At 35.6% G+C, this 72,089-nt stretch overlaps 5 protein-coding genes, 1 non-coding gene and 1 pseudogene across 8 annotated transcripts; 3 read left to right on the forward strand and 4 right to left on the reverse strand.

Moving 5' to 3' along the window:
- Window positions 1-19,216: 19,216 nt before the first annotated feature.
- On the forward strand, window positions 19,217-22,395 carry LOC120167633 (sugar transport protein 8-like). Its single transcript, XM_039176583.1, has 6 exons — window positions 19,217-19,325; window positions 19,636-19,955; window positions 20,041-20,667; window positions 20,753-21,163; window positions 21,612-21,629; window positions 22,243-22,395. Exons 1-6 carry the CDS (start codon window positions 19,217-19,219, stop codon window positions 22,393-22,395), a joined length of 1,638 nt encoding a protein of 545 aa, XP_039032514.1.
- Window positions 22,396-26,144: 3,749 nt separating this feature from the next.
- Window positions 26,145-27,512, reverse strand: LOC120167634 (probable inactive patatin-like protein 9; the record flags this gene model as incomplete). The annotated part of the gene is made up of 2 exons (XM_039176584.1): window positions 26,145-26,404; window positions 26,598-27,512. Coding segments are annotated over 2 exons (1,125 nt in total), but the record flags the coding sequence as incomplete, so codon positions are not given.
- Window positions 27,513-36,376: 8,864 nt separating this feature from the next.
- On the reverse strand, window positions 36,377-36,450 carry TRNAN-AUU. Its single transcript has one exon. It is a non-coding gene; the product is annotated as a tRNA-Asn (tRNA).
- Window positions 36,451-36,847: 397 nt separating this feature from the next.
- On the reverse strand, window positions 36,848-37,694 carry LOC120167630 (mavicyanin-like). Its single transcript, XM_039176581.1, has 2 exons — window positions 37,454-37,694; window positions 36,848-37,369 (listed from the first exon to the last, which is right to left on the reverse strand). The coding sequence occupies exons 1-2, from the start codon at window positions 37,620-37,622 to the stop codon at window positions 36,987-36,989; spliced, it is 552 nt and encodes a 183-aa protein (XP_039032512.1). The 5' UTR covers window positions 37,623-37,694; the 3' UTR covers window positions 36,848-36,986.
- A 1,312-nt stretch (window positions 37,695-39,006) lies between these two features.
- Window positions 39,007-43,160, forward strand: LOC120167628 (ribosome-recycling factor, chloroplastic-like). 2 transcript variants are annotated; one of them, XM_039176579.1, is made up of 10 exons: window positions 39,010-39,394; window positions 39,521-39,584; window positions 39,690-39,785; window positions 40,053-40,150; window positions 40,507-40,618; window positions 41,310-41,351; window positions 41,802-41,858; window positions 41,976-42,026; window positions 42,615-42,671; window positions 42,816-43,160. In XM_039176579.1, exons 1-10 carry the CDS (start codon window positions 39,153-39,155, stop codon window positions 42,831-42,833), a joined length of 837 nt encoding a protein of 278 aa, XP_039032510.1. In that variant the 5' UTR covers window positions 39,010-39,152; the 3' UTR covers window positions 42,834-43,160. The 2 variants fall into 2 exon arrangements, with proteins under 2 accessions (XP_039032511.1, XP_039032510.1); XM_039176580.1 differs by lacking the exon at window positions 41,802-41,858 and having other exon boundaries at window positions 39,007-39,394.
- Window positions 43,161-45,433: 2,273 nt separating this feature from the next.
- On the forward strand, window positions 45,434-50,810 carry LOC120167627 ((-)-kolavenyl diphosphate synthase TPS28, chloroplastic-like). Of its 2 annotated transcripts, none has more exons than XM_039176577.1 (14): window positions 45,434-45,627; window positions 45,944-46,030; window positions 46,112-46,200; window positions 46,306-46,793; window positions 46,968-47,182; window positions 47,266-47,386; window positions 47,466-47,578; window positions 47,664-47,890; window positions 48,447-48,562; window positions 49,092-49,190; window positions 49,264-49,518; window positions 49,695-49,901; window positions 49,957-50,182; window positions 50,446-50,810. In XM_039176577.1, the coding sequence occupies exons 1-14, from the start codon at window positions 45,537-45,539 to the stop codon at window positions 50,692-50,694; spliced, it is 2,583 nt and encodes an 860-aa protein (XP_039032508.1). In that variant the 5' UTR covers window positions 45,434-45,536; the 3' UTR covers window positions 50,695-50,810. The 2 variants fall into 2 exon arrangements, with proteins under 2 accessions (XP_039032508.1, XP_039032509.1); XM_039176578.1 differs by having other exon boundaries at window positions 45,436-45,627; window positions 49,695-49,818; window positions 49,988-50,182.
- A 13,005-nt stretch (window positions 50,811-63,815) lies between these two features.
- LOC120167629 lies at window positions 63,816-65,244 on the reverse strand (annotated as a pseudogene).
- Window positions 65,245-72,089: the final 6,845 nt, after the last annotated feature.

A 72,089-nucleotide genomic window follows, 5' to 3' on the forward strand; every position in this document is an offset into this window, starting at 1 on the left:
CCTTTTAGCACATTTTTGGTCGTTGTTTTCATTATCTTTTTTAAGGGTTGATTTGATATCGTCACGAGTGATCAAGATGGCGGTTATCTATTATATTGTTGATATTCCCTGCTTTGGACCTCATATTGGATTTGGATATATGTTATGTATTCGTGGATAGTTTTTCATGTCGCTCGAGTTTGATTTATAGTTTGTCAGTGGTCTTTTAGGAGTTTGATCCCCTTTTGTGGTTCTTTTTTCGATGTGATCAGATCTGTCTGTATCTACATTTGTTCGAGTTTTGTTTGTTAGATTTTAATCTTTACTTATATGTTCCTTATGTGATCTTAAATTGCTAGTTTTGTTCTAATGATTATAGAAAATTATCCTAATTATGGACTTAATTTATGATTATTATTGTAAATCTTTATTGTAAGTTAGGACATTTCTTATTTTGAATAAAATTAGTGATTTTTATTTGTAAGCCTTTTTTTTATGATTATTTTATATGATCAAATAATCGATTTGATTTTCATTAATAAATAATATATACTCAATCCAGTCCAACCCAATAAATAAAAAGTTCGGCTTCAGCTCAACTATATCTAAACCCAACCCCAACTATTTAAAATATTAAAATAACCTAAACCCTAAAAGCCTATCTTTACTATCTCATATCATTTCATCTTCTCTCCCCACAGGCGACAGCCCAGACCGGCTCATCCCCCTCGCCTCGCCTCGCCAGAGCAGCCGTTGGTCATGGCAGTAACCTGTTTGGACTTTCCATGCATCTGGTTAGGTATGTGTTCTAAAAAGCTTTACCATCTTGTCAAGTTTCTTGTGTTAGAGATAGATATGCATGGATTGGGGAATAGTTTTGCTTCTCTTGGATTTCAAAAGTGAAGAAAATTTTGATGTTAAAACTCGTTATTGACTGCGAATGGCTTTGGCAATTAATGATTAAAAATTTCAAGTGTAACCTTTCTTTTTAGCAGAGAGTGTGCCATCTGAAATTTTCTTTTTTGTAAGCAATAAATATAAAGAGGTACTTTTGAATAGAAATGAAGATGATGAAGTACAACAGGTACTTATGACCTGTCTAAGCCTCGATGTTTATCTGGTGCAACTAATTTGTGCTGTGCCGAGCATCTGAGTGGTTGTTTGACCGAATGAATACAGAACTTTGTACTTTCTGATTCATTTTTTATTCTTATAACTCTAATTTAATATCTCCGCACACAAATGATTGCAGCTAAATGATTATAAAGGGATAGGAAATCTGTGTTCCTAACATCAAAACAATATGATTTCTTCTGAATTTTGAGCATCTGTATCAAAGGTTAGCTAGCACTCACCTTATTAGGGGTGGTTCTGCGGTGCGGCGCCTAAAAAATGGTTAATATACGGCGTGACCGGTTAAACAAGTGACCGGTTAAAATTTAGACCGGTTATGTTATATTATTTAACCGGAAATATTATAAAGTACAATAACATACTAGGTAGCGCTTATATAATGTAATAGGTAGCGCTTATATTTACCTATTTTATAAGTAAACCGGTATATTTATACCGATAGCATTGAAAATTTACCTATTACATTATATTATATTGAAAGTGTCCATACTTTTTATAAAAAGGATCGATACTTTAACAGTGTTTCATGTTTTCCACCTACAATATTAATTTAATAAAAAGGATCGATACTTGTCACATGGTTGGAATAAAGTACTCACATGCGAGATAGATTGTTTTGTTATACATAACCCATCTCAACGAAATTAATCCAAATAATGTACCCATAACAATGTTCAATTAATGTACCCACAACAATGTTTAATTGATTTGTTGTTTAATTTTCAATTTGAATTATTTGATTTAATAATTTCATTTGCACAAAAAATTATTTGATTGTTTTGATATTTTATAAAATAATATTTAGAATTTTTAATTTAATAATAATATATATCGTAACGTAAAAAATAAATCATTATACGCCTATAATTACTAAATTAATATCTTAAAACTCACTCAAAAGATAATCTTAAATTAATGTTTTCCACAGTGAAAAAAGTATGGACACTTTTATAAAAAGGATAGACACTTTACAATATAACCACTACCTATTACATTATATAAACGATACCTATTACATTATATAAGGGCTACCTATTACATCATATGTTTACCTATTATATTGAAAGTGTCCATACTTTTTATAAAAAGGATCGATACTTTTTTTAAAACTTATGTAATTTATGTTTCAATTTTTTTAACAGTGTTTCATGTTTTCCACCTACAATATTGATTTAATAATTTCATTTGCACAAAAAATTATTTGATTGTTTTTATATTTTATAAAATATTATTTAGAATTTTTAATTTAATAATAATATATAACGTAACGTAAAAAATAAATCATTAGACGCCTATAATTACTAAATTAATATCTTAAAACTCACTCAAAAGATAACCTTAAATTAATATTTTCCACAGTGAAAAAAGTATGGACACTTTTATAAAAAGGATAGACACTTTACAATATAACCACTACCTATTACATTATATAAACGATACCTATTACATTATATAAGGGCTACCTATTACATCATATGTTTACCTATTATATTGAAAGTGTCCATACTTTTTATAAAAAGGATCGATACTTTTTTTAAAACTTATGTAATTTATGTTTCAATTTTTTTAACAGTGTTTCATGTTTTCCACCTACAATATTGATTTAATAATTTTATTTGCACAAAAAATTATTTGATTGTTTTTATATTTTATAAAATATTATTTAGAATTTTAATTTAATAATAATATATATCGTAACGTAAGAAATAAATCATTAGACGCCTATAATTACTAAATTAATATCTTAAAACTCACTCAAAGGATAACCTTAAATTAATGTTTTCCACAGTGAAAAAAGTATGGACACTTTTATAAAAAGGATAGACACTTTACAATATAACCACTACCTATTATATTATATAAACGATACCTATTACATTATATAAGGGGTACCTATTACATCATATGTTTACCTATTATATTGAAAGTGTCCATACTTTTTATAAAAAGGATCGATACTTTTTTTAAAACTTATGTAATTTATGTTTCAATTTTTTTAACAGTGTACTGTGAATTTAAAATGATAATATACTTGTAGTTATTGTACATACCTAAATATGTACTGCGAATTTAATGTTGTACCCACCCTTTAACTACCACTACCAATGCCACATCCTATTGAAAGCAGCACGACAGAAACATGTTCAAAATGAACCTTCGTTTACATATCCATCAACTCCTGGAGCACTGAACTTGCACAACAAAATTTTTGCCATGGATAATACTGATGTAGACAATGTTAAGCCAACCGAGGAATGCCATGAAGTACATAATGTTGATGAATCTGACAGATTGGTTGGTCAGCTCTTCTGTTCACGTGATCAAGCTTGGCACTTTTACAAGGGATTCGCACGGGAACATGGGTTTAGTGCACGTAAGGGAACAACACGGCTTGACGTGGAAGGGAATGTGAAGACACAAGAATTTGTTGTTCCAAAGAAGGGTTTCGAGTATCAAAAGTCAATACTGTTGATCGTCAACGTGCTCATACGCCAGTCACAAGAACAGGATGTAAGGCTAGAGTCGTAGTTACAGCAACAAATACAAACGATCAGTGGGTTATAAGTAAGTCTGGTCAGAAACATAATCATGCATTGTGCACATCTGCTATGACACCATTTATGCGTTCTAATCGAGCTGTAAGTAAGGCTGATATCGATGAGGCAACAACATTGAAAGAGGTCGGTGTTGGCACGTCACAAGTAATGAACTATTTAACGCAGCAGGCAGGGGGCTATCATAATGTTGGATTTACACATAAAGACCTCTACAATGCACTTCAAAGAGGTAAAGCAAAGGAAATCGTCGATGGGGATGTGAATGCGCTTATTGCCTACTTTGATTATAAGAAACATGATGATCCCGGGTTTTTTATGACATACTCGGTAGACGAATCGGGGGCATTGTATAATCTTATTTGGTCGGATTCTACATCGAGATCGGATTACACATGCTTCGGTGATGTAATTGCGTTCGACACAACGTACAAAGATAATTTGTATGGTCGACCAATTATGCCTATTGTTGGTGTCAATCATCACCATAACACAATTGTGTTTGCCACTGCCATAATCGCTGACGAAACGTCTCAATCTTTCGAGTGGGTGCTACAGAATTTTTTAGAAGCCATGATGAATAAATCACCTATTTCTGTTGTAACCGATGGGGATAGGGCAATGCAGAGGGCTATCAAATCTGTTATCCCTTATGCTAAGCACATATTATGTTCTTGGCATCTTTCTCGCAATGCACAAGCTAACATTGGTGACCCAAAGTTTACAGCAGCATTCTCAAAATGCATGGCTTCCTGGTGGACAACCAAGGAATTTGATATTCAATGGCATTCGATTGTTTCAGAATTCAACGTCCAAAAGCATCCATGGGTGATTGAGAAGGGAAATACACGACACTTATGGGCACAAGCATATCTAACCGGTCATTTCTTTGCCAATATTCGCTCAACACAAAGGTGCGAGTCTATGAATGCTTCACTAGCTATTGCACTGAAACACAAGAAGACATATTTAGATGTTGTTCGTGCAATTGAAGATGGAATTAGTAGAATGCGTATGAACGAGTTGAAAGCGGATTACTTAAGTTCCCATACGAAGCCCTTCCAGATCACAAAACTGGTTGACCTTGAAAGCCATGCCGCTGCGATTTTTACCCGCGAATCTTTTCGTGTGTTCCAAGATGAACTTATACGGGAGACATTGTACCGGATTGAGGCAGAGATTAAGTCCTTATCAGATGAATGTCAACATTATATTTTGTCAAAGTACGCAGAAAAAAATAGGAAATTTGAAATTAGTTTTGATTCTCGTACGAAAACTCTAATTTGCTCCTGCAAAAAATTCGAGACCGTTGGACTTCCGTGTCGCCATCAACTTCACATTTTGAAGCAATTGGACTACACATATTTGCCCGGGAGTTTGATTCAAAGTAGGTGGACTAATGATGCGAAGGCTTCTGCACCCAGCTATGTTGATTTGAATGTGTCTCCAGAAGTGATGCAAATGGCAAGGTTCGCTGCTCTACGTTCAACGTCAAGTAGGTTATGCTACATTGCATCAAAGACAGACGAGTCTTTCAAAACCGCAAGAGATGAGATGAAAAAACTAATAGAAGAATTAGAAAACTCGTTTGGTTTGAATCATTCAGTCAACCAGAGCATTGTAGTAAACAATGTTCGTGACCCTCAACGAAAACAACGCAAGCGAAAAGAAGTGCCGAAGAACAAGGTCGAGAAGAAAATTAGGCGATGTGGGTACTGCAACGGTGAGGGGCATAACAAACTAACATGTCCTCAAGTCAAGCTTAGTTTGAGGACAAGCACACAGCCTACATCAACTGATTTTTTCAAAGACGGAATGGAATGACAACGATCTCCATATAATATCGTAAGTATCAACATCACTCCTATTGTATGTACATATAAATATTTTGAATGAAGGAAGAAAAACCGCGTTACTTCAAATTACCGACACTTTTTTAAATGGTATCGACACATTTTTATTCCAATCTGGACATAAAGTACCGACACAACATTATAAAGTGTCGATATAGGTTGTAGACCTATTCGCTCATAAAACCAGTATATTTATACCGGTTATATTACAAAATTATCTATTACATTATAATTATGGGTTCCGATGTGTAAAATGTCGACACTTTTTTAAATCGTATCGACACATTTTTCTTCCAATATGGACCTATTTTATTATAATATGTTGAAAGTGTCCATACTTTTTATAAAAAGGATCGATACTTTTTTTTAAAGATATGTAATTTATGTTTCAATATTTTTTAAGTATGTTTCATGTTTTCCACATACAATATTAATTTAATAATTTCATTTGCACAAAAAATTAGTTGAGTGTTTTTATATTTTATAAAATAATATTAAGAATTTTTAATTTAATAATAATATACCGTAACGTAAAAAATTAATCATTAGACGCCTATAATTACTAAATTAATATCTTAAAACTCACTCAAAAGATAACCTTAAATTAATGTTTTCCACAGTGAAAAAAGTATCGACACTTTTATAAAAAGGTATCGACACATTTTTATACCGGTTATATTACAAAATTATCTATTACATTATAAATCTGGGTTCCGATGTGTAAATGTCGACACTTTTTTAAATGGTATCGACACATTTTTCTTCCAATCTGAACATAAAGTACCGACACAATATTAGAAAGTGTCGATAAAGGTTGTAGACCTATTCGCTCATAAAACCGGTATTTTTATACCGGTTATATTACAAAATTATCTATTACATTATAAATCTGGGTTCCGATGTGTAAATGTCGACACTTTTTTAAATGGTATCGACACATTTTCTTCCAATCTGAACATAAAGTACCGACACAATATTAGAAAGTGTCGATAAAGGTTGTAGACCTATTCGCTCATAAAATCGGTATTTTTATACCGGTTATATTACAAAATTATCTATTACATTATAAATATGGGTTCCGATGTGTAAATGTCGACACTTTTTTAAATGGTATCGACACATTTTTCTTCCAATCTGGACATAAAGTACCGACACAATATTAGAAAGTGTCGATATAGGTTGTAGACCTATTCGCTCATAAAACCGGTATATTTATACCGGTTATATTACAAAATTATCTATTACATTATAAATCTGGGTTCCGATGTTTTTTCAATCGACACTTTTTAAATGGTATCGACACATTTTTCTTTCATTCTGGACATAAAGTACAGACACAATATTAAAAAGTGTGAAAACTTTGTTGTGGATATCGAAAACAATGCTATAGTCATGTGTTCGATACATTTGCAAGTAGATGTAAAATATATTAGTATTGATATTTCAACAATCCTCAAATGTATATGTACACATAGAAGCGAATATGGAATAATTAATGAAAATATACACACAATATAATCACACCAAATTATAAATACACAAGAATGTTCAAATAATGTACCGACAAACAAAATTAATCCGATGAAAAAGGGTTGTTTCTAACGAAGTCCGGAACATTAGAGGCCTTCAACAAATTTTCCAAATACTCTCGTATGTTTCCGCCTTTTTCTGAGGACATACATAAATAATTTCAATTATCAAACTAATGAGGTGCAATTTTACTAACAATAAATTAAATTCGCATAAGCATGAATAAATTTGTGTCATACCTAGAGCTTTGTCGTTCGAATGGGAAGCAGCGTCAAAGGTATGTGGACATATGTAATTGTATTTCTATATAAACACATAAGTTGTTAAAATAATCAATGTCTGAACACCTGTTCAACTGGAAAAACATATTGCATAAATGCAACTTACCGGATTATAAATCATTTTTTCCGCTGAATCATCGACCAAAAGTGTATTTAGCTCGTTAAAATCTGGACACGCGTTCCAAACATCATTGAGATCTTTACAGTAGGTAACAGAATCGTATGTTTTGCATTTTTTTTGATCCTGTTCACAAACAGTCGAACATAAATATGTAGGAATCATAGACAACGAAAAGTCAGCAAACTGTAATGACATTCATCTTACCCACACGAATAGAAAATGCTCGGAAAATACAGGTAGTTTCTCAAGTACACGGTCGACGTTATGCCTGAGATTGTAATCAAGTTTGAATGTTAACATTCAAATGTATATTAACGATTTTGACTACAGTAATTCAATTGCCTCAAACATGTTCTAACCTCATCTTTGAAGACCAAAGGACAACAACAAAATTGTCGACACAAAATTGCATAAATTCAAATAATCCTCTTCTGAGGACAACATCTACAACATGAAGAAAATGAGATTAAAGTTCTACGCTTATATGTTAAAATAATGGATACAAAAGAATAGAATTAAAACCTGCCGGCAGTCTTGGGATGTAGGCAAGGACACCATTGAGATCAAAAATTAAAAGTTTTCTTGAAGGCGGCGTTGCAGACACGATATACTTGTTTGGATCATCATCTTCATCATCATCATCATCATCGTCATCATCTTCATCGCCAGCTTCATCGTCATCATCATCATCTGTTAAAAGAAAATAAAATAAAGTTCAGAACGTGTAAATGTTAAGAAACATAGATAATGAATTACCTAACTCGTTTGATGTCGTTGACGTAATTCGTTACGCAACATGGAGACTTCACGTTGCAATGATGAAATATCGGATCGCATTCCACTCACAAGGGAATCAATATGCTCCCGAAAATTGACCATGTATTCCATCACGGTCTTAATTGTGACATCCTCTGCAACTGGAGCTTCTTCCATCATTGCGTCTCCACTTGGTTGCTCTTCTTCATGGCCAACGGGGTCCATTTCCTCCCTCTCTTGATCTAATCCGACCTCCTTGACACGCTTCCAACCGAGTTTTTCAACAAAATCATATCCCACTTTTTTAATAAATACCATGTCAATCTTGCGGGTTAATCGAACATGGGCGTCATGCGAAAAATCAACTTCCTTCTTCTTCAACAGATGGGTGATGACACATCCATATGGTAGTGTAGTTGAAATTGTTGCTCCCTTTGTGACCATATATACAATTGTATTAAATATGAGTTTTGCAATGTTTGGAGCCGTTTTGGATTTATACTTTGCTATCCACCAATAATCGCTGTCTCGAAGCGTTGAATGTTTTCCCCCACTAGGCCGGATATACCATGTGAGCATTTTGTGAAACACTCTCGACTCTACATCGAGGTGAATTGGGCTATTTCTAGTAACCCGTTTAATTGTAGACCAATCTACACCATTTTCATCTGAATCCCCTGTATTCGCTACACCTAAACCCTCCGCAATCGTTTCTGGAGATATATATATCCTTCCCCATGACATGTGTATTAATTCCTATTATATTAGTCTTATTAGGCTCGTGCTGTAAGGAAGCATTGTTGTAGAAGACTCTAACTAGGTTGGGATAATATCTTGGTTCTACACCAAGGAATTCAAGCCAACCCCAAGATGTAAATGTGGATTTAAAACTAAATGCATATTTATCATCAAACAAGAAACCCAGGTCAATGACACGTTCGGGACGAATCTTCCTTACTTTAAAACTCGTATGCCATCTTTGTTTCTCCATGTCGGATCTAAAGTTCAGAGTTTCGAAGGACCTGATTTCCTCAGAAGAATCGTTTGTTACAGAAGGAGGTGGTTGAGAAGAACTGGGTTGAGAAGAGCTTTGAGAAAGACCTCGCTTCTGACGCTGACGTTTTGGAGCCATTTTGGTTGGATGCTACCCCTATTACAATGGAACACAAACACATTCAGGATAAAAACTCCAGTATAGAAATCAATCAAACCCATAGAATATCGATAAATTTACCTGAATATCTGATCGTCACTTATGATAACGGTAGAAGAAAGAGGAAGATCTGTCTGCTTGCATTTATGTTTAGGGTTTCTCGATTAAGAGTACTATATATCGTAAACGGTGGAAAACACTTGATATTTAAATTAGTATCGACACAAACTATATTAGTGTCGACACATTATTTAGACATATTCTCTCATAAAACCGGTATAATTGTACCGGTTAGATTGAAAAATTACATATTACATTATACTTTTGGGTTGGATGATTTTGGGATCGACACTTTTTATATATGGATCGACACTTTATGGGTGCACCTTGTTTCCATTCATTCTGGGAAAAAAGTATCGACACAAACTATATTAGTGTCGACACATTATTTAGACATATTCTCTCATAAAACCGGTATAATTGTACTGGTTAGATTGAAAAATTACATATTACATTATACTTTTGGGTTCGATGATTTTGGGATCGACACTTTTTATATATGGATCGACACTTTATGGGTGCACCTTGTTTCCATTCATTCTGGGAAAAAAGTATCGACACAAACTATATTAGTGTCGACACATTATTTAGACATATTCTCTCATAAAACCGGTGTAATTGTACCGGTTAGATTGAAAAATTACATATTACATTATACTTTTGGGTTCGATGATTTTGGGATCGACACTTTTTATATATGGATCGACACTTTATGGGTGCACCTTGTTTCCATTCATTCTGGGAAAAAAGTATCGACACAAACTATATTAGTGTCGACACATTATTTAGACATATTCTCTCATAAAACCGGTATAATTGTACCGGTTAGATTGAAAAATTACATATTACATTATACTTTTGGGTTCGATGATTTTGGGATCGACACTTTTTATATATGGATCGACACTTTATGGGTGCACCTTGTTTTCCATTCATTCTGGGAAAAAAGTATCGACACAAACTATATTAGTGTCGACACATTATTTAGACATATTCTCTCATAAAACCGGTATAATTGTACCGGTTAGATTGAAAAATTACATATTACATTATACTTTTGGGTTCGATGATTTTGGGATTGACACTTTTTTATATATGGATCGACACTTTATGGGTGCACCCTGTTGGCCATATTGTAAATTTGCCTTTTACTTCCAAGTATCGACATGACCCTTAATGTGTATAAGAAACATGTACAACAACATACTGCTAACTTTTCTCATCTCATTCATAATTATATTCACATACAAAAATATAAATCGTATACAAAATTATAAATCTTATACAAAATTAACTCGACATTTACATCATTGCATTCTTTTGTTATTCTTATGTAATATTGCAGCTTTTGTTATCTCCTGTCTTCGTTCATTTTGATTGTGGCTTACGAGATCGTTTAATACTCGCGATCGATCCCAGTCTCCAACAACCTATATTCAAATTGTCAGAACGTTAAGTATTGTCAACTACAGCATTCAATCTACGACTTTTAACAATTTTACCACAAACAATTTTTTCTATCCACTTACAAAATCACCAGTTGCCCCTGTAGAACCGATCGATTCCATCCACATCATCACATACATGCCGCAATCATATCTGTTACAAAATTTGAAAACCACACATGTCAATTATGATGAATACTGCATAAATTAAGCTTTCTATTTGTGATAACATCTCATACCCATTCAATTGCTTATTCTTCTTATGCTCCACAAATTTGAAATTTTTCAAGGGATACTTTCCTAGAGATCCACATGACTCAACCCAAATACGTTTCTTATTATAAGAATCTAATATTTTAATCTGCATTAAAATAGAAGAAGTTATGCACCAAAAAAATTATGCATTATAATTTACATAATGTCCTTTCATACAGACATACATACCAATCTCTTAGCATCCTTCACTCTCTGTTTAGCTGCTTCAGTTGTAAACATACTATCATATATTGTTACAACATGATCTACCATATCCAACACCAACAGATACCAATGTGAATTATGGTAGTTTATTGTGATCATTATCTGCAACAAATTTCACACCCAATTTGACAAAATTCAACATTCTATATCCGAAAACATCATTTGCAATTGGTATGGTGTCTTACCTTCTCACAGTCGGTGAATTTCACATAGTTATCCAATATGACACCCCAGAAGGTAGAAATATTCTCAACACTTTCTTTGTTGTTGGCTTCCAACGCCTGTTGCTGTAATTACGCAACAAACATTATTAATTTACCGTCTATAACACTACTTTTCAATATTTATTAATTTAACTCACCACTAAGAGGTATGGAAGGTAGCCAATCCTCCGGTGTGACTTTTGAGAATCGTAGCATATGGTCCAGGCGAGCAAATCGATAACCTAACAAAATTAATTACACAATCAGAACATATTCAATAAGTTTTATTTATTTTCTACTTTCTACTTACCACACCGCCAACCCATTCCGTAGGCTTCAACGTTGCAACGTCGTATACAGTAGCGAATTGATTTCCCATTGATATTACAGAATATCTGTATGAATCATTAGGATTAATATCTTGTCATGAAATATTTAAATATCACTCACAAAACAATATATTTCACTTACCCCGATTCTAACTCGCTATTCCATAAATAATCACAAATTGCAGCTTCGATGTCATCAATTCCGGTTGGAATATCCGCTTTTTCAACCTACAATTTTGCATACCAATTTTTGTCACAACAACATAATAAAAATCAAATTAAGTATTCTTTTATTAAACTTACCTTCTGCTTCTTCTTCTGGGGTGCAGGACATTCCGAATCCAAAACTGCTGCTATAACACTCTCCGGTGTATACATGACATCGACTTCCTTCCTCCTCATTTCTTCCATCTCTTCTTCTTCCTCCTCCCTCTTTTCTTCTTCATATCTTTTCAGTTCATCATACTTTTTTTCTACATAGCTCTTCATATCTTTTATTTCACCCTTCAATTGAGCTCCTTCATCCGAGTATTTATCAACCACCCCCTTCACCCCCGTAAGTTCACTCCTCAAATCAACAACCTCCTTCACCACTCCCTCAAATTTTTCTCCCGTCACCATCTTAATATCACCCCTTAACACCCCAACTTCTTTCACCACTTCACCCCTCAACACCTCTACTTCTTTCACCACTCCATCTATTTTTCCTTCCACTACCCCCTTATTCCTCTCGAGTGTATCTTCGACTCTCTCGAGTTTCTCTACGACTTGATCAAGTTTCTCTTCGACTCTTGATTGTCTTTGCATGATTTCAAATTGGATTTTTTTGATATCAGCCAATTCAGACATCAAAATGTCGAAGTTACTCTGTTTTGCTTCACCGTCGTCCCACTCACCTTCATCCCCCAATACAACCATCCCTCCTTTCTTCTCCTCTGCCTCCACTGCCTCCTCTACATCCTTGCCAATAACCTTCAAAAAATTAAATTACAATATTAAGACATTGATTATATTCTTAATATTATTTAATTACATTTATTACCATTTCTTGCTTCTTCTCTCTATCCAACTTCAACTTCACCATCACTCTAACCACCTCTTCCTTCCCCCATGCACGGATGCGTGCCACTCCGGTTCTTTCATAAGCCGGCACTGCCTCACAGCCCGACCAAAAATCGAACAGTGCAACCTGCATTTATAATAAAATTTATATTTTTATATAAAAACACAAAAAAGTGATTCAACTCATTTACCTCTAAGATAGCTATGCACCCTTTGAGGTATCTCTGGCTGCCCTTTTTAAAGGTGATTATTTATTCAATCAATCTCGAATGGATATATTCAGCCCAATTGAATTCACCCTTCAAGCCTTCATCGCAAATGAGCTTCATATATTCCTTGTTCGTTGACGTATCACCCGTTGGACAAAGAAATATCCCGACAAGGTACAATAGAACTCGGGCCTTCAGCTCATCCCCCAAGTAAGATCCACTTTTGATATCCTCTTCAACTTCAGTATATGTCACCTTATGATTCAAACCATATTTGGAGGCAAGTGCTTTCCAGTTCTTACTCCTACAGACTTCTATAACACTTTTGCCTTTGTTTTGTACCCCCAATACGGCTGCAGCAGTCGATACCCCCAGAGGGAATGAATAATCACCATACTTAGCCATACATTGACTGGCGTCAAATTGTGCCATCAAGGATCGACACAATTCCCTCCGAATAGGTCGATCCCTTACTCCGATCAACGATCCAAAACCTATTTCTCCCAGCACATTCAACTGACCCTTCTCCTTAAGGTGTTTAATTAATAAATTCACCCTTTTAATGCTGCACCTTGTCGACACTTCCTACATTTTTTAACAATATAATGTTATAGTTCTTATATATTTTGTATCAACGTATTTACAAGTTTAATGAATACCTTATTTTCATGTGCTTTCCTCCGTTCTTTGTATTCTTTACTATCATTCCTTGACTGTGTGATGTAAGGTTCCTTTTCAGCATCACTCATTGAATTCCATTTGGACCTCACATCTTTTTTCACCTAATATTAAACATAAACGTTTCTTAATCAATACATTAACACTAAATACTAATACTACTCAATGTCAATTTCATTTTACATACCGAACCGCTCTGTGTGCCATCTCCCTTCATCCTTTTGCATTCGGCCATACTGTTAACATTTAAAATTTGTAATCAATTTAAAGTTTATCGATACTTTAATCCAATTACCATTTCAACAATAATAACAAAAAGACATTGATACTTACTAGAAGTACATATATCCACCCTTTGGTTGCTTTCGAGTCTCGGCCTCAATTTCAAAGTCATCTGCTCCACCAACAATTTTCCAACCCATTGACTCCATTTTTCCTTCATATATCAGTTTACGCAAATCAAATTATTTTGTTACATACACTTTTCAATATACAAATATAGATAACTACTCTTGTGGTAAAACGGTTTTCTTCAAAAGAATTTGAATGGCCACACCAAAATGTGTCGGCACATTTATACAACCTATAATATCATTTTCTACCTATAATATTTAATAAAAGTATCGACATTTATATTTTTCCTTGAATATCTATTTCTACCTGCAATCGGTCCCAAATGCTTCCTTACTCCAAAACCCCAAACAACACATAAAAAACCCTATCGCGATTACTGTAATAATAAAAAATTAGGGTTTCGACAACATACTTTTCGATTCGACTGCAGCAACAAACAAACAAACTTCGCTTTAGAAACGCCTTCTGAAATGCAGCAACAATTACTCTTCGATTTCAAAAACTCGTCCGTTCTATCTTTTTTCAGAGGATATTTAGCTATGGCCTTTATATTTTCATCGGATATGTTATTTATATTTAATCGATACAAATACAAAAGTGTCGATACTTTTATGTCAGGTGTCGATACTTTCGAAAGGATAATTACCTATTTCTTTGAAAGTGTCGATAATTTATTACACGTACTTACGAAAGTGTCGACACTTTCAATATATCTGGTATCATTTTACCGGTTTTATCATTTTGTTACCGGTTTTATCATAATTTTACCTGTTATATCGTTGTGGATCGATATATTTTTTAAAGTATCGACACATTATAGGCGCTATAACTGCTTCTCTTTTAAATTCACAAAGTGTCGATCCTTATATAACGTATCGACACTTTTAAATTTACCGGTTTTATCATTTTGTTACCGGTTTTATCATATTTTTACCTGGTATATCGTTTTGGATCGATATATTTTTTAAAAGTATCGACACTTTTAGGATTTAAAACTGCTTTTAAAGTTATGTAATTTATGTTTCAATTTATTTAATAGTGTTTCATGTTTTCCACCTACAATATTAATTTAATAATTTAATTTACACAAAATTATATTTGATTGTTTTGATATTTTAAAATATTATTTAGAATTTAAATTTAACAATATTAACCAAATATAATAATAAATATGTTTTCAACAGTGAAATAAGTATGGACACTTTTATAAAAATGATATATACTTTTTTGAAAGTTATGTAATTTATGTTTCAATTTTTTTAATAGTGTTTCATGTTTTCCACCTACAATATTAATTTAATAATTTCATTTACACAAAAAATTATTTGATTGTTTTGATATTTTATAAAATATTATTTAGATTTTAAATTTAACAATATTAACTAAAGATAATAATAAATATATTTTCACAGTGAAATAAGTATGGACACTTTTATAAAAAGGATAGATAATTTACAATATAACAGGTAAAAATATGACAAAATCAGATTCATTATGACAAAACCGATAAAATTTACTTGATATGTTAAACGTATGGACACTTTTATAAAAAGGATAGATACTTACCGATAACCAAAGTTTACCGGTTACCAAATTTTTTAATAGTTTTTCATATTTTCTACCTAAAACATTATTAGTTGTCAACATAATAGGTACCGCTAAACCGAATTTATTAAATACATTTTAATGTATCCGGTAATGCTATATATTAGCCGTATATTAACCCGCCTTTCCTGAGACAATCCCCCTTATTAGAGTCTTTCTTGGTGATTTCGTACTTCCTAGCTAGTACAGTTGAGCATGCAGTTCAGTGTAGTGAGGAACAAATTCATGATTTTATGTTAGATGTCGAACTTTCAATAAGTTCATTAGAAATTTAGGAGTGTGAAATTACAAAATTTCAGGGGTGCGGAATTAGATCAATAGGAAACACTTAAATTATATGAAAATTTGAAATTTTCAGGGATTGAGATTGCCCCCAACATGCCCTCAGTCCATCCCCGATTGTAGTTCATAATATTGTATACTTCATATGATGGATAAAATTTATTTGTTCATGTTACATTTGTGTTGTATGAGTCATAAAGCATTATGCATGTGATTGTGATTCAATTCAGTGATATTGATTCATGCCGTACTTTCTACGTTTAAGGCTTCTTTCGGTAGTGGCTACATTTTTGCTTGCCTCTTTCTTTAGTCATTTATGGTTCATCCCTGTTGCCGCATAAGTTAATTTTTAATCCCATTTGTTACACTGATTTTAACTATCTATCAGTGCAGGCTGCTTTTGGGATTTGGTCGAATGCCTACAACTTTGGCGTCACCCTATGGCACGCATATCTTCTTGTAACTAAACTTATAACATTTATTTATTTGAAACTATACTCCCATGACTACTCGAACCAATATAAGGCAAAAGGATTAACAATCCTATTTTTAATCTCAATTTTTTTCTTTTGTTTGTGTCAAAATTTGAATAATAAAAAAATTAAAAATTAAAATGATATCATTTCGATATTTAACCAAGTAATTTGTTTGTTTTGCGAGTTTGTTCATAATTTTCTTATTTCTTCAATAGTATGTTTCTTAGTCATAGTAGAATACATATGGAGTTTCAGTTACCCTTAGGGTGCGTTTGGTTCACGGAATGTAAGATTATCAGTGGGAATAAAAGATTATCAGGGAATAGGATTACTGGGAATGTTGTATTTTGTGTTTGGTTGGTTTAGCAGGAATGTAAGATTACCGTGTTTGGTTAAAGGAATAAAAGATTATTGAAATGTATATTTGATCAAATTGTCTTTATTATATTTGTATAATATTACAAATTGTAAAATATTTATATATTTTCTTTAAAAAATTAAATTCATAATATTTATATAATTTTTTCTACAAAATTAAAAATATAAAAAAGATTTAATGAAAGGGTAAAAAAAATTTAACCCCTGAATTTTATATAAAATTTTAATTATAGATTTTTTTTGTAAATCTAAAATAATTTAAGGATAAATTTGTAATTTAGCTTTCGTATGATTTTTATTATTCAATGACAGAAGAATGATATTTTTGGGGAAAAAAAAATAAAAATTTAAAGGCATTTTAGTCCAAAACGCCGGTAATGTTACAATACCTAAAGGAAGGGAGGTAATGACATTCCCGGTAATATACCTCAAAAAATCTATTATTGATAATAAAATATTACCGAAAATGAGATTCTCGGCCAACCAAACATGGGAATCCCACAATCCTTGAACCAAACATTCTTTTATTGACAACAAATTTCTCTTTTTTTCAATTTAGTTGCTTTAAATTTATTTAGTTTCATTTTTTTCTTTATTTCATCCTCTGTTAGAAGTTCATTTTGATTAAGTTTGAATTATATTCTCATCTACGTGCAACTTCAGTTTATTTTTTTACAACAAATTCTCTTCTTCTTTTTTTAGTCCCTGAACTTTATATTTTATTATGACTATAATTCTATACAAAATATTTCTTCTCATTATTTTTTTTGAGTGTTTTATACACCCATCAATCCTTTGTCCTTCAAAGCCTTTCTTTTAAAAAATGACAGTGTAAATGTATTATATAATTTTAGATGATAATTGATTTTTAAAATAATATTGTAAAATTTCTTATACATATGAAAAAGAAAATGGAGTAATATACATGTATATCATATATAGATAATGACAATCTTTTAAACTAGAATCAATTAATACCATAATATCATAAATAATTATATTTAAATTAAATAAAAACTTAATTGATTTGATTCGACTAACAATATTTCAAATAAAATTTGAATAATAAAATAGTAATTGTAAATTCGATTCGATCGAATACTCACTCTTATATGCATCTATTTTTCAGTTTACTCGTTACTTTAATTTTTCTCTCTTTTATAATTAATTTGAAATAAGACAAGCCCTTAAATTTGAAAGCTAGGAATGGCAACGGGTCGGGTTTGGGGCGGGTTTTGCTTGCCCCGTCCCCAAACCCGAAATGAATCCCCGTCCCCGAACCCGACCCGAAATATTATACCCGAACCCGAAAATATTTTATATATAATTAACATAAAAAATATAAAATATTATATATATAATTAATATAAAATATATAAAATATTATATATATATAATCGGGGCGGGTCGGGGATACCTTGCCACGAACCCGACTCGAACAAATCCCCGAACCCGACCCCGACCCGATATCATTCAACCCGACCCGACCCGAATTTGATCGGGTTTCCCCGTCGGGTTCAGGTCATATTGCCATCCCTATTGAAAGCCAACTAAACCATGGCATTGGGATAATTTTAGGGATAAGTATGGATAAAGGTATATATGGAAATCGATTTTGCCAACTATTTTACCAATTTAAAGTATTATATATCATTGTACCGAATCTCAATAACAAGAATGAACATACACTTTCCTCCTAATGCATGCATAATTGAAGAAATTGCATATGGCAACACTAAAAAGTTATCTACCCGGTCGGCTACAATGGAAACAATTATGAAATTTTAAAAATCAGAATAAAAGTGCGTTTATATGACTTCTTAATTGAATTTAAGTATAATTATATATACTTATTATCATTTACAACTTGTGTCAATTGCCATAGATATTATATCAAAATAGTTTTATTATTGATTGAAAAGATCTTCAGTCAGAACTAAATTTTAACTATTTAAATTTTAGTTAAAATAGGTCACTAATATCAGTGCTCTTCAACTCATTAATTTATTTTAAAAATAAAGTTAAAGTTTTTCGTTATAGCGATTAATATATTTTAAATTTATATAATTATCATTACTATTAAATATGGTAAGAAAAAATATATAAGGAATTAGAAATTGAGGAGGAATAAAATTGATCCTTATCGTAATCGAAGGGATCTTTTTTCTTAAATTGTTCATTAATTGGTAGGTTATAAATAATCCAAAATCAAACAAAATTTTCTAGTAAAAGAAAAACCAAACAAGTCGTCTTCAATTGCTGGGGGGGAAAACTCTTAGAGGAGAGTAAAAAGATGAGTGGAAATCCGACGTACCCATCAAAGTTCACTGTTTATGTCATATTATGTTGGATTCTTGCTGCTTTTGGTGGCCTTATGTTTGGCTACGACATCGGAATTTCAGGTCAACCTGTTTCTTTCATCATATATATCCAATTTTTAATTTTATTTTTACTTGGTTTTACATAAAGAAAATATTATGACCAACTTTGAATCTTTATCCAGTTATTGTTGTAGATCTAAGCATGAATCTTTGTTTTCTATGTGATGTTCATGATTGGATCTCATATAATGAACATCAAAAAGAAGTTGAATGTTAATTTTGTGTTTTCTTTTCTTATATTTAATATCACAAAGGGTTTTAAAGTTGAATATCCTTACTCAGATTAATAGAGAAGCGTTATAAGTATTTGTCTTCCTGTATAAAAATGCAGGTGGAGTGACAGCCATGGACGATTTTTTAATTAAATTCTTTCCCAAAGTCCATGAAAGAAAGATGCATGCAAAGGAGGACAATTACTGCAAATATGATGATCAATATCTTCAGCTTTTTACATCTTCACTCTACCTAGCTGCTCTTGTTTCAAGCTTTGCTGCTTCAAAGGTTTGCACCAAATTTGGCCGAAAGCCCACGATTCTAGCGGCTTCTGTATTTTTCCTTGCCGGAGCTGCCTTAAGTGCTAGTGCTCAGCACCTTTGGATGCTCATTATTGGGCGTGTGCTTCTTGGTATAGGCGTTGGCTTTGGAAATGAGGTTAGATTGGATTCGAATCATACATATTTATGTTATTGAATTGTATCTTTAATTGCTGTAGTTACTGATACAACTCATTGTGCAGGCTGTTCCATTGTTCCTGTCGGAGATAGCCCCAGTCCAGCATCGTGGAGCTGTCAACATTCTCTTCCAACTATTTGTAACAGTAGGGATATTATTTGCAAATCTTGTCAACTATTGGACATCGAAAATTCACCCTTATGGATGGAGAGTGTCTTTGGGGATTGCTGGCGTACCGGCTGCTATATTGTTCATAGGTTCTTTGATCATCACTGAAACACCAGCGAGCCTGGTGGTGCGCGGAAAGGAGTCGTTGGGACATACAACACTGCAAAAGATTAGGGGTGTCAAGGAAGTCGATGTTGAGTTCCAGCAGATTATGGAAGCCAGTGAAATAGCCCGGGGAGTGAAGCAACCTTTCAAGAAACTCATTAGCCCCAGCAGCATGCCCCCTCTGATTATTGGCGTGATGCTTCAAGTTTTCCAACAGTTTACAGGGATCAATGCTATCATGTTTTATGCTCCCGTCTTGTTCCAAACTGTCGGATTCAAGAACGATGCTTCGTTGTTGTCCTCCGTGATTACCGGACTTGTAAATGTTTGCTGTACTTTTGTCTCGATCTTTTCGGTCGATAGGTTTGGTAGGAGGAAACTACTTCTTCAAGCCTGTGTTCAGATGTTTGCAAGCCAGGTATGCATCCATTATTTTTAACATAAATGTCCAAATCTCCACCATGTTCAGTCCTGATAGCACAAGTTCTATATGATATCTGCAGGCTATAATTGGTGGAATTCTTCTACGTGACCTGCACGCCACGGATTCACTGACAAAACCCGAAGCGATTTGGGTTGTGTTTCTAGTGTGCATGTTTGTCTCGGCTTTTGCTTGGTCATGGGGTCCTCTTGGGTGGCTGATACCGAGTGAAACATTTCCTCTCGAGACGAGGACGGCTGGATTCGCGTTCGCCGTTAGCTCCAACATGCTTTGCACTTTCATCATAGCTCAAGCATTCTTGTCGATGCTGTGCCATATGCGTGCCTTGATATTCTTCTTCTTCGGTGGCTGGATACTTGTCATGGGAATATTTGTGTTTTTCTTGTTGCCCGAGACGAAAAATGTGCCCATCGATGCCATGGTCGACACCGTCTGGAAGAAACACCCTGTCTGGAAAAAGTTTATAGCCGATGAAAATTGAACGGGGATGATATAATCATATTAGGCCTAGGGTAGTTAAATTATTAATTATTATTTTGCATAGGATAATTTCAGGAATATTTTTTAAATGTTTTTATATAATATTTTTTTACTTTATTAAATATATTTTTTGTTTTTTTGAAAGCTTTATATAAGTTTTATGTCTACGTTTCAGGAAGATGCTATCAAATACAAAACAAATACAATTTTAAAAAATAATCAGAACATGGAAAAATATAAACATCATGCAAATAAAAGAGGTGTTAGAATCTATTTAAACAAATAAAATAAAACAACATTTAATAAATAATTTCTTCTAACTAGGATTTTGGACAATTTTTTGTTTTCATCAATTTTAAGCTTTTTTTAAAACTTGATCTCTAAAGTTAATTTTTACCTTTAACCATATGACATTATGATAATATTCCAAAAGGTAAAAATATGAAGGAAAAAAAACTGTAAAAGTTATAGACCAACATGTTAAAATTGTTTTTTGGACTCATAAAATGATAAAATTAAGATTTAGTCCTATTAAAAATTATAAAGGTAGAAATCAATACATTAATAAAATTATATTTTCACTCCTACAAAAAATTGTAATTCAAGTTTGACCTCAGAAATTTGTTTAAACTTCACCCCTACGTAACACATATTGTAAATTTTTCAACACATCATCAAAAGACTAAAGTGTAAATCCATGGATTAAGATGAGAAAAGTGAAGTTTCAGAATTAATGCAAACAAAAAGATAAGAAAAATAACAGAAAAAAAATATTAATTTAAAAGATTAAATTTTATTCTTAAGTAAATTATAAACATAAAAATTCATACATGTATATTACATATGAAAAATATATATATATATTATAGAACATATTTGTTACGCAAATAATAATAATAATACCAATACAATAAGCAATTCCATGGGTTTGTAAAACTGCATACAGTGAATTAGTTATAAGGATGCTGAAATCATGTGTTTTCACTTTTCATTGTAGTGCAGTTCAGTTCTCAGAAATGGTAGAATGACTAATATTTTTTGTTGGCTTGTTCTTCCTTACTGGACTTGTAGGATCCTTTTATGGATCATCCAATCCACATCGACCTTGTAGCGGCCGTTTTTGAAGAGTTTTCATCCCTGGCAAGCACAAAACTAAAATCTAATAGCAGCAGCTGCTTTCACCCAGAAGTTGAAAGCTGCAACTCCACTCATAAATCGTTGTAAACATAAAAAGATTCTCAAGGAAATATGCAATACAATTTACACGTATAAATAAAAAAGGCTGAGATAGAGATCATGCAAAGGAATTCAAGTATAACAACAGATTGAGGATTAGGTAAATTGTTGGTTTTAGAAAGTAATTATGAATTATGGATTGAGAGATAGAGATCGTCCTTGTTTATTCATACAAGACTAATCTCAAGACTGTAAAAAGGACACCCAAACACTTGTAACAAGGCAGAGTTGATATATATTCCACAGGTCAGCCAACAATTATGCCTGTAATTCAACGTGCAGAAGGAAATAGTTGTCGGCGCCAGGTACTAGAAAAGCAGGGATAGATAAGAACCTTCCCTGTTTGTTTCTTAAACACATTGACCCCTTTTCAAGATTCTCAAACCTGACCATTTGCTGCCCTTTTTAACTGCTCAAGAATCTTGTCGTTTCTTTCTACTTTATCATTGTCATCTTATATCTAAATAAATCAAAAACTAACCCTACAGCGTCGGACCCTCCATTCCATGGCACCACTTTCTCCACAACCACGTGAACCGTACCATCCAGTGTCACCTGCCCCATTGCTGATTGCTTAAGCCAGTGTTGTTTTTCCAAGTACCCCACCATAAAAAAGAAAAAGATAACCCTTGTGATTAATATTAGTGCTTTGTTATTAAGTACTGTCATAGTATAAACAAATATTATTTGAATTGTTTGTGTCGTTAAGTTCCAACCAGATCAGCTTAATTTTGGGGGAATCTTGGGCTACTTGTTGGTTAATTAAGACCAAGATTTTCTTTTGAATCTAGATATTCTCCCATAGGCTACAGTTTGACTTTATGCCAGTTGGATTAAGACCCAAAAGCCTAAAGATGCTGCCAATCACTAATCCATATATTGAGTTTTTAATGTTTTATGGTGTCTGAATGATGATGCCATTAGAAGATCGACACGACAGTAGTGTGTAAAGATGGCGCACGTACGAGGTCTATAGAAAAACGATCCCGCCGTCCCTGCATGGCTGCCAAGTGCTTCCGTCACCAAGGATCCAATGCATGTTATTCAAGGAAGATATCAGTTTCATCCATGTGGTTTTCACATGCAATTTTTGCAGCTTACGATGGAAATTAAAAATGATTGAATGAAACAGTAAAAGGGGGAATGATATAGTCAAACCTCAAGCGAAAAATAGAATGAAACCCCAACAATATATTACCGCCGTGTACTCTAAAATACAACTTATTAATATAAAGTTAAAAAAAGTTACAATTGGAATATTATGTTTCTTAAATTAAATGATGTAAATTACATAATTATTCTAGTTGTAACCTAATAAGTTACATTTAAGAAATTCATGTAATATTTTTTATTATAATCAAAATTATTATTAATTGTGTACTTTTTAGAGCATACATATTAATATTTTAGGTTAAAACTTATTATAATGTAATATTTTTAATTCTAACTGAAATTATTATCGATTGTATAATTTTTTGAATAAATAAAATAATATTTTAAATTAAAATGGGTCGTAAATTAAGTTTAATTTCCCGCCGGACAGCAGAATTACCGATTGTGGACCCACATGTGCATCAGGTGACATGTCACTTTCACCACTTTTTAGGTTTTGATTTTCCTTCAAAAGTCCTATTACTAGCCGAAGTAGGGTTTAGGGTTCGAATGGATCCGACGGTCAAAAGAAACATACACGTACTTAATACTTTAGTTTCATTTTTTCGTTATTTTAAGAAGAAAGGGGACAAATTAGTGAAGACTTGAAAAAGGAGAAAATTAGCCCTAGGAGACAAGATCTTATCATGATCTATTACAAGTACATAAACATAGTTTTTAAGTTCATATTTTTATCATAATTCACACGTAACAAGTAGATCACTTCAAACTACTTTTATATATATACTGCATCGCTCGCTCTCCTAGTAAGTACGTACTTGTATTTTAACCGTACGTTCTTGTATGGGCATGGTCCGTCCGGAGGACGACTTAAAATATCTCTCTCGAAGGATGAAAACAACCACACAGGGAGAGAGTTAAAGGGTTTGGCTGTATAGCTAGGCTAGATGATCAGTGAGTCAGCCAGACAACCCCACACGATACCATATCTTAACTTATTTATACCTACCGCTAGCAGATTTCATTTATAAGGGCAGTGCACCCGTACGTACGTGCACTTTGTACCAAGTATATACACAATTTCCCTTTGGTCTACCTACTCATGACGAGGCTGATCAATTTAAGATGGCTGGCAGAATGGCTGCTGGTCCTGCTTCGGCTGCTACCATCCACGGCCGATCACAACTACACGATGAATGCGTGTTCATATTGTATTCGACAGTTAAATCCTTATCCTTTTGATTTATTTCATGATGTTGGAGAACTTAATCAAATCGGGGCCCTCGTAGAAAATAGTTTCTTAAGCTCATATTATATTTATGGAGAAACAAAAGGGTGATGGAATCTGCTTTACCAAAAGAAGGAAACAAATTTCTCTTGAAATAATTTAAGTGAAGGTGGATGAAAAAGTCTACTAACCATAGCTACTTGAAGCTTTTCTCAATCATATTGTTAATTCCGAGCAAGTTTAAAGTTAAAATTACACTTATACATACTGACATGGCTTTTTCTCTCAGTAAATAATTTATAAAATTGAGAATTACATTTTAATTATTTAGACCAATATTTTAAATATGGGTTAAGTTTAAGGTATTGAATCCCTTTCTTTTGGATGGACCACTTAATTCATATTGACTAGAGCTCTAGAAGTCATTCTTTAATTACATTACTTAATTGATTTTAATCACAATTAACTAGAAAAGGCTTAGTATAAAGGTTTGGATCGAAGGGAAATTGAGAAGAAGTTTTTTTTTTTTTGAAAGGTCTCAAGAAAGTTGAACTAGCTTACCTAGTACCTAGTCATGGTTGAGATGCTTGTTAATTTATTAGCGTGTATAAATTAGAGGTCCCCTCATAGCTTCCCGCGCCCACGAGAACCAAGCATCAAAGCCGTAGGGGCTAGGGGCGGGGCCGTGACAGACGGCTTTGTTCAAGGTATATTTGACCAGTGAGATTAATTAAAATGACTGAATTTTTAAAATAAAGTTCATGGTAATTAAAAGGAGAGGCTTTTAGCCCTAACAACATGGAAACAAGCTCCGTTTTGGGTCAGGGTTTTTTTCTTTCTTCTTTGACAAGGGAAAAGATAGAGATTATGTAGGATCCAACCTCAAGTTGTAATCAATCCACCGAAGGATGAAGAGGATTTGATTCCCTTTCCATGTCTATTCTTGTGTTTGCACCCACAGATACAACGTTTACAAAACGGATGGGAAGGGGCTTGGTTAAAAGGGAAATTCTATTTAATGCACCACTAGTACTGTGCCCCCACCCCCGTCACCTACTTGGATTCCGTGGCCTTGTTTGTTTGTATCAACTTATCATACTAGTTGTCATGGTGGTTGAGATCTGTTCATCTCTAGTACTTGCATCAATGCTAACAAATTTCTTCGTTGGTTGATATATCAATGTTTAACATTGAAGGTCAACAAGTCTTAACCATACTGGTAAAACTTGACGACTCGGTCGGTTGGTTACAATTTTTTTTGATAATTTATTGATTAGAAGATAATATTTATTTGAAATCATTATATATATACCGTAGTTATTCGAACTTAGAACTTTTAGTGAGATCAACAATCCTTTTAACTACTTGAATCCTTTAATGGGTTCAATTGGTTACAACTTACAACGGATTAAAAGAGTGAGATTTAAAAATAAAAATGAAAGTTGTTTAACGGCTGTTGGCAAGCGGACTAACGGCTGACTCCTTGCAGGGACTTGGAGGAAGACTTGTTTTTCCGGAGGCAACAAGGCGCTGCACAAAGCCCTCAATTCTCTGCCCGTTAGTTTCCGTCAGTAACCGCTTCCCGCCAAATGGTAACGACTCCACTGCTCTTTCATTCAGTACCTCCTCCATCCTTTCACTCCCCAGTCCGTTTGCCTGCACGTTACAAACCGATCGTGGAATTGTGAAATTCAAAATAAATTTCTTTAAAAATCAGAACACGTTTAATTATGTTTTTTTTGGGATAATTCGTTTAATTATGTTTTGGCGAATGAAAATGTTAATAAAAACATACTTTAATGCAGTCAAACTTATTTAACTATTGATTAAAAAATGATGGTTTGAGTACCTGAATTCTAACGTAGTCTGCACGGTTCCAAGAGAAAGCGTTCCCCAACATCTGGTCCACGGTCTCCGAGACTCCGTCGAGCACAATGTCAACGACTGAAGAAGTTGAGCAGTCGCCATTATTACGAACCTTTGACCATCCGCCCGTTGGACCGTTGCCTAACGACAAAACCAGCAGATTCTCCACGCCGTTGACCGACGGGAAATCTCTCTTGTTATGGAGCACGTGCGTTATTGCAGCTGCGGTAGGGTTGTTCATGACCAAACCGCCGTCCACGGCGGTGCACGAGGTCTTGCCATCGACAGATATCAGTGGAAAAGGTTTGAAGAGGCTTGGAGTGGCGGACGTGGCGCGACATACTTTCCAAAGATCGAAGTTGAAGCTTGGTGATTCGGAAGCGTCAGCACGAGAGAAAACAAAAGGAGCGGAACTCTTGAGGTCATAGCAAGGAACCAGGAGAGGCTTACACGTGTCCTTCAGTGTCAAAACCGTTCCGTCTTCTCTCTTGAACATTTCCTTGAGTACCTTATCCATGCTTTTACTGGAGAATCTCTTCTGACGGTGAAGAGCTCCGGCGAGCTTATTAACTTTGAAGAGCTTGGAGTTATTCTGAGTGATAAACTTGACAGCTTCTGTGGCAGTGAAAAGCGGGTGGCCAGTTCCATCGTCGGCTGAGATCATGGCGGCAAGAATAGCACCGACGCCAGTGCCGGCTATCATGTCAAAGAAATCGGCAATTTTAGCATGAGGATCACTGGTTTTGAGGCGGATCTGATCTTCAAGGTGTATAAGAGAGGCACCGGAGACAATGCTGGTGGTTCCACCACCGTCAATGCTGAGGATCCGAACCTTCTTGGTGGTTTCACAGTGTGATAGCCATTTCTGCTCAAGTTTGGTGAAGATCTCCAAAGTTATTTACTCAGTTCCATGTTAGACACTTCCCCTTGTCACAAAGAAAATGTTTGCAAAGCTGTTTCGAATTAATATCTCTCTGGCCTGAGGAAAGAAAGTTGACAGAGTAAGGTTTTCGGTTTTCTATGTGGGTGCGTTAAACCCGGGACTGAATGACTGTGTTGCGCGAGTGAGGAGATGAGTAGAAAGAGGATGGTTAAGGCTTTGATGTAGTGGTTGGTGGTCATCTTATATACGCATAGTGTTGGTTCAGTTGAGTGATTTTATTGTTCTGCTGATTTCTTTTACTCCCTTAGTGATGATGTTTTACCCAGAGTTACTCTATCTTTGGCAGTGAGGGTCTCACGTGTACAATGTTTGTATTGTTCTTGCACGTGTTCTTATCGGAAATATGAGCAGCGCCAACTGCGGCTTCTTACCCGGCTCGGCTTTCGGTTTCCATTTTCTATGGGTAAACTATGCGGATATCCTTTATGTCTTTAGTTCATCCGATTTTAGTCATCAATTTAAAAATTAAGTATTTTTGATCCCTTACGTTATTGGTCCATTCAATTTTAGTCATTTGACTGTTAGCTCCCGTCAACAGATTAACGGAATTCTGAGTTGTCAATTAAAAAATATAAAAAATTGAGAAATCTGAGTTATTAATAAAAAATATTATAAAAAATTGGATAAGTCTGAGTTATCAATAAATTTTTTAACAAAAGTTAAATTGTGAATTTATGACAGATATATCTTTGATGATACTATTTCTTGATATATATTTTACCTGTCCAGATGGGTTGTATACTTGAGGTTAATGTATATGTGTAATATACATTTGAATGCGAATACAAATTTCTGTTATTGTTAATGAATATATTTTGCTTTTCCGTGAACAACATGGGAGCTTTTCTGCTTAGTGCGGGAACGAAAGGTTTATAGTAGTGTTGTGCCATTAGTAACTCTGTCGATTGGTTGCGTTATCACTCCAGTCTACTTAAGTTGTGACTGTTGTGTATCCCCTCTGTTTTCTTCTAAAATTCAGGAAAATGATATTCAAGGATAATGATACATCGGCCTCTTGGTGGAGCTCAAACTGATATGGATATCCATGTATGCCCTTTTTCTCGGAAAACCTCGTGCTGTTTAAATTATGTACTTGTGGATTCCTTATCCTCTGTATCCCTGACTATTAAACGCGATTGTCATGGACTAAACTTTTGGGTCCATGGACATTGGCGTAAAGGTTCACAGAAGGGGTTCTATTGTGCAGACTTTGGGCTTGTTGGGCATGGCGAGTTAGCCTGGTTCTTGGAGAATGCTTACGAGTCCGTAAAGGCTCGGGTTCGTGAAGGATCAAGTCCGAGGCGTCCGAGAGAAGCGACGAGGGTGTTACATGTTCGATGGGGGTAATTTTGTCGAGGTTCGTGGATTCGGACCTAGACATGTGTGCGCAAATTTCTGTAGAAGAATAATACAGAGTGTCGGGCTTGCCCAGAACCATCAGACCTGGCCCGTTCCTTGGAAGATTCTAGAAAGGATATTATTATCCAAAAATTAAGGATTTAATTATGGATATGTTTTATTTGAATTCAAATACCTTAGAGATAGAGTTCTTGTTAAGGTAGGATTCATTCTAAGCCGTCGATGTACTTTGATCTAGACCGTTGGATCTTGAGGGCCTCAACTATAAATAGAGAGCTCCTCCCCTCATTTGTAATCATTCACTTCATTCATTCTATTCAGAGTAATAAAACTCAGGCATTTACTCTTACTCTCTATGAGTTCATTCTTTCTAGCTTTCTTGCTTGCTAGCTTTCTAGCCTTGTCGGTTTGTTCTCCTTTGTGTTTAAGCCTTTGTGGCTTGTGTTACCGATCGTGAGGGTTGAGATAGCCTCGAGAGTGTTCTTTTTTGAGTTCTTTCAAAGTGCCAAAATTAATCAAGTCTTGGTGACTTAGGAAGTTCCCACGTGCTTCGGATATCTGCTTCAACCAAGTGGCTTGGATTAGCCCCAATTAAGTGTTGTTTCCGTATTGTTGCTTAACCCTTGAGGGTTTATTCATCGCTTAGTGAGCCAGAGACTCACAAGGACGTGGATAAGGCTGACTTAGGTGCCATTTCGACCTGGAAATCATCTAAGTGCAGCACGAATCGACTAGCAGAAGTCTAGCCCCGTGACAGGTGGTATCAGAGCGTGTTGCGTAGCCGGAGAACGTAGCCCCGCTACAAGAAGTGACGAAGCGAATTATTGGAGGCAAACAACGATTGTTTTGTACGTGGTTGGTGGAAGCGAGTCAAAGCAAGTCAGAGTGTAGGTGTTGTGGATTCAACAGTGATCCGAGCTTGTCTTGTGACAAGAAGCATTTTAGCGAGTTGATGGAAGCCGTTGTGGATTCAACGAGTGTTCCAGACAAGTTGTGGAAAGGAAACGAGATGGTACAACAAAAAGGAGTTGTTCCCACAGAGAATGGCGCGGAGAGCCATGGTGTTGGGATTGAGCTAGAGAAATAAAGTGTGGGAGTTACCCCAAGATCGTTGGAGGTGAGGATCAAGAACCTTGAGAGCTTCGCAGAAGAAGCCAATGAGGTCCAAGGAGTTGTGGAGTCCGTCTTAAACAGTTAGAATCCATGAGGGATGGGTTCAAGGATGTGGCGCAAATAGAGTATCCATTGTTGGACGTTGATAGAGATGAGTAATGCGCTCAGGGTCGAGTTGATGGCCTTGAGGGAAGAAATGGATGGTTCAAGAGTGAGATACTCATGTGCAAAACAGTAATGAGTGATGGTGGTGCGTACAATACCTTCATCGAAGGACTTAGACCAGGAGTGATGCTTGTCAGTGAGCAAGGTGATACCCAGAGTTGTTCGGAAGCTGGAGCTGTAGCCGAGTCAATGTGCGAGCTTGCAGGAGCCAAGCCAACCAAAGATGAGTCATCCAGACCCATGCCCGAAGATAGTGGTGAAAATGGGGAGACTATGACAAGGGACAATGGATAGATGGCAGAGAAAACTCTTCGAGTAGCCAAGAAGTGGCATCGACTGATCGTGGTCGGATAAAGCCATCGGGGAATCATGGCAAGACCAAGTCTGTGTCAAAGAAGAAGGTGAGTAGCAAGCCTCTTAAATGCTACTTCTGTGATGGTCCTCACATGATAAGAGGATGTCCCGAGAAGAATCGTCTTGCTGCCATTGTCAGAAAAGAAGACAAGTCAGAAGGGGAAGTAGCCAAAGATGGTGCGATTGCGGGAGTCAAAGCAGTCAAGCCAGGAGCAAGGCTCGGTGCGAATGCTAGTGGTGCAGGAAAGCTGAGGGTAAACAAGCGAGATCCACTGAAGTGTTTCCTATGTCAAGGAGCACATAGGGCCAGGAGTTGCCCAAATGCAGAAAAGCTCGGTGCCAATGCAAGTGGCGAAGCTGGGAAGTCGAGGGCAAAGAAGCGAGAGCCATTGATGTGTTTCCAGTGTGGAGGAAAACACAAGGTGCGAGATTGCACCAATGGAGTAAAGCTAGGTGCGAGAGCCAAGGGCCAAGCAAGAAAGCCGAGGCTAAAGAAACAAAAGCAACTGGAGTGTTTCCGGTGCAAAGGTCCACACATAGTGCGAGAATGCCCAAATCGAATCAAGTAGTCCAAGGGAAAGGACAAGACCGAGGGTAGCGAGCCTGCCAAGCTTAGTTCAATGGTGTTTACTTCTGTCAAGGTTAGTTAGAACCAGAAGCAGAACGAGTTGCCCAAACCCAATGTTGCCAAGGAGCTTGCCAAGGATGCCGAGGAGGTAGCCGTTGTTGTGGAAGCTGGAGTTGGCAAAGAACCAAAAGAGTCCAAGACATTTCAAGAGCAATCGAGCTCAGTGCATGCCGAGAGTGAAGCATGGTCTAAGTTGATGAATCTTAGACATGAGGGGACATTGAAGGAGTATGTGAGAGAGTTCGAGGAACTCATGCTCCAAGTCCCAGAGTTGACTGGAGAAGATGTATTCTTCACCTTTACAGATGGATTGAAGCCATGGGCAAAGGTGGCGATGAATAGAAGGAGAATCAAGGAGTTGTCTAAAGCCTTGATAGCCGCCGAGTCCATCATAGAACTTGGAGTAAAGAAGACGTCCAAGCCAAAGTTGAAAGCCGAGGGTAATGACAAAAGTATCCGAGATGAGGGTCAGTCCAACAATGATGAGGAGCAAGGCTCTTCGAGTGATGCTTGTTCGAGTGAAGTTTGTTCGAATGGTGAGCATTTGAGCACTGATCGTTCAAGTGGTGAACACATGTCTATAAAAGATATGTACAATGTTGGCACAAGTAAAGCGAACAAGTGCCTTACGCCGAGGACAAGAAAGGAGCATATGAATGGTCGCCGAAGTAAGGGGCCACAAGAGTTGCAAGCTTGCCTGGATAAAGCCGAGTGGTCCGAGAAAATGGAGAAGCCCAGGATCGAGTTACCCAAGGACATGGGTGAAGACAAGGTCAGTGAGGCTACGAGACTTGGCTCAATGAACTTGAGTTCTTCCAATGCAAGTAGAGGTCGAAAGCAGAATGGGTTGATGTGTGTGAACATCAACGTTGCCAAACCATCGGGAGTTGCCTTAATAGATACGGGGCAACTGATTTATTCATGTCAAAGAAGGATGCCGACAATCTTGGTTTGAAAGTCGAACCATCGAAGGGGGCGAGCAAAGACTGTCTATTCCAAGAGGTTCCAAGTGAGAGGAACATTTTTTTGGGGACTACCATTGAAGAGACAACCGAGAAGAGGTTGATGGAGTCCAGGCTTTCCAGAGACATGATGAGCGAGAGCTTGCCACCCATGTAAGAGGGTGAAAGTTGCACCGGACTTCAAGGGAGAAAGTGTCGATGCGAGTAGAAACACCAGACTTCCGGATAGAAGTGTTGGTGTGTGGAGTGCCAGACTTCGTGGAGTAAGAAGGGCTGACACATAAAGTAAATGTGCTGAGGGAAATCGAGGGACATCTCAAACACATTCGAAGTGTTGAGTTTGATTCACCATCGTTGATGAGCATAGCTCGAAGACCTAACCATCTTTTTATGGAGTTATCAAAGGTTGGAAGGGACATCTGAGATTTTCAGAGTTCTTAGGGATAAGCGAGTGTTGCCGACGAATCTGAGTTGTCGTGTTGTATGTTGTCGGAGTATCCAATTCTTTGCCGCTAGATCAAAAGTATCCTTGTTTGGGGTGAATGCAAACGGGTAGGATGGATTTCCTACATTCGAGATGAATGCCACGGTGTACTAGATGGTGATAAGACATGACGGTGTTAACCAAGGCAAGGAAGCCAAGGTGTTTTGATAAAGCGTCCAAGGTGATCAAGACCAAGTGTTCTCACCTAGCGACGAGGGCGTCGCTAGATCAAGTGGGGGAGATTGTCACGGACTAAACTTTTGGGTCCATGGACATTGGCGCAAAGGTTCACAGAAGGGGTTCTATTGCGCATACTTTGGGCTTGTTGGGCATGGCGAGTTAGCCTGGTTCTTGGAGAATGCTTACGAGTCCGTAAAGGCTCGGGTTCGTGAAGGATCAAGTCCGAGGCGTCCGAGAGAAGCGACGAGGGTGTTACATGTTCGATGGGGGCAATTTTGTCGAGGCTCGTGGATTCGGACCGAGACATGTGTGCACAGATTTCTGTAGAAGAATAATACAGAGTGTTGGGCTTGCCCATAACCATCAGACTTGGCCTGTTCCTTGGAAGATTCTAGAAAGAATATTATTATCCAATAATTAAGGATTTAATTATGGATAATGTTTTATTTGAATTCAAATACCTTAGAGATAGAGTTCTTGTTAAGGTATGATTCATTCAAATAGAGAACTCCTCCCCTCATTTGTAATCATTCACTTCATTCATTCTCTTCAGAGTAATAAAACTCATGCATTTACTCTTACTCTCTCTGAGTTCATTCTTTATAGCTTTCTAGCCTTGTCGGCTTGTTCTCCTTTGTGTTTAAGCCTTTGTGGCTTGTGTTGCCGATCGTGAGGGCTGAGATAGCCTCGAGAGTGTTCTTTTCCGAGTTCTTTCAAAGTGCCAAAATTAATCAAGTCTTGGTGACTTAGGAAGTTCCCACAATGCTCGTGCTTAGGATATCCGCTTCAACCCAAGTGGCTTGGATTAGCCCCGATTAAGTGTTGTTTCCGCATTGTTGCTTAACCCTTGAGGGTTTGTTCGTCGCTTAGTGAGCCAGAGACTCACAAGGACGTGGATAAGGCTGACTTAGGCGCCATTTTGACCTGGAAATCGTCTAAGTGTCGCACGAATCGACTAGCAGAAGTCTAGCCACGTGACACGATTCTCAGGTAAATGAAATGTCGCATCATAAGGCGAACTTAAATGGGTATCTCGCTTACCACACTGGTCAAAGTTTGAGCGGATTAACCAAGATACTGATCGTGATTTTTTCATGAGCGCAAAGAAGCGAAAGGAATATGGGCTTATTGACGGAATCATCACGAATCCTCTTAAAGCTCTTCAGCCGCTAGCTCCTGCAGCTGATAGTAATGAATAGGCCGGTCGTCCTTCAGGTACTTTTACGATCAATGGCATGGCTATATTGTAGAGATAACTAGAAACGGTTGTCTCATCGAATACGGGATAATCTTGAAATGAATTTTGACGTCGATTCATATACTGATATTGAACCAAAGCTTCCTTGTGGATTTCATGTACTCCCACTTGTTTGAAATCACTGAATTGAGAACTGAAAACATCAAGATTGAATGGTAGACATTGTGAACATGGCAAAAAAGTGTAAACATGGATCCTGGTCGGGTGACCCGAGATTGATGACAGGTTTCTGACAGCCATCACACTGAAGTACAAGTTGTCACACGGACAGTGATCAACAATGGGAAGTTGATTGTGTGAAAGATAACTAAAATACCACTTTTCTTTCGTAATCTTGCAATGACCACCCACCAACAAACTCTGGTCTTTGTTTTTCATCGTTATAACTGCAACGTTTTGATAGGTTCAGTCAAAATAGATGAAGGTATGAAATAACGCGAATGGATAAGGTAAAACTCGAATGACACGCCTGTCTGCAAACATGGCCGTTTGGCGAATTTGGAAACCATGCCCCTAGGGCTCTTTCAAATTTTGTAATAAGTGGTTAAATTTGTTGGAGAGATGAATCTACTGTTACACTGGTTTTAAGTGGTTAGCACAGCTTCAACTTCAAATTGTTTGCTAACTCAGCTCATTCTTGTTTTCTAGTTATAATGGTTTGGGTTCAGCTCTACATACAAGATCCCATTCTTTTTGAAATATTTCCAAAAAATGATTTTATCAGCTTTCCTCGTCGCTTTCTCAACGTCCAGTGATCAGGAATAAGGACGATTTTGATTTGTCAATGTCCATTGATTGAGGAGGAGGAGGTTTTTTTTTAAAGAACAAGACATGAGGAGATCAAAATCGGAGTTAACCGATTTTGCTAAGAGATTAATCGGAGTTAACAGCTAAATAACTAAAATTAAACGGATTAATAATGTAAGGGAACAAAATCACTTAATTTTTAAATCAGTGATCAAAATAGGACTTATCGAAAATATAAGAGACCGTCCATATAATTTATACTGTTCTTATTTTACTTATTCATATATTTTATTTATTATTTAAGCTTCTCTATTTTTTTCCTTCTAATATTCGAACTGAAGCAATGTAAAAGCATAGTGGAAGCATCCCATCCATAGTAGTTGACAACTTTACAGTACTTGTACGAGTAGTTATATTTTTTTCTTCTTAATGGACATAGGTATACTTCTGATAAATAAATAGTACATGATATATCAGCAGAATTATTTAGGAGGACAACTGCCCTATCCAACTCCTGTTCATCCCTGTATGTATGGCTCTATTAAACCTTAAAGTATAATTGTGGACAGACTACTATTAGAATTATTACTCCAGATTTGATGATGTCTTTATTAGCCAAAAAAAATTGTCCACTCAAATGCTCCTCTAAAATCATAAATAGAATTTATAGCTATGGAAGAGTACAACAGAATTGAAAATTATTTTGTTGGTAACTTTGCCCCCTCCCCCTAATTTGTCAGGAAAAACTGTTGGAAAATGATTTGCTCCCAACATTGGTCCCATGTTGCAATAATCCCATTGATTCTTTTTACATGCTTAGCAGATAAAAGTTGCATTCTTTTGTTAATTCACATTAACACAAATCATAAAAAGCATTAACTTCGACCATAATGCATGGCGCAATAGTTGGACAAATAAATTCTTCATTCGTAACCAATATAATTTCTTTGGGGGGAAAAGTATTTCTCTTTTCAAAATTTTAATTATTATTGTCTTTGTCGGTAAATTTGAAGTTATCCTATGAAAGTTCAATCAATAAAAACATAATAGATGCTTAAAGATCGGAACGACAAAACATCACTAGGATCAAATTACCAGCTGCAATGCAATGGTTGGGGAAGCCCCTAATGATGAAACACAGATGACTCCTATTAACTGGGCTACCCATTAGCATCTCCGTCTGTTGATTTGCAGGCAAAGGATCAAAGGATGGGTTTCGACTATCTCTCGGGCTTATACAATTATATATCATTGTGCATTCAATATAAATTCGAATTTAAAGTTATTTTCATAATACATTTTGATTGTGTAAAATGAAACTACAAAGTGAAATAACCAATGCTAAGAAAACTAACTTGAAGAAAATTCATAGTGGTTGAGAAAATAATCATTAACCGGTGATTTTATGTGGGAGATAATTGATCATAAAAGCGAGAAAATTAAAAAAAAAATTAGCTGACCCTATTCTCATATGTAATGGGGTAAGGGGGAGGTAGGATAGTAGGCTGTCCCCAACGCCAGGTTGAGAGCAGCTTCCGTGAGAAACCTCCGGCAGTCAGAATTATGAACTGTCCACTGTGGGACTCAATCCCACGACCACAAGATTAATAGCCTTGTGCTCTAACCAACTGAGCTGGACGGACAATTCAAAAGCAAGAAAATTGTATCTAGATTATTGAAAGTTTTATTCCTATTTGACTTAGATGAAGGTATTTATAGTAACCTATTTTAGTTGGTGATACCACACATAAGATAATTATAGCTATTCATAGGTCATGAGACTAAATAGATCTGGTCGTCATATCAGGTCATTAGATCTTAGATTTTACTCTAATAGGTCATATTAACTTATCAGAAATTTTATTTATACACTTCAATAAATTTATACTTGTGTTTGAAGGAGACATACTCTTTAAAGGCTCTTATAAACGAAAAAAATGTGGACACTACAATAGAGTTGGTAGTTTCCGAAGATTATTATCACGAGATATAACAAGGTTGAAATTATACTATTATATATTATCTAATGAAACATTAATATAATTTTAAAATTAAACATAAATATCATTGGCAATCAAACAAAGCCTAATACATTCATACCGTATGACCTAAACATGATAACGCTGCCCCAATATAGTCCAAGCTCTAAACAATAATCCAATTCATAAGCACCGCAAGCCTAGAAGTAGAAGGCAAAAGCAATGATACAAGCTGCGATGAAGTCCGAAACCTTGGAGGAGACTACAGACAGGGCACTGCTCTGTGCTGGGCCAGGTACACTAACCATTTCCGAAGGTGAGTTTGCAGGAGACGAACCCAAAGTAGACGGGCTAGGACTTGCGGCTGGGCCTTTGGATGATGGTTTAACCAACACATCGACTTTCTGGCCGGCTTGGCAGTGTCCCGGGACGCCGCAAAGGAAATAAAAGTGCCCGGTTCTTTTGAGGGTCACGGAGTCAGATCCGGAGGTGTAGGAGGCGATGGCTGATGTTCCGTTGCATGACTGGTAATCGTTGTGGGTCACTTGCATCACGTTGTGGAACTGTGGGTTGTACTCGAAAACTGCCAAGTCAAATAAAACATGGGTTTATTTACCAAAACAATGTTTTTGGTAGCAACAGATAGACTAATACTAAAGATACTTACGAAGAGAGTCGCCGACATGAAAAGCCTTGGAGGAAGCCCACTTGAGGTAGTTAATATTTCCTAGACTCGTCCATCCAGTGGAATCACCCACTTTGTGAACTGCACCGAGAGAGACACCGACGAAAGCCAGCATCAAAACGAAAGCCACGGTTCTCTTGCTAGCAGCCATCCTCAATGACAGGCGAAATTAGTATAGTTATTAATTTATGTAAGAAAACCTCGGGGCGTGGCCTCTATAAATATGGAGTTTTTGTTTGCCCTGTAGTTCTTGCATGGAAAGATATCCTAATCCCAACGACATTTATAAAGGAAAAAAAAAAGCAGAGCAATTTCTGGTTCTGCTGCTACTTTTAATGAGGTGCAAAAGATATGAACATTCTCCATGTTGAATCCGGGACGTACATGTGTGCGTTTGGCTGACTCTAAACCCTCGGATTTCCAACAGGAATATAGTGTTTAAATTCTTGTTTTTGGGAAAATTTTGAAAAGTGGGACCTTATGAATTATGAGAGTATACGGGGTGAGTTCAACACAATCAATGACTCGGTGGTCCATTTCAAATATGAAGGTGACAACTGGTTTTCCATTTTAATTAGTAGGTTTCGGTTCACTCCAGACCTGGGACTGTGCACTTACACTCATGTAGTTTACCTTTAGTTGACAGAATAATAAGTGTGAAATCATTTGACGCAGCGCAGATTTTCATGGCGTTCGATTTTGTTGTTTTCAGCAGATGGACAGCTGTTTCCCATGGAGTAAATGGGTTCACAGGGAAGACTTAACAGTCAATTGTCTGACAGGTTATATGTTTCAGAGCTTAAAGCTTAACAATGGCTGCAACAATTTCTGGGACAAACATATCTTCTACTGTTTATTTTATATATTTAATTCAAATGAGTTTGTTTATTTCTCGTGTAATTAGTTTTTTTTTACTATACACAACTAATTATGTTTACTTCTACATACACGAACGGTATTCTACACAACAAATAATCAAGAATTTCTATTTTTTGTGTGATTACTTGTGAGTAAATAGTTTAAAATTATTTTTACTTCGTAATCCATAAGATTATATTTATTTTCGCTTCATCATTTACGTGGGCATATAAACTATCTAATTCCCTTTGTATCTAGTTGATAACCTATTTATAAATATTATTTAAATAACTATAAACTGATTTTTTTATTAAATAAATATAAAATATATCAATAACTCCCATAGCATATGCGATATTATTTCAATTGTCAACATTCAGATAATCTATTAAATGATAAATTAATTTTTTTATTTAAAATTATTATAAAATTATGAAAAATAAAAATATTTATTAATTTAAATAATATATCCTAAAATTTTCAATTAAATTAATATTCTATTAATAATATTAGTTAAACTCTTAAATAATAATATGGGTATTCTATAAGCTCAGTCCAAGGTTGATTTAAGTAGTAAATTCAAACCAACAACGGTGGACCGGCCCATATAGTTAAGTAAAGCCGACTTTGTTTAAAATAAAAGTAGACGTGTAACCAAACAAAAAATTCACGCGAAGTGCCCGGCGGCGGAAACTTCTTATCCTATCCTATTCCCAGCTCCCACCCCCACTTTCTTCCCTCCTCACTTAGCCCTTTGACAAACCAAAGACCAAGCTCTCAACTTCAAAACGCCTACAAAATCCAAACCTATTTCAGCTTTCGAATGGCGGCGCCCTTTTCTTCGACGACCTCCGTTCGGTCCCTTTTCAGGCATAATCTTAATCCTCCCAAATCTTTTCGCTCTCCTTTGGGTTTTCTCTTGAATGGTTCCGACCGCATCAAGTATAATTCCGGCGATGTTCTTGCGTACTCATGGAGCTCGACTGCAAACTACGCCAGTATTCGTCACGTCGCCGTTAAATCATCCGGCAAACACGTCGTTGTTAAACATTTGCTACGTGAGAGGCAAGTTGGTTGCTGAAAATGCTTCTTATGTGTTTGAAGAAATGCTACAGCGAAATTCTAGGATAGTATAGTTGTGGGGTTCTCTCTTTTGGGTTTTTAATATGTTTATTGTTTTGGAATGTGTAGACTCGTGAGGTGTGCAACTATCGAAGAAATCGAAGCAGAAAAATCTTCCATTGAGAAAGATGCTGTTAGTGCCTATAAATTCAACTAAAACAATGCAACGTTTTTATACAAGCGGGTGTTTATATTAAGTTTCTCTATTTTTTTTTATTTTTTCTTTTTCTTTTATTAGAAAGCGAGAATGGAGAAGACAATTGAGACGGTTAGAACGAATTTCAATTCCATAAGGACAGGGAGGGCAAACCCGGCAATGCTTGACAAAGTCGAGGTACAAAATCTCTTACAAGCTCACATGGTTTATATTGGGATCATGAACAAGCTATTCTAGAAAGTGGTTTGCAAAAACTATTGTTAGGGTACAGTTTAAATATCTTCAAAATGCTGAATCTTAGATTGTATTCTCTGGATTGAATTTGAGCCTGGGCAAAGAAGGATTAGTTTCTTGATTAATTAGTTGATATAGCTAATTGTATTCATCTATGTAAGAAGCTAAAGTTTACTAGTTTGGTTAGAAACTAATGGCGTGCTGTTTTAGGTGGAATATTATGGAACTCCGGTCAGCTTAAAGAGTATTACTCAAATCAGTACTCCTGATTCAAGTTCTTTCTTGATTCAACCCTTTGACAAGTCCAGGTATGGTACAAATAAGCCAGATTGTATAAATATTAGTTCAGGTTTGTCTCTGGTGTATGTAGTGTTCTTCATTCATCTTCTGCTATATATATATGGTATACATTATGAATTATGGATTTTCAGGATTTTTTTTTTAAATGGTATGGCACGTAAAAGTCGGCTATTTTATGCCTTACATTTTTGTTCATATTTCGACAAACATTTCTGAGAGATTAAGAGAGATAAAGTTGTTGAATTATATTGTTCTAACAAAAACTATTCTCCTCTTACCTCTTTTTGCAAGTGTGCCTTATGAAAGCATCTATATGCTTCCTCTAAACGACTGATGCTATGTTTTGACATTTAACATTGTTTAGCTTAAAGTCTATAGAGAAAGCTATAGTCAACTCTGATCTCGGTATGACTCCGAACAATAATGGTGAAGTCATTCGCTTGTCTCTCCCTCAACTGACAACTGAAAGAAGAAAGGTATCTATCCATTTTCTTGATATTTGGCATGCTGGTGACAAAAATAGCATCCTGCATCACATGTTTCAAAAAATATCTGTTATAGAAGTACTATGGTCATAAAATTATAATTTGCTTTTAAAATATTTTTTCACTTAAGGTCTTTTATATCTTTGTAAATGGTATTATTATGCAGCCTAAAACTATAGTTTCTGGAGGTTATTATTTACTTTTGTTTCAATAAATTTTCTCAGGCCATGTGTATATTTAACTGTCTCTCTATCTGCACTACTTCACTTATATTTTTTTTTAACTTTTATGCCTTTGAACCATGGTGCATGAGTTTACTCATGGCTGTGGGAATTTCTTTTTTATTTTGTGAAGCATGTGATATTATAGAGCATCTCCAAGATCGCTTGGCTGTACTACAGACTCATCATTTTGTGGATTTTGATGCACTAACAATGCTCTATAGCAAGTGCAAATACAGTCAAGATTACCTGTGTTCTTGGAGATGCTTTGCAGAGTTTGAAGATATGGTTATTAACACGGTGGAAAACTTGTTTTGGATATTGTTTGCTAGACATACTTTTTATAGCATATAAAATGACAGCGTTGATGGTAATTTGCCAATATTTAGGATATCATATTTCTTTAACATGATCCTAGAAAGTTTGATTATCATTTTTCTTTATATTTTACATGATTGCAGGAATTGTCAAAAGTTGTGGCCAAACAAGCTGAAGAAGGGAAGGTACTTTTAAGCTTTTGTAATTTTGGTTTGGACTTAAGCCACTACACTCGACGCATAATCTTTTCTATTACACACACAAATACACACTCTCACCCTTTCTCTCCAAAAACATTTTTGGGATATATAAGTTCAAGGTGCATGTATCCTCAACTATCCTGAAAAGAGATCACTCATTTAGCAGAGAGAGAGAGAGAGAGAGGGAGAGAAGCTAGAAATGCAACAATAATTGGTGATATTCAACTTAAATTGGGTTTTCTTCGTCAATAACATTTAAATTTGGTTTAGGCCTTTAGGGATAAAAATCCTCCATGTGCATGGAAGTGTTCAGGTTTACTTGTATTGAGGCATGGATTTCTAATTGCATGCATTCATTGGGTTAATATTTATCTAATGGTGACTGGATTTGGTTAAGCACTCACTTAAATCATCTTTGTTGATCACTTGTTATAGGTGGCAGTGAGAAATATAAGAAGAGATGTCCTTAAAGCCTATGAAAAACTTGAGAAGGCGTGTATTTTTATAGCCCTCCCTCCTCACTTTTGTTTCATGTTTCTTTACATTCTTTTCCCTTGTTTGTGTTTTCTGAATCATCTTTTCTTGATATTGTTTTTCAATTTTATCCAGGAGAAAAAGCTGTCTGAAGACAATGTGAAGGACTTGTCAAGTGATTTGCAGGTGACTTGGGATTTTACCTATCTCTCTCTCTCTATGTCATCATCATCCTTGCTAAACAAAGTCAAGGAAGTATTTTTTGTCACTATAAGGTAGAACAATATATGCAATTGGCTGTTGGTTACAAGACCAATTAGCACTAAATGGCTTGGATGATTGAGGTGTTCTGACACGAATGGGGCTTTTGTCACTTGGGTTTTATGATTTCATCATGATCCAAGTGTTGTAGGTTATGAAAATTGGTGACCACTCATTTAATAAATTCAACTTTCCTGTATATTTCCAATAACTTATTTGTAGATACTGGTGCTTTTACCTCCTGACTATTATAGTCCAAAGTCCCTCTTGACAGTATATATTCTGATTTTCTGACAACTCCCTGTTTTGGGGGCAGCCCTTGAAATATAGACTTTAGTGGCTTCTTATTTTCTTGAATTTCTTTTCTGTCCATAACTCCATGTGCAGTAAATGTGTTTTTGCATTAGTGTTTATGCTATCATGCATGCATATTTCTTGGTCCGATTAACAAGTCAATCTAGTGGGTTGCACATTCCCTTCAGTGTTGAAGTTTGTGAAATATTCTTCACGCAGAAACTCACAGATGAGTATATGAAGAAGATAGATAGCATCTACAAACAAAAAGAAAAGGTATGCTTTTTCCACACACAAAAAAGTCCATTGTTTCCCTTTCTTTGTATTTCTATTTTTCCTTCAAATTTGATCTAATGCTTTTGGATTTAATACAATTATGTTCTACTCAAAGTTGATTTTGATTTGGCTTTTGTCTTTCAGGAGTTGCTGACGGTCTAGTGATTGTCTGTACAAACTTGTAAAGTCTGGATCTTCCTTCTGAAAGAATATATATATATATATATATAGTTTTTGCTTTGTGATAGGTGGAACTTGTGGTGCGTAGCATCTATATCTTGCAGAAGAGAATTTTGAAAGTTGATATGATATAGGTAAGATACATTGGCTTAAATCAAAGTGGAAAAAAATCAAAATCCATGATCAGTGAAACTATTGTACTGGTTATGAGAGGTCTGTGGTGTATAAGTAGCCAAAGATTACTGGCCTTTTGTTTTTTCCTGTGTTGATGTACAAGATGTGTGTAGCAAGGAGAAAGGCCAAGTTTGAGAATGGTGTTTAAATTTCAGAATGTTAGATGCTTAAAATTACTGAATTCAGAATGTCAATACGCTGATTTTTCCACTCCAGAGGACCAGAGGTGAGGCTTAAGATTTCACTCTTCAAATTTAATTTAGCCTTTGATCAAACACAGTCAAGGGTCCATACCAGCTCCCTTGAGCCCCAGGAACAGCAGGTGGTTTGTCTAAAATCTATATCCAAATAATATAGCGTATAGGATTATTATTTAAATGTTTGGTGGCCTTAAACAACGTTCCACTGTATATTATTTTATTCTTAAAGCATCGTCTTTTTGTCAAGAAAAGAAAAGAAAGCACCCCCTTTTCTCTTGCGGACTTCTAGAAATGGTGATCTGTAGTGTGACCCATGAGTTGGTGAGCAATCAACAATGGATGAGAATGAGCCTAATCCTGACGTTTCGGTTCATTTAGTTAGTGTAGCTTTATGCCATTGGTTCATTGTGGCTCGTACAGTTTCCACGTATTTGGGTTTACTTTTCAATTTTTTTAATAGTTTGGGTGATTACAATTTAATAATATTTGTTAAAAACACCTATAGATTTATGAAGATTTATGAATGCATAAAGTAAGACACTGAATGAAGATATGTTAGTAGAGAGAGCATCAAAGTTATGCGAAAAATGATTAGATTCCATAGTGGAAACAAACATTGGGGGAGTTGGAAACATATTAATTAATATAATTGTAGGTTTAGTTTCTATCATTTTACAACAATTGCCATTTTGTTGCTTTCTTTGATGTTTCTCAATAAAACTAACCCTTAGTTTATTTCTTTATCCAATTGATTATTTGTGATGCTTTGAATACGACCTGAACAATGAAACCATGCTTATTCATGTTAACAATTAATAAAATGAGTTCATCGTATATTTTCAGTATATGATTACAAACCACATTCATTAAATATTGTAGCACATGAACTCAATCATGATGGTCCAACGCAAATATGAAACGTCATATTAGTCATTAGAATGGCCAAAAACAAAACTCGAAACTATTACTTACGAGACAATTAAATTTTCAATGTAAAATGTTAATTTCGAAATCCATAATCTGGTTTCTAAAGTGATAAGTGAGTTTCAAAATTATTCTAATTAATGATCGGTTGAAAGCAGATTTTAATAGGCAGTAGTCCTACACAGACTTAAAATGTAGAGACATTGGATATGATATATTAGATATAAAGCCTCTCTCAAGGTTTCATGTAAAAGAAGATTCTTCTCTTTAGTCGTAAAGGGAAAACCTATCTAGATATTATTCATTGGTCCATATAAGGTGATCGAGAAGATCGATACAGTTGTTTGTCGCCTAGCACTATCTCCAAAGCTAAACATGATACAATATGTATTTCACATTCTGATGTTACGAAGATAACGATCAAATCCTTCTCATATTATTCAGCTTGAGTATGTAGAGATTCATCCATACTTGACTTATGAGGAAGAACATGTCCAGATATTAGCTCGCAAAGTGAAAGAACTCAGGAACAAGAAGATTCCGCTTGTGAAAGTTTTGTTGAGGAATCACAATTCTAAGGAGGTTATGTGGGAGTCCAAAGACCAGATGCGTGATCAATATTCACAACTTTTCACTTAAGGTAAAAGTCGAGGATGAATTTTTTTAAAGGGAGAGTTGCAATAATAAAAAATCATTCTAGAATTTTTCCAATATCCGACTTGAGAAATTCTTTTTCGGGGTGTTATTTTTAATATTTGATAGTTCCAGAAATTCAATTAATTTTATTTTATATTGTGAAGTAAAAGAATAATTGATTTTGGATAAGGGTTTAGTAACTAAAATAGAAGAAAAGAAGAATTTGAAATCTTTAGTAAAAGGTGAAATTTATGTGTTAAATTTAGTTACATTCGATAATTAGTAGTGGATCCACCCTTAGTTCAGGGTAGACACTAAAATTCCAATTTTTTCAGTTAATTATTTGTTTTATTGATTATGTCTATCCTAAAATTTTATTTGTGCTCACCCTATACGAAAATTTTATGTGATTAATACATGTGTGTCCACTCTAAAAAAATATTTATGGATCAACCACTATTGATAATATATTTGTTCTTCTAGAGTCTTTTATGATTTTAATACTTCCAAATATAGCACTTCCATTAGCATTCTGCATTGTTAAGTGGGAAAAATATTTTTCATTCTTAAGTATGATATTAATAATTACATTGTCTACTAAACATAAATCTTCACCATTCATTATAAATTTGGATGATCCCATGCACTTAATTGCGGGAATCTCTTGGGAAGTCGTTTCTGTCTGCTTATTCCTCCTTTACTTTATAAATTATGTTGCCACTGTGAGTGTACTACTCCTCTCTCCCTCAACATGTTTTCCAATTCCTTCCACTTTCTTCTCTCCCTCCCCTCTCCTTCTGCTGTCTCCTTCTCCAACAAGCATCCGTCCTTACCCTTTGCAGGTATAAATATGATCACACACTTCGTATTGGTGCTGTGTTTATGTTAGGATCCATGGTTGAACGCACAGAGAAAGAAAGAATCCAAAGCTCAAACACCATTTTCTTTTTATAGTTTTGCTTTTGCAATATGGATCGTTCTTCTCTGTTCTGTTCTGTTCTGAGATAACAAACTTTTTGTAATTATTTTAATTAGCAGCTCTAAGCTCATACCTATATGTTGTCCATATTATTTATCTATGTGCTTAAATTAAAAGTTCATAAATCAGCAAGCACTCAAGTCCAGAAAAATATATAATTAATTTTAATTTACCAACAGGCATTTGGCCGTTATGGGGTAAATACAAAGGAAATAACTTTGATATACTGCCAATATGCAGATCTATATCCAAACCCCGCACTCAAGGTAACCATGTACATTTTGTACTTGTAATTTTTTAATTCGGTTTTAGTAATTAATTTAACAGTAATATTGTTTATGTGTCAGAAAATACCGGTGTGTTACAAAATGGTCTACCGGTGATAAAGTGGAAGGAGATTGTGGATGATGACATAGAAGAAGATGAAGCGTTTAAGGTGAATGATTTCAACAACTACACGCCCTGTTTATTTATTTGTTTTTAAATAGAATTCATATAAAGTCGTACGGTGATGTGATTTGTTCTTTATCCGGAAAAGAAGGTTTTCGAACCGAATAAGGTAAAGGAACACGTCGACACCATTAAATCCATATTGGATTCTATGAAGGATGGAGAGATAAGTAGTTCGGCTTATGACACAGCATGGGTTGCTCTCGTCGAAGACATCAACGGAAGCAGTGCTCCCCAGTTTCCTTCGAGTCTCGAATGGATCGCCAACAATCAGCTCCCTGATGGATCATGGGGTGACAAACAAATATTCATGGCACATGACCGATTGATCAACACATTAGCTTGTGTTATTGCATTGAAAACATGGGACATTCATCCGGAGAAATGCCACAACGGTGTCTCGTTTTTCAACGAGAACATAAGTAAACTCGAAAATGAGAGCGAGGAGCACATGCCGATAGGGTTCGAAGTGGCTTTTCCTTCACTTCTCGAAATAGCTAGAAGCTTACACATCGAAGTACCATATGATTCCCCTGTCTTGAAAGACATATACGTGAAGAGAGATCTGAAGCTCACAAAGTAAGTTTTTTATTCATTTTTGACAACTCAAATTCCCAAGCTTCCATAATTATTATGTTTCGATTACTTTATTAACCAGTTACAAAAAAAAAAACAGCCTTATTTGAAAATGTAGGACCCTTAAAGTGATAATATTTTCATGTATGTAACGTAATTATTATGCGTGTGGGATAGGATACCAAAGGAGAGAATGCAAAATGTGCCCACAACACTACTCCATAGCCTGGAGGGGATGCCAGGCTTGGACTGGGAAAAGCTTTTGAAGTTGCAGTGCAAAGATGGGTCGTTCTTGTTCTCGCCATCCTCCACTGCCTTCGCACTCATGCAAACTAAAGATGAGAATTGTCTTAGTTATTTAATGAACGTTGTTCAAAGATTCAACGGGGGAGGTAAAGTAAAGTGACGTTTGTTTTCCAGATTTCGATGCATGTAATTCTTAAAAAGACTCTAACATATAAGTTCAATTATTTAGTCCCCAACGTGTACCCGGTTGACATGTTCGAACATATTTGGGTCGTCGACCGCTTGCAACGCCTAGGGATTTCGAGATATTTCCAGACAGAAATCAAAGAATGCCTGGATTATGTTTATAGGTAAATGGCCAGTATGTAACTAATAAAACACACCAAGATGGATTAACTTTCCCCTAATCATGGTATGCTGAAATTTCAGATACTGGACTAAAGACGGAATTTGCTGGGCAAGAAATACTAGGGTTCATGACATTGACGATACGGCCATGGGGTTTAGGTTATTAAGGTTACATGGGTACGAGATTTCTGCAGGTATAATAAGCTCTAGGGCCACTGTCTCTATTCTGTGCAGATGGATTAATATGTCATTTTCTTAATACTTGATATCTCAAAACAGATATGTTCAGACATTTTGAGAAAGGCGGTGTGTTCTTCTGCTTTGTGGGGCAGTCAAACCAAGCCGTGACTGGGATTTTCAACCTGTATAGGGCTTCACAGGTGATGTTCCCTGGAGAAAAGATTCTTGAGGATGCCAAGCGCTTTGCCTCCACATTTTTAATACAGAAACAAACTGCCGATGAGTTATTAGATAAATGGATCGTAACCAAAGACTTACCCGGTGAGGTAATATATATTGTCGCTTTATTCTTTGTGGATATCAACTCAAGATAAAAAATTTCATAATAAATTCAAGCTTTTGATTTTCTTATGCTACACTTAATTCATATATATTTACTAAATATATATTGGAACTTCTTTTTGGTATTCTATAATAAGAAGACCTTTAAATCCAAATAAATAAACTAGTAGAAATCATATAGGCTATTTTTTTATGCACAACTTTATGATTAATCGGCACTCTCTCTGTCGTTCTCTTTTTGTTTTGGTTCATGCACACCTTTATGAGTGTTGGTTAATGTGAATGTGTTTTAACTTTTAAGTTACTAGCGCACTTAATAATTCGAAAAACCCTTCGTTTGTAACTCGAAAAACCATGCATAAACTAATTCTAGTATAGTACTACTGCGTAATGAACCGGAGAAAGAAAAAAATTACCATTAAAATTTCGATAAAATCATCATCAATCATTTATGCTTAAAACAACTAACACGTTGATAATAATATTTAATTACATATCCATATACAAGTTATTATTTGATACATTAACGTTATGTCACAGGTTGGATTGGCATTGAAGATTCCATGGTACGCATGTTTGCCTAGAGTTGAAACCAGGTTTTACATTGAACAATATGGAGGCGAAAATGACGTATGGATTGGCAAGACTCTTTACAGGTAGCTTTTACTCTTTATTTTATAATATACTTATATGTCACCATAATCACGAGAAATAAATAATTAATGTTTTACTATTTATCTTTTGTTTTATTTTCAGTTAAAAGTAAAAAAAAAAGCAACTAATAATATTCTTAAATAAAACAGAAATGGGTGGATGACATCATCCATTTCATTGTCTTAACAACATGGTGAAAAGAAATTAAAAATTATAAAAATGCAAAGTCAGCTTTGTCGTTGACATTTTGGAAAGTCGGGGAAACCTAGCTAGGGTTTATGGTCATAATTGCCATCATTAATTTAATTTGTGTAATAATATCGGCTGTCTCAGATCAACTCCTAAAAGGAGGGTCCAGTCTAACATTTGTTTTAGATATCGTCTTTGTTTTGTTTTGCAACGTGGCATGGTTAACAGTAATAAATACAAGTAAATATATAATTATCAACTTTATGGCTGGCTCTGTCCAATCACTCAGAGCCACGCAAAAAAGAAGGGAATTTAACTTGTTTTCATCTGAGCCTCATGCAGGATGCTGTATGTGAACAATAATGCGTATCTTGAGCTTGCGAAGCAAGATTACAATAATTGCCAAGCTTTACATCGGGAGGAATGGGAAAGGATGCAAAAGTAAGCCTAATCATACTCAATTATGGTTAATGGGTGAAGTGCTTAATCACTTAATTAATTGTGAGTTGAACAGGTGGTATTCCGAAATGGGTTTGATTGAATTTGGCGTCACTCGAAGATCTCTTCTCTTAACTTATTTCATGGCGGCCGCCAGCATATTCGAACCGGAAAGGTCGCAAGAGCGTCTGGCGTGGGCTAAGACAGCCTTCTTGGTCGAGACCATCGCCTCTTGTTTCGACAATGCTAGGAAACCTAAAGAGCTTAGGCATTCATTCGTCCAAGCCTTCAGAACAGTGGCTGGTGCACGGTTTAGCCACATTAACGGAAGGTAACCAGTTCTTAATTATTGAGCAATTTACTTAATTTTTAATTACTTTTATAAATATGTTTACAAATAGGGTCCACAATAATACAGTGTACTTTTTTAACAAAAGTCATTGATGTAGGGGCCAGTGCTTTGGAGTCGAAAAAAGTGATGTTTACATGTGATTTTTGTTGTTGCAGGAAGTTGGACTCAAACAGAACAGTACAGAAGATGGTTGAGACCTTGCTTCGAACCCTGAACCACTTATCATTGGACGCACTTGTGGCTCATGGTCGGGACATTAGCTGCAGTATTCGCCGTGCTGTAAGAAATCATTTCCCCCCATATCCTGCACCCCCAAATAAAGTACCTTCGCTTTTGAGACATGGGATTACAACAGTAACTCGGTTAAAAAAAATCATCGGTTCCCAATGCGTTAATTTGAAGTTTTCTATATTTCAGTAATTTGTTTTGTTTTTGTCTGTGGAAACAGTGGGAAAAGTGGATGCTGATGTGGGTCGAGGATGGTGACACGCACCGAGGAGTTGCGGAGTTGGTGGCGCAGACCATAAACCTTAGCTCCGGCCGGTGGTCTTTGGAGGAACTATCGTCTCATCCCCAATACGACGGACTTTCCAGCCTCACGAATACAATTTGCCATCAGCTTTACGATTACCGAAAGCTAAAGGTCTGTTTTTTGGCTGCATTCTTTTACCATATTTCTTTTCATTTTTTACCTTATCCAATTTCTGTCCTCCATTACTAATTGGTGTAAACAGCTTTCATTGGTAACAAAACCCCGTGTTGATGAATTGGCAGACTTCCCTCCAAGTGGATTCCAATAAGGCTCCCAATGTGAAAGCTTAAACCACATTATTAGTTTGACAATTATAGTGATAACATAACATGTCCACTTAATTACTCCACTAAGCAAAATAACCATGGTTTCAGGTTCATGACAATGGCTGCTACAATAACGAAACAGAGCATGGAATGACCGAGAAAATAGACTCCGACATGAAAGAGCTTGTTCAGTTTGTACTGCAAAATCCCTCGGCCAATGACGATGACAATGCCGCCAACTCGGAGTTCAAGCAAACATTTCTTACGGTGGCGCGGAGTTTTTACTACGCAGCACACTGTGACACAGAGACCATCACATTTCACATCGCAAAAGTTCTCTTTGAGAAAGCACACTGATTGTGTGATCTGATCATCAAATTCCTCTTTTTTAAAAGGTTGATATGATGATCGCCATTATTTCTTCAGCAAAAATCCATTTGTGTAAAACAAGCGGTAAGAAAATAAATAATATGATTTCAAGGGCGACAGGAAAATGAAGCTTTCCTGAAGCAAATCTTTATAGTTTTGAAGCAAAAGGAAATAGACAATGATAAAAGCACTGGCTCACTTGCATCGACAAGAAAATTTTATCATAGCAAAAACCAAAAAATGGATAATTTTATTGGCCGACAATTGATAATTATTATAAAGTTACAAAAAAAATAAATATGATTTTTAACAGCATTTAGTACTGATCACACATAAGTTTGCAAAATGAAGCATCCAATGATGTTGCTGCAAATTGAAGTGTTATTCACCATCTTATAAGTTACTAAGGTGAAACATTTGGGTTAAACGTTTGTAAACAGATGAATGTTTGTTAAAGAATTAATTGAACTAAAAAAAGTATTTTCATATCCAATTAATTTCTTAAAGATGCATCGCCTTAACAATCTAGATGACGGAGAAAAACAACTCAATTCATCTTAGGCACTTCTAATATTTTTTTATCTTCTGGAAAAAAAAACCAATTAAGTGTTAAAAGTTTCAAAGTTTGGCAACCAACTTTGGAAAATGTTTTTTCAAAGTTTGGTAAATGTTTCTTTGAAAAATGTTTTTCAAAGTTTGGTAAAATTTTGGTAGATGTTTGTTGAAAATAGGAATGGGTAAATTCACTTTAGTCATTGCACTTTAGGGTATTTTCAAAGATTAGTCCCTAAGTTTCTACTATAAATACCCTTACCCATTTAGCTTCAAAATCATCCCAAAACATTTCTTTCTTCCTATACTAGAGAGCTTTCTTGTGAGTAGTGAGTGTTTTGTAAACACCTGTAAATTTTCTCTCTTAGTAAAAGATCTGCAGCAGCCCGGAGACGTAAGCACAATTGGCTGAACTCCGTTATCAATTTTCGGGTATTATTTTTCCGCTTTTATTTCGCATTCTCACTAATCTGGTTATAGGGAAATTACTTGTACTCGGTTTATTTTCCTAACAACTGGTATCAGAGCTTTTGGTTGTGAATTTTGTCAAATTTTCTGCGAGGTTACTATTCATTACTATTCACGTGAATAGTGAATTTCGTGAATAGTGAAATTCGGTCGGCGATACGAGTTTGTCGACGGTGGTGTTCTAATACACGGTGATTCGCAAGAATTGTCAGAAACGATCCAAACGAAGCCAGATTCGAGTGGGAGCGATGGCTGCAGACGAAGGGAAGGTGAAAATTGAAAAGTTTGATGGTGCGGACTTTGGCTTTTGGAAGATGCAGATTGAAGATTTTTTGTACCAGAAAAATCTATATCAACCTCTCTCAGGAAAGCAACCAGAGGGCATGAAGGATGAAGATTGGGCTCTTCTCGACAGACAAGCCCTCGGAGTTATCCGACTGACGTTATCCCGCAATGTTGCTTTTAACATAGCAAAGGAAAAGACCACGGCGGGTCTTATGGCGGCTCTCTCCAGTATGTACGAGAAGCCATCGGCCTCAAACAAAGTTCATTTGATGAGACGATTATTCAATTTGCGGATGGCGGAAGGGGCATCGGTGACACAACACCTAAATGAACTCAACACAATCACAACCCAGTTGAGTTCAGTGGAAATTGAGTTCGATGATGAAGTTCGAGCTTTAATTCTCTTATCATCTCTACCAGACAGTTGGAATGCTACTGTTACAGCAGTCAGCAGTTCGTCGGGAAACAGCAAATTAAAATTCGACGATGTTCGAGATCTGGTATTGAGTGAAGAAATTCGACGAAGAGAATCGGGTGAAGCATCAACCTCCTCAGCCTTACACACGGAGTCTAGAGGGAGAACTTCAGAAAGAAATTCAAATCGTGGCAGATCAAAATCTAGAAGGGGCAAATCAAGAACAGGAAATAAAGATTTTACCTGTTATAATTGCGGCAAAAAGGGTCACTTCAAAAGAGATTGCCGAGCACCGAAGAAAAATACCGGCGCACAGGAATCTGCCAACATGACGGAGGAGACAGGTGATGCCATGATTTTAAGCGTCAACAGTCCGATTGAATCATGGATCTTGGATTCAGGGGCATCTTTCCACTCCACCCCATGTCGAGAAATCATGGAGAACTATGTCAGTGGTGATTTTGGGAAGGTTCATCTTGCTGATGATGAAACCTTAAAGATCGTCGGAAAAGGAGACATCCGACTAAAGTTGCCAAACCAGACCACCTGGAAGCTGACAGGAGTGAGACATATTCCTGGCCTCAAAAGAAATCTGATTTCTGTTGGACAGCTTGATGGAGAAGGATATAGCACAACCTTTTCAGGCTGTGAATGGAAGATTACCAAAGGAGCACTCGTCATTGCTCGTGGTAAGAAGACTGGTACTCTCTATGTAACCTCAAATTTAGAGAATATCATTGCAGTAGCAGATGCTGATGGAAAATCAAACCTATGGCACCAAAGGCTTGGCCATATGAGCGAGAAAGGGATGAAGACACTTTTGTCAAAAGGGAAGCTGCCGGATCTAAAAATGTAGATGTCGGACTATGCGAGGATTGCATCTTTGGCAAACAAAAGAAAGTCAGTTTTGCAAAGATTGGCAAGACACCCAAGGCAGAAAGGTTAGAATTGGTTCATACTGATGTATGGGGACCATCCCCAGTTCCATCTCTTGCAGGCTCACTATATTATGTCACCTTCATCGATGATTCAACAAGGAAGGTGTGGGTTTATTTTCTGAAGAAGAAATCAGAAGTCTTCGATATCTTCAGAAAATGGAAGGCCATGGTGGAAAATGAGACTGGTTTGAAAGTCAAGCGGTTGAGGTCTGACAATGGAGGAGAGTACAGAGACAGTAGATTCAGAGATTTCTGCGCAAACAATGGGATCAAGATGGAGACAACAGTTCCCAAGACACCGCAACATAATGGTGTAGCAGAGCGCATGAACAGAACTCTGAATGAACGTGCCAGAAGTATGAGGATACATGCCGGCTTGCCCAAATTTCTATGGGCTGAAGCAATCAACACTGCAGCTTACTTGATCAACCGTGGGCCCTCAGTTCCTTTGGATGGCAGAATACCAGAGGAAGTTTGGAGCAAGAAAGAAATAAACCTTTCACACTTAAGAGTGTTTGGTTGTATTTCTTATGTACACATAGACTCTGTTGAAAGAAGTAAGCTTGATGCTAAGTCCAACAAATGTGCCTTTGTTGGTTATGGCGGTGATGAGTTCGGTTACCGGTTTTGGGACTATGAAAATCGGAAGATCATCAGAAGCAGAGACGTCATTTTCAATGAAAATGTGATGTACAAAGATAGATCAACCGCAGAATCAAGTAATACCGAAGCTGAAACAAAGGAATTTGCTGAGTTCGAGGAGATTTCTGGAAATGATGTTCAGATCAATCCTGAAGCAGTTCAAGAAGAACCAGGCACACCAGAACTGAGACGCTCATCCAGAATTCCTAAACCAACCCAACGGTATTCTCCTTCTTTACACTACTTGTTGCTGACTGACAATGGTGAACCAGAGTGCTATGATGAAGCAATGCAAGTGGAGGATTCAGTCAAGTGGGAGTCTTCCATGAAAGATGAGATGGACTCGCTTATGTCAAATCAGACATGGGAATTAGCTGAATTACCACCAGGCAAGAAAGCGCTCCACAACAAGTGGATTTACAGGATCAAAGAAGAGCACGATGGGAGCAAACGCTACAAAGCAAGATTGGTTGTCAAAGGCTTTCAGCAAAAAGAAGGTATTGACTACAATGAAATTTTCTCTCCAGTCGTAAAATTGTCTACAATCAGACTGGTGTTGAAAATTGTAGCTGCAGAGAATTTACATCTTGAGCAGTTAGATGTAAAGACAGCTTTCCTTCATGGTGATTTGGAGGAAGAAATCTATATGAGGCAGCCAGAAGGCTTCATAGAGGCAGACAAGAAAAACCTGGTATGCAGGTTGAAGAAGAGCTTGTATGGTTTAAAACAAGCTCCTAGACAGTGGTACAAGAAGTTCGATAGCTTCATGAGTAGCAGTGGTTTTATCAGATGCCAAGCAGATCATTGTTGCTACATCAAGAGGTTCGACAACAGCTTCATTATTTTATTATTGTACGTTGATGACATGCTCGTTGCAGGCTCAGACATGCAAGAGATTATACACTTGAAGCAAAATTGTCGAAGCAGTTTGCTATGAAGGATCTGGGCGCTGCAAAGCAGATTCTTGGGATGAGGATCAAGAGAGACACAAAGTCGGGGACTTTGATGTTATCACAGGCTGAGTACATCAACAAAGTACTCTCCAGGTTCAACATGCAAGATGCTAAACCAGTAAGTACACCTTTAGGTGTTCATTTCAGACTCTCCAAAGACCAATCACCAAAGACGGAGGAAGAACGTGCACACATGGTGAAGGTGCCGTATGCCTCAGCAATTGGAAGTCTGATGTATGCCATGGTTTGTACCAGACCAGATATTGCTCATGCAGTGGGAGCTGTTAGCAGGTACATGAATAATCCGGGCAAGGTACACTGGGAAGCAGTCAAATGGATCCTCAGATATCTTCGGGGTACCACAAACAAAGCACTTTGTTTCAAAGGTGGAGATATGATACTGACAGACTATGTAGATGCTGACTTAGCCGGAAATGTCGACATCAGAAGGAGCACTACAGGGTATGTCTATACTCTAGGAGGAACTGCAGTGAGTTGGGTTTCTCAACTACAGAAGATAGTTGCTCTCTCCACAACTGAAGCAGAATATGTCGCTGTTACGGAAGCCAGCAAGGAGATGGTTTGGCTCCAAAGTTTCTTGGAAGAGTTAGGCAAGAAACAAGAAAACAATATCTTGTATTGCGACAGTCAAAGTGCTATCCATCTAGCAAAGAATCCGTCTTTTCATTCCAGGACAAAGCACATACAATTGAGATATCATTTTATCCGGTCTCTTCTGGAAGATGGGATTTTGAAACTTGAAAAGATTAGTGGAGCTCAAAATCCGGCAGACATGTTGACAAAGACGGTGACTACGGACAAACTGAAGTTGTGTTCAGCTTCAGTTGGCATGCTAGAATAACAAGACCAGACATGCTGCTGCATTGATCGAGGTGTGAAGACATATTAAAATCAGTCTTCAAGTGGGAGATTGTTAAAAGTTTCAAAGTTTGGCAACCAACTTTGGAAAATGTTTTTTCAAAGTTTGGTAAATGTTTCTTTGAAAAATGTTTTTCAAAGTTTTGGTAAAATTTTGGTAGATGTTTGTTGAAAATAGGAATGGGTAAATTCACTTTAGTCATTGCACTTTAGGGTATTTTCAAAGATTAGTCCCTAAGTTTCTACTATAAATACCCTTACCCATTTAGCTTCAAAATCATCCCAAAACATTTCTTTCTTCCTATACTAGAGAGCTTTCTTGTGAGTAGTGAGTGTTTTGTAAACACCTGTAAATTTTCTCTCTTAGTAAAAGATCTGCAGCAGCCCGGAGACGTAAGCACAATTGGCTGAACTCCGTTATCAATTTTCGGGTATTATTTTTCCGCTTTTATTTCGCATTCTCACTAATCTGGTTATAGGGAAATTACTTGTACTCGGTTTATTTTCCTAACATTAAGGGTATTTATCACGTCATCGTTTAAATATGAATTATCATATTAAAATCATGGACCATTATAATAGTTAACGATGATTTTCATTGGTCAAATGGTCCTATAAATCAAATTTCTGGATTTAAAGACTTAATCGAGTCTAGAAAAAATCAAAGAGTTAAGTTAATTTAATTTTTTAAAAGTTTGAGAGCCTCGAGAATTATTAGACCAAATTATTATTATATATAAAGTGAACTTTCCATTTTTTTTGTGTTAGCTTACTCCACAATTCTTAACATGGCTCTGGCCGAGTCTTATGTAATATTTGATTGTCAATATAGGTAGGTTCTAGACCAAACTAAACTCGTACTCATAAGTAGAGATGGAAAAAGGGCGGGTTGGGTGCGGATACCCTCTCTCGATCCCTTTACTCTCTCCCTCATCCTCATACCCACCTAATATATTTTTCAATCCACCACCCGTCCACCACTCATGATGGGTAAAAATTTTCAAATCCACACCCGTCCACGCGGGTATATTCTCAAATATATCCCCACACCCACTACCCACTAAAGACGTACCCGGCTAGACCCGCTTGACAACAAACTTAAGTTATACATAAACAACAAACATAAAACAAACACGTCCATTAAGAAACATAATAAAATAAACCAAGGATTGTCTGAGTTAAGTGTTAATATAGATTTTAAAGTACATAAAATAACATAATAAAAGATATAATTAAAGTCTAGAAACATGAATGACAAACACATAATGTTTTAGTTCTTTGGCACAACATTCTAAAATTTCAGGTAATACTTGTGACATCTGATACTCGAGTATTACAATCATCATTCTCATAAAATACCATAATAAAAGACATAATTAAAGCCTAGAAAAATAAATGGCAAACACATAATATTCTTGTTCTTTGGCGCAACATTCTCAAATTTCAGGCATAATTAAAAATCAGTACGAGCAAATAAAAATTAAACTCTTAAAACGAAATGCAGAGGAGTTTAAAACGAAATGACTACGTAAATGACTCTTACAAAAATTAAATTTCAAGTAAAAAGGAAATAAACGTACCTAAATAAGCTAGAGAGTGGAGACCAGAGGTTTGAAAGATCGGCGCAGTAACGAGAGGTTTGAAAGAAAAAAGTTTATGTATAAACTTATCCCTAATATTTGATTAAATTACAAGTTATATTTTATACAATATTAGGATTTATAAATTAGTCTCTAAAATTACACCTACATTCATAATGGTCCAAAATTTAATGGATATTTAGCTGGGCGGGCGGATGTGGGGCGGGCGAATGCGGGGCGGGTAAGGTCTCAAACCCATTATCCGCCCACTACCCGCAACGGGTATCACTTTCTAAATCTACACCTACTCACTACCAACTAAAATTATACTCATGCCCGCCCCAATTGGAACGAGTACGGTGCGGAATTCACGAAATTGTACCCGTTTACCATCCTACTCATAAGAATGTCAGTGTTTAACTTAAAATTCTCAATTAATGATTGGAGTAATAGTAAATAATTTAAATTTTTGGTAACACTAAAATCCAAGTTCAAACTAAAACCATTCCTCTCTTTTCACTAATTTAAAAAAATAAAATTAAACCCATAAAGTGATCTTAATGATAAAGATAATTTTTTTTCTAAAATTTTGAATTCATGCAGTTACGTATATATCTGTCGTCAATAGATTAAATGGATGAAAGAGAAAATCCATTTAATTGTTCCTAGAACAAAGGGAGCCGAAAGTTATGTAGTATTTTAGTTATGGCTCCCAAAATGAGCAATGGACAAGTCCAAAAACAACAGAGTTGAGGACAAATATAGATAGTGGACACATGTAGTTAAACCATAAACAAAGTGTTTATTTTGATATAATGCCTCACTCCTAAAGCATACCAAAAGATGGCAGACAGCATCAGATTTGAAACAAACGATAAGGTTTGGTGCTGCAGAGGTGGGCACTTTGATATCAGATTTGGAATTAGTAAAACCACTTGTCAATCAAATTCTAATGTCACTTACAAGGAAGAGGAAAACTTGAAACCTTAGTGGATTGATTAAGAAGATAAGTATACTATTTTACCTCCATCGTTGGGGCTTATCCAAATGGTGTTTGGGATTAGACAATTAGTACTACATCAGTTGCCACTATAACCAAAAGGACTTGACTGAACATACACTTTTACATGAACCAAATTGCTTGACCAAACATCATCTACTTTTTTGATCTTCTCTAGTTTTGACTTCTCTTCGATTTAATTTCTGTTATTTTCTAAATTACTACTAATATCTTGTAATTTTTTAATTAATTCAAGTAGCTAAAGGTATTATACTTTTAAAAAGTAAACTTCTACAAAATTCAATATGGATTAGTTCATTAATAGATCGAATAATGATAATTAATTAAAAAATATGAATTGAAAATGAGGTAATCTCTCGAATGTAGGAGTCCGCATCCTAAAGCACGCCTACGACTGCGCATTCCCACAACGAATCTCTTAAGGGTTTCATTTTTCTTCTTCTTTAGCCTCATTGTTTGGCGTTTTCTGGAATCATGGAAATGGAATTGACAATAAAGGGTTAAAGTTGAAATAATTCCTGCATGACCATGTCGGGTTGAATTTTCAATAGCACCAAGAATGAACGACACGTAAATCCATAGAAGGAAATGTTGAACCCTGGTTTGGACGAAAACCCATTATAGTAATCATCAAAAGCAGTGTGTGATAGCTGGCTTTGGGTGACTGCTTCAGTAAATTTATTTATTTTCTTGAACCAGAAGAGGGCACGTGAGCACCCTGATATTGCTTCTTCCCTTGTTTTCCAAGCGGCAAACATGCAGTTGACCCACGCAATGTTAAAACTAATGGCCATATCAATTTAGACCACAAAAAGTAATAATAAAACCCTAAGTCTTTGGATAAAATAGGGAAGGCCATATAACTTTTGGTCCTGTCAACTATTCTTTAATGTTTTAATAATCCTCACTAGAATAACCAAACAAGTTCTCTGCTTCAAAACTTTAGCCTAACGTGGATCGGATTTTTGGGCTCATGATAATAGTGGCTGTGCGCATGTAACCCCACCATACTGTGAGACTCCACAGGTATCTTCAAATGGGAATTGAAAGGGAAGTCTAGGAATAGAAATTAACACAGTTGAAGGTGTTGATATGCTAGCTTAAAGTGAAGCTCTCACAATCTGATCTTAACTTTTTAAACATGCAAGCGCTTTCAATCATCAATATCTGCAATCTATAGAGGCATCCGGGAAAAGGAAAATTTTATAGCATCTTAATGATAAGTAACACCAACACCATATAAATATATAAAAAAAAACTTCAAAATTTGTATATCACATTAATTAATATTTTAAACATAATCATGGCATGTGAAAAAATTAAAATGATAATGATATGCTAAAGAGAAGTGGCGTATTCAAAATATTTTTTTAAGTGCGAGCGCGTATAGTAAACAACATAAAAAAAATTTAATAGGGTATGTACAAATAAATTTCAGGATAGACACCATCACAGACGGTTACTTTTTATGTGATTATTATACCAAATTATCATAAATTCTTTTTCATCAATCTAAATCACCTCACATTTGTTTTAATTAAGAGTTTAGATCAGATTTAAACTCTAATACTTTATATCACTAAATTTAAGTTAAAGTTTAATTTTTAATATGTATTTAAAGAATAAGCATGGACATGTTTATAAAGCACCACCTCATCAATCCGTTCTCTTCGCAACACCAAAACCAAACTCACGTCCATTGAACAAGGACCGAAAACAATATGCATACAAACATTAAAAGACAAGATCCTGGATCCAACCTACTTTTAGCCACAAGCGAATGGTAATCCACAATGGAAACCTCAACAGATCAACCCTTTGATGCTTCATTTTATTCAAACAAGGCAATGCTTGCTTCATGCTTCTACAACCTAGCAGTGGTCTCTAAGTATCTGTTATAAATTATTGAGACTTTCAAGCTGCTGATATTGCTTTTATGTTTTGGGTTTTGGCTCCCAAAAGTTGTCCACTTTTCTCACTTTGGTACCTATTCATTTTTTTAATCACTTTATCCATGAAGCTGCAAAAAGTTGTCAAAGCCTGTATTTACTTCTTCATCACTCATCAGTGGCCATAACCACCATTATCCCTACAGCTCTCTGGTTTATGAGCTCTCTTGTTGATGGAGAAAAATGATTTTATTATCTTTAATTCTTATTAAACGTTTTTTTTTCACCTGTCATGAACTAAATGATGTCCAAATTTGATAAAGCACGTCCACTCTAAAAAAAAATTGCAATGATGATGAGTGATGTTAAATTAACATCTTCATTCGATAAGCCATAAATACAACATCTACGTTCTACATACAAATAGAGAGTCTGCAAAATCATTGATTCTTGCTCATTCCAAATGTATCTTCTACCCCATTCATCACCCTCTCTCTTCGCTCAGCTATCATCTCCATATAAGCCTGAAATCAAAATAAAGGTTGATTAAGCTCTTAGTTCTTAGCAAGGTCCAGACAACCCATAAGCATTTCCATATAGAATCGCTTATGCCACATAAGGAAAAAACTTGATTAGTACACAAATTTTAGAATAATATCATAAGTTCTTGCAAATTTCAAATTGAAATAAAGAAAATAGTAAAAAATTAAATTAACAAAGGGTAAACTACATCACTGAAGTTTGAGTAAGTTTCTCTTTTCCCCACTTAAGTTTCAAAAGTAACGATTTGGACACTGACGTTATCGATTTATAACAAATCGATCACTCGGCCGTTAACATCCATTACTAAGGTAATGAAATGCTGATGTGGCGCATCAAGTCAGGCTGACGTGACCTGACATTAATTGACCATGTGATACAATTTTGACCGGCGTTTGACTTGGAAGAATGTAAGGATCTACCGGCAGCTTTACAAGTTGAAAAGTCCAACTTAAATGGGAACCTTGCTTTAGTTACAGAGGAGAGAAATAAGCTTGAGGGGGCCAAGGAATATTTTGTCCATGAAAATAAGAGACTTGATTCAGAGCTGCTTGTTCTTCAAGAGCAGTTAGCTACAGAACATGGGCAGCACATCCAACTTGAGGCTGAGCTAAAAGAAGTAACAGTGCACCTAGAGAAACTAATAGAGGATAATAGTTTTCTCAATGCAAGTCGGGATGCGCACAAGGCCAAGATAGCAGAAACTGATAGTAGGGAAACCCACAATGTTGAAGCTGGGAGTCAAGTAAAAAAATTGCTTGTGGGTAGCGGGATCCATGAAAATGCTACTGAAAATTAACATTCCTGACAAATCTCTTGGATGCGAGATCATGATTTATCCACTGTGGTGTTGGAGAAAGCCTTACCTAATGATGTGGGTGGGATGTCACTTGAGCTGCTTGAGCAGGAAATCTTTGATGATTATTCTGGTTTTCTAGTTTTGAAGGAACACTTGAAGGAGGCTGAAAGAATATTACAAAACCTTGGGATGCATTCCCACTCAGTGGCATTAAAGCGGTCCAGTAGTAAACCAGCTGTGCCCGGAATATCAAAAATAATTCCAGCCTTCGAGTCAAAGATGCCTCATGATGAACCCGAGGTAGAGGAAAGAGGTTTGACAGAATGTCAGTCATTGAGGGACCTGTTTAATTCAACTAAAGAGATAACAGAAGATCTGAGAGAGGTACTTATGCTATTGGTTCAAGATGCTGATAATGCCAATTCCTTATATAGAGGAGAGAGGGATCGCAGAAAATCTTCTTATTTGACATTTAGGGAGTCAAGGTTCTACATGAAGCGTTGAAGGAATATAGTGGTAATCTTGAAGCAAGTAACATTGAGCTTGAGGTTCTGTATGAAGCTGCTATGTAGCACGCATTTTTAACTGAAGCTAAGATCAATTAACTTGAGGTTCTTTATGAAGCTCTAAAGCAACAAGAAAGGGGCTGTAGTTCAGAACATGCGGAGCTTGTCAGAAATTGACTGAGTATTAATTGAAATTTACTGAAATGGGGTCATTTTCTGATTTACAGAAAAGGTCAGAGATGGCTTCTGATTTGAATCAACAGTTAGAAAGTTCGCAGAAGTAAGCAGCTGAGAGGACATTGGCACTTGAACAAGAATGGAAATCTAAGGTTACGTAATGGCTGTTAATGGCCGAGTGATCGATTTGTGATAAATCGATAACGACAGTGACCAAATTGTTACTTTTAAAACTTACTCAAACTTAAGTAACGTTTATGTAGTTTACCCTGAAAAAATAATACACATTCAAATAACCAACATTTATTCATTCTCTTCGTTCAATCTAAATCAATGTAACTCATTTGAGTGATGAAAAATTACTAAAGAAAAGTTATTTATTGCTAAAGTATATACTAAAACAAGAAAAATCATCAATAAAGGCCAACAAAACTGGAAAGACAGTTTGTCAATAACTTCCGATGCTATCCGATTATCTTCAATAGTAAATGATGACAACAGGGGAAAAATGAAAATAAAACACTATAATTCCAAGTAGAATCAACTCAAGAATGTGTACCTTGGGATAAGAATAGAGAAAGATATACCACCATGTGCAAAACCCCAAAGTTGCAAAAGCTGCGATCACAACCGAGTGCAAGATTAGCCAACTAGCGGTAATCACCAACAACCCAGTAAGGGTAATCGTCCATGGTTGACACCTACCAACCAAATGGAAGCTTACGATCAGACCAAAAGCATGACAGATGCATAAGTAATCTGCTCAACAACCAAGTAAAACCCAACTTATAAAAAGCCAAAAAAATTGAAAATTAAAGAGAGTGAAGGCTGACCAGGAAGGCTTTGTGTCCCAAACTGATTCGTACTCGAGAGATAGGTTGTCAAGATAACCATCCATGTCTTCCACGAAACCGTTTTCGTCCAACAATAGGTATTCTTTCTGTTTGGGGTCGGTCGGATTCCCCGCGAAAGCCACCGCCTTGGATGGAAGCTTTGAAGTGGAAGTAGGGAAGAAAATTGGGTCATAGAAATGGGTTTTCGGGGCAAAGTTATTGAGAGGTTTTGGGAGTGCAGAGAGTGAGAGAGGGAACAGAGACGATAGAGTCCCATGTTTTTTGCTTCTTTTTTTTTTTTTGGATGCGACCGAAAGCCGCTCCGTGTATGAGCTTTTATTTGTCTCAGGAAACTACGCGTTTGGTCTGGTTAAAGACTCAACTTTTAGATATTTTGGGGGTTTGCGACAATATACATGGCCAACGAAGGAAACGAAACATAATCAAGATAAAACAGGTTGAAGGCATTAGTGAGAGTGTGATAAGGAGAATTCTGATATGATTAGAAACTCGGAGAAGTTAAACTTCTTATTTATTTGTTTGTCAGCGGACAAGTGGTTTAATGTAATGTTCATGAAGATCAAGTATCAAAGAAATAGCTTCCAACACTTCATCTGTTTATCACAGGGAAACTTTGTGAATCTAAACATTAATAGCTTCATGAGATCAAGATGCACAGATTCAGAACTCAAACGCAATATGGTTCCTGTAATACCATTGGCACTTTCCACTTGTTCTCATTCCATTGGCTTCCTTTTACATCTTTTTCACCTTATAAGAAACTAAATAAATGCAGATGGGAAAAATATTGCACACCGAAGCAAGCGGGATCTTACTGATTGCTAACAGATCCCACAATCCATTAGACTATATACCAATTCGAACACCCGTCAATGTGTCGAAAGCAACCAGAGCAATTGGTCCATGCTGTTAACATGAAATAGCCAGAACACAAAGATTGACAGAAAACAAATGAACCACATGATGTCAACATCTATGTTGCTTGTACTATATTTCGATCACATCTGTGAAAAATCATAGCAGAAAAGTGAATAAAAATGACACTTCTATTCATGCTTCCAAGCATACAGTATTAATGAAAAACCGAGACCCTGCACTTGGTAATCTCTAAGCTTTTGAGAGCAAGACCATGTCAATGCAGACAGATCAGTGCAGACTGACCGGTTGTCGAAACTTCTCGGTGGAGACGCAAGTTTGAAACATGAAAACGGCAGTGCCCGTAGCATCGCCGAATAGCCAGTTGTGCAAATCCCAGAACACTTCCACCGGAACTCCATCCACCAAAATGGTCTGGTTGCCACGGAACTTCCACTTGAGCCTCTTGACCTGCATCACCGTTTACTATCGACACGGATAACGAGGTACGGATCCTTAATATCGACAGCATCACACTCGATCACAACATCATGAACGGTCCCTTGACACAAAGCTGAGCCTTGGCACAATAAAACTTCTTCCCAAAAACATGTTCTCTCTTGCAATGAAAACAGCATCTGAATTCAGAGGAGATCTAATGTCAATCTTCTTGTACGCTTCCTTTTTCAAATCGCCTAGGAGAAACACCATCTCCCTATCGAATGCAACCGCCAGGTAAAATCCTTGAACCGGTTCTGGACCAGAACCAAATCTAGCATTAGACAAGTCCCAACATATAACAACTTTACCAGAATCTACATAAAATTCTTCGATCCTTTTCTCTTAGAGAACAACCAGGGCTTTATGTCGACTTTACACGAACATTGATTGGCTGAATCATCAATCGAAACACCAAGGCCTTGACCCATCAGATTCTTGGTCCATGAAACCGTAATTAAGCACGAACGACCTTGTAGTTTACAGTGATAAACACAAGTCACCAAGTTTTGGGCAGCTTTGGCTGCACTTGAAGACGATGAATCGGCTACTTGAACACCGTTTTCACCAAAACAAGAAGGAAAGTCCCTCATTCTAATAACCATAAAAGGCAAAACTTTAAACTTTTTCCACCCCCCCTTTTACTAATCCTCCTCCCTATCAAATCCCAAAAAGAAGACAAAATAATCCAGAATCATGAAAACCGGGTTCCTCGATGCTCCAGAGTGAAACGGGTGTCGGGTTTCGGACAACTTCAAAGGTTGTAAACAAGAGAGAGAGAGAGAGGAGGGTTTATATTTGCTTTACTGCCAATGCCTGTTTCAAGTCCATCTGAGGAATGGCCAAAATATTTTATTTGAACAGAAAACGAGACGAGAGAAAAACAGAGGAAAAAGGAAATGCAATAAATAAATAAAAATGAAAAACCGGCAACTGGGTATTCGCTGGAAAAGGGCCGGGACGTTACACAAATGTAAATCTATACTCTATCAAATATGACCATTTAAGGATTTTTATTCTCAATTTGGTCACTCTATTTTTTTTATTGTCATTTACGTCATCCCTTGTCGACTTGACATAATTAGTTAATAAATTAATGAAAGTTTTAATTTTTTTCAGTGAATAATAATCGAACAAAAAGTACCTGGAATAATAAATTCAGAAAACCATGACAATATTAATAAACCAACTAAATATAATCGGAAACTTAAACTAACATCGAAAGGTCGTCACAACATTGTTTTTGTCGATCTTCGATGATCGAATTTGACAGATCAATCAAAAATAAGATGTTGCATAAAAAAACTGTTAAATGGACACCTTGTTAGATACGATATAATAATATTTATACAGTTCGAATAATATTTTAAAAGGAGAAATAGAACAAGATAATTCTATTGTATTTTTTAATAATTTATATATTCATAACTTATTAATTAAATGATAAACACACATACTATGTAAAGGTAATTATTTAAGATCTTACTTTTTTATTTAATGAAGTGAGATATGTAGTAGTGTTGTTGCATTCAATGAGAATGGATTAACATGTTACATCATGGGTTTCAATTATGAGACGTATGCTTGTAAAAGCATTTAATATCAACAATGCTAATTGATAACATGAAAAAGACCTAACACTAATCAAATAAGTATTAGGTTTGATATTGATAAGTTCAACAAAAGCATTTGATATCAAATAAGCATTTAATTCATGGTGTTTATAAATAAAATAAATTAAACTTTTTAGTTTATTTTTATTTTTTTTTATTTTTATAAAAAAAAATTATAATATTTAATCCGAAATAGTTGATGAATAGATCATATATCAATTATTATACACAAATAAATATTAAAAGTGATGTTGAGATTATTACATATTATAACTTAAGAAAATCAATCATAACTTTTAGGGATGATATTATAACAAGGAACAATGTGGTCGTGGGATTGAGTCTCATAGTGGGCAATTCATAATTCTAACTGCTGGAGGTCTCCCACGGAAGTTGCTCTCATCCTGGCGTCGGGGGCAGCCTACTATCATACCTCCCCCTTACCCCATTACATGTGGAATAGGGTCAGCTAATTATTATAATAAGGAACAATCATGAACTTTAAACATATATTATAAAATAAAAAAAGTATGTATATATATATATAGTAGTCATTTAATTTTAATTTTAGCATTTTATTCTTTAACATTTTATTTTAGACAAAAAAGCCCCTTCATTGATGCAAATTGTTTGTTAACAAACGAGTAATGCTCTAAAAATATAGACATTTTTGTCCTAACATGAAATGTTGGGGCAAAAATGCTATAAAAATAATAAGGGCTAAAGTTACTATTTAGTTAAAATTTAGGAGTTTTTTTGCCTAAAGTAAAATGTTAGAAGCCAAATATTTTAAAAAAATAAATAAAGATCAAAATGATTATTAATCAAATGTGAGAGATTATTTTTTAGTATCATGCTAAATATAAAAAAAAAGAACAACATTTGTAACCCCTCAGACTGATGCGGGTAACCCGATCTGATCTGAGTGTCATATTAGTGCCACCGGAGCGACCCACTGTAAAATAGAGAAAAATTTAAAATTTTCTTAAAACTTGTAAACTCATAAAATCATTTGTCACTATAAAAAATAAAAGATTTTCAGACTCGTATATAAAACAAAATATTACATGCCCCCTAATCACATTTACCATACTCTGCAAACAACGCCGGGAAACTCCCTTACTGAAGCGATAGTTGCACTGGTACAATTCTTTTAACCTGCAATGTTGAGTAATAGAGTGAGCTTCGGAAAGCTCAGTAATACAGAACTACCAGATGATGCTGATGAACGAGCAGATAGATAAACATATATTTCCTTATTGTTTCCGAACATTTACAAATTTTTATGCTGAGCAGAGATCCTACTGATATTCCAGGTGGTAACAGACAATGAGCTTTCAGTTCAGAGAAATATTTCAGATGACTGAGTTCAGGAGATCATAATAGGTTATCTAGTGTGTTCTCAAAAACCATGTAACTTTTCAGATCTTTTTAAAACATATATATACCCCCATCTCATCCCAACACAACATAATGTGTAGGTTCCCCAGAACTATACACCCAACCCACACAACTTGTAAGGCCCTGAGCACAAAGCCGAGAAACCTGCGAAAATACTTCCTTCAACAATACCCCCAATTAAAACATTTTTCCGTCAGTAACGGAGATATCAGAAATCAAAACAGAATTCAGACATAATCCAGATCAGAAATCAGAATAGAATTTAGGTCATGTATCAGAACATAATTCAAGTCGGAAATAAGATAAAATATTTATATGTTTAGGGAACACACCAGAGTTTACAGATATTATCAGAGGTACTGGATAATCTTATTAAGCAGAAGAAACAAGGATCTTTATATACCGATAGAATGTCGGAATTTAGAATCACTATTGGAAGAGTTCAATAATTGACAGAATCATCAGTTATTCAGAATATAATTTATTAGGATCATCTTATTCGGATAATTTTCGGAAGCTCTACGAATCTTAAGGGTATCAGAATCTTTACAATCTATGACGATTAATCTGATTATCGAACAACTCCAGATGAATAGCTTCCAGAACCAATACTTATCAACTTGTCAATTCATTAACCTTCCAGGTTATTCACTCTTTAATACCAAATATTTTACCATGGATCATCTTCTGAGTCATCACTGAACAAATCTTAAGGAGACGAACAAATATTCTAATGGTCTTTATTTTATTTCCATGTTTTAACTATACCAGGAAATGCTGATGCACTTGATTTGTGGTTCATAATCCATAGGAATAATACATCACGTAAGTTCATTCGAGTGTCCAAACTTATTCCAATCTCTTACTTAATCCTCAGTCCTTGAGGTTACTTGGTTCATTTAGCAGTTAAGTCTTTTATAGTTACTTTGGGGTTTTCTATAGTAATTCAGACGTTTCTGAATTTCAAATGCATATTGTATTTCCGTTCAATTCAATTTGGTAGTCGTAGTTGATTTGTCAAATAAATATCTACTTCTTAATATTGAATGTGATATAGAGTTTAACTGAGCTGAATACTTCCAAAATTATCGTCAAGCCACACTTGAGAATACAAACATGTATTCAAGAGACATCTATGTCGTTCAGGTACTGATATAACACTAGCATTGGTTGCTCGGCTTAATATGTGATCCATAACTTTTAAGAGCAGTACCTCATCCATGTTTATTTAGATTCCTTAATTAATCCAACACCTCTACTTAGTTTAGGTCATAAAGATATTTTGGTCATTCTGGTGCTCAGTTTCATTTCATTCTTTTTCAGAGCTCGAGGATATCCAATCATTCATGAGCTTGGTGATATTCTTGAGTCATTTCCATTATAGGGGTATTTTGGTCATTTTACAAATTCAGTGTATTTTAATCATTTTCTTCCGTCGGATCTTACTATTAAATTCAATCTTATAATTTATTTCAGTCATTTCGAACAATTCTGACAACAGAATACCCCCGATAAATTATTCTTCAGGTATTTACTCATTGCTCGAATATTTTCGGGTCAAGTGCCTTCTCAGATTTTACAACGGAATATGATGAATTTTTCTGCACTAAGTCAGGATCTTAACAATCAAATACGTACTTAAATAGAGTTAAGTACGAATCCTCAAAGTACTTTCTCATTAAGGGTCAACTCGGACTATTTTACCTCTCAAGGGCATTTTCATAATTTCTTAACCAGATAACTTCGATATTAACTCTTAACGAACATACTTATAATTTAGAGATCCTATGGTTAATTGCTTCCTCGAATATTCTCTGATCTTGAAATGATTCCTTAACAGACTTCTAGTATCTTGCATAAACCCTCTTGGGGTTAAAAACTGATTATCCAGAATTTCCAAGTAAAACTAATATTTCTTATGCACATCAATAGTTTTATCAGATCAATATGTCTTTTCAGATTTATTAATCCACTTCCAAGGACAATTCTTGTCATTTTCCAATATAAGGGTAATTTCGTAATTTTACCTAATCGAAAAATTCTCATAATTTATCATCTAATTACCTTTAATGAGATAAATAATAATCTACATATCCATGGTTGATTCCTTTATCAGTTAATTCTAGAACTTGTAATTTAATTCTAAGTGTCCTCCAATTTCTCATAATAGTCATCTGAGCCATATTCAGTTACTTACTTTCTACTGCATTCGTATCGAGTGTAGAACTTCATTACTTACACATATGAGACCAAACATTTTCATTCATACATTTACCATACCAACATGTTCTATAAAGCATAAAGAGTAGTAATATATTACCTCGATTTCGTGCTATATTTATCAACCATAAAACTCCATTGAACACCATCGATCTTGAAATCAACTTCTAATAATTCCTCATATACATATTAATAGAAATTACATAAAAACGGAGCTTAATTCTGAAAAACAGATCGAATCGGGTGATTTTTCGAAAATTTTAAATTTCCGGTCAAAATCAAAGTCAACGGGTTTGACTGGCAATTTCGAGGCCTTCAAGTCCGAATTTTGAAAAACGGACTGCAGAATCGGACTTGGAACGTTGAAAAACCTCAGGATAGGTATACTCGATCAAAGTCAAAGGTCGTTTAATACCCGGTCAACGCCGGTCAAAGTTATGGTTAACTGTGGTCAATGCAGGTCAACGGTCAACAGCCGACAATTTTACACAAATATCACCCTAGCAGAAATTAATTACAAAATTAGCCACATTCTACAAATATTTACAAAACTAACATCCGAATTTACACAAATAGCACCCAATAGAAATTAATTACAAAAATTAACACCCAGACGATGCCCACTCTCGGGGGGTGGCGCGTGCGGTGCGTGAACAGTAACACGGTGTCAAAAAATTCCCGTAAAAATTCCTACAAATTATTTTAAGCGATTTTGAGGCACTTACAAAGCTAGGTTTACAATTTTGAATGCAGAGAGCTCGGTTTCGAAATGTCAGAACTTTAACGGTCTCACCCCTCCACGCGCCGGCGAAGGAGAAAAGGAGAACATCGGTGGACTCGGAATGATGCAAGGAACACAATGGTGCGAGAGGTGTCGAAAATGGATTGTCGGATCGTTGTGAATCGATGAAAAACCAACTGAAATCGAGTTATTATCGACGATACTTCCTGCTGAAATTAACGACGAACGGCGACGATTCACGACGAAAGGTTTGAGGGGTTTTGTTCCTCAGTCGACGAACACGATGGTGGTTTCGGTTCGTCGATTGGAGGTCGGACGATGAGTAGATCAAAATTCAAAGTGAGTTGACTGGAGGAAAGAAACTGATGTTTTTCTGCATAAACATACGAGAATGGGGTATAATCATCCCAAAAGAAAAATAGTAAATTATGAGTTTAAACCACTGAATTTCCTGTACTTCTTAAACGGTCGCTAACTTGAAATTTTCAATTTAATCACCGTTTCTTTCAAATATCAATTAAATCCACCATTTATAATTTCTTAATTTTTAACCCCTAAATTAGGGTGTTACACATTATTATAAATAGGTCTTCAATTATCTGTCTAAATAAGCTCGTCTTAATTTTTTATATAATTTTTAGAAAATAATATTCAGTATCTATTATGTGTTTTAAAAAATATCATTTATACAAATATATTTATTTTAAATCATGTATCTTATTTACGGCTTAAGATTTTAATTTTAAATTTTATGATTTAATTTGTATTTTAAAATTTAAAATTAAAATAAATTAATTGTATAAATAATTTATGTATAAAATAATAATTTATATAATATTTAGCCAAACTAAAATGATACCGGTGAGCTGTATTCGGTTAGTATTTGTTTTTTTTTTCTTGTACAATCCATGAGCTTTCCCATCATTTGGTTTCATATTTTTTTCCCCTTGTTATCATGTTTAATTAACTATATGATGCTTGGCGTGTTACCACAAAAATCATGCCACTCTCATGGAACATGAAAATTGATATCTGGTGGCACAAGCAAAGCAGAGGGAAACTAAAAGTAAAACATTATTTTATACATTAATTTCACGTCTATTTTATTTTTATAGTTAAAATTTATAATTAGCTCATTTATTATTATCGTTTGAACTTCAATTATTTCTTTAAAATATAGTAATATATTTTTACAAAAAAATTATGATATATACAATTGTGTAGATTTTCATTATATGAGTTTGTTTATTTTAGGGTTTGTGATCTATTTAGGGTTCATGAGTTTAGGGTTTATAATGTAAGGTTTAGGTTTAAAATTTAGAGTTTGAAGTGTTTAAGAGGTTAGAGTTTTAGATTTAAGATTAAAATAGATTATTATATAAAATAAATTTTATAGAATATAATTATATTATTATAATTATAAATTATGTTGGGTTTTCAACACTTAACCAGATGCATTAAAGATATATAAAAAAGAGAATTAAGTTGTTGGATTGAAATACATGGAGTTGTTGTTAGTTGGCATGGGCGGTTGAGTGAGCAAAGCAATGTATTGG

Source organism: Hibiscus syriacus, unplaced genomic scaffold (genome assembly GCF_006381635.1).
Source record: "Hibiscus syriacus cultivar Baekdansim isolate YM2019G1 unplaced genomic scaffold, ASM638163v2 tig00111691_pilon, whole genome shotgun sequence".
NCBI lineage: Eukaryota > Viridiplantae > Streptophyta > Magnoliopsida > Malvales > Malvaceae > Hibiscus > Hibiscus syriacus.

Bases quoted from the DNA above. Each gene is read 5' to 3' on its own strand.
- LOC120167633 (XM_039176583.1), top strand. From the start codon at position 19,217: ATGAGTGGAAATCCGACGTACCCATCAAAGTTCACTGTTTATGTCATA. The intron at 19,326-19,635 runs GTCAACCTGTTT...ATAAAAATGCAG, and splicing joins CTACGACATCGGAATTTCAG to GTGGAGTGACAGCCATGGAC. The intron at 20,668-20,752 runs GTATGCATCCAT...TGATATCTGCAG, and splicing joins TTCAGATGTTTGCAAGCCAG to GCTATAATTGGTGGAATTCT.
- LOC120167630 (XM_039176581.1), bottom strand. From the start codon at position 37,622: ATGGCTGCTAGCAAGAGAACCGTGGCTTTCGTTTTGATGCTGGCTTTC. The intron at 37,370-37,453 runs GTAAGTATCTTT...TTGACTTGGCAG, and splicing joins TCATGTCGGCGACTCTCTTC to TTTTCGAGTACAACCCACAG.
- LOC120167628 (XM_039176579.1), top strand. From the start codon at position 39,153: ATGGCGGCGCCCTTTTCTTCGACGACCTCCGTTCGGTCCCTTTTCAGG. The intron at 39,585-39,689 runs GTTAGTGCCTAT...TTCTTTTATTAG, and splicing joins CTTCCATTGAGAAAGATGCT to AAAGCGAGAATGGAGAAGAC. The intron at 41,859-41,975 runs GCGTGTATTTTT...AATTTTATCCAG, and splicing joins CCTATGAAAAACTTGAGAAG to GAGAAAAAGCTGTCTGAAGA.
- LOC120167627 (XM_039176577.1), top strand. From the start codon at position 45,537: ATGTTTTCCAATTCCTTCCACTTTCTTCTCTCCCTCCCCTCTCCTTCT. The intron at 45,628-45,943 runs GTATAAATATGA...ATTTACCAACAG, and splicing joins TCCGTCCTTACCCTTTGCAG to GCATTTGGCCGTTATGGGGT. The intron at 49,519-49,694 runs GTAACCAGTTCT...TTGTTGTTGCAG, and splicing joins TTTAGCCACATTAACGGAAG to GAAGTTGGACTCAAACAGAA.